This window comes from Chenopodium quinoa, unplaced genomic scaffold, assembly GCF_001683475.1.
Source record: "Chenopodium quinoa cultivar QQ74 unplaced genomic scaffold, ASM168347v1, whole genome shotgun sequence".
In the NCBI taxonomy this organism is placed as follows: domain Eukaryota; kingdom Viridiplantae; phylum Streptophyta; class Magnoliopsida; order Caryophyllales; family Amaranthaceae; genus Chenopodium; species Chenopodium quinoa.
This window is the reverse complement of record NW_018742903.1, coordinates 2303597-2375685: the sequence shown is the minus strand read 5'-3', so window position 1 is coordinate 2375685 and position 72089 is coordinate 2303597. Positions and strand designations below refer to the sequence as shown.

Sequence of the window (72089 nt, the reverse complement as noted above, 5' to 3'; positions counted from 1 at the left end):
CTTTTTTTATTGCATCATAAGAGATTTCACGCTTGCCAATGCATTACTTTAGCTATTAATATCTTTAATTATACCTTTGTAAAAATTATAAAAAGTTGATATTTGGAAAGTAGATTTCGAGATGAATCTAACTAGATCCCACATGACTATGTTTTTCCTTACGAATAAATCACAAAAGATGGTCAAAGAAAATTATGTGAATAGTATAAAAGTCAAAGTGATGCGATAAAAAAAGAACGGAGGAAGTATATAACTTTTATAATTTTTACTTATAAAGAATTAAAGTTATTGATGGTTAAAGTTGTGCATCAACAAGCCTGATAAAAGAAACAGGTCAAGTAATACGCTTGCATTTTTTATTTGCAACACTTTCTATAAATGGTCGTTATTTTAATTGCAACACTTTCTTAAAATTAGATACAATTTAGTGATTCACTATTTTATTGTATTTCTATCCTCACATTATCCCACTCATACCTCAGTCACACTTTTTTTTTACTTTGTAATACATCTTATAGGTTTTTTTCTTTTTTTTTTTCTTCTCTTCCATCCTTTACTTTTATATAAACTATTCACTCACTACATAAACTCAGTATCACTTTAAAGTTTAAAGTATCATTTTTTTAATTCTCAAATAAATCTCACTTACATTTAACAAATTCAAATCAGTGGAAAAAACTTCGTGCCAGTCAAAGTGTTGCAATTTTAAAAACAAAGTGAGTAAATTATATACAAATCTAAGCCCATTGAAAATAAAAACTTAATTTTTTTTTTTAATTCTAAATTTATATAAAAAAAAAAATTATCAGTTAGCCTTTTCACTTCACCTAGTTTTATTGGACTGAAATTATTTGTAATCAACTTAAATTATCTTTACTGATTCTATATTATATTTCTTCTTTAAAGTTACTGATTTTCACTAAACTACAATTACTTTTACTGAATTGAAATTGTTTTACTAAACAGAAATTATTTTTACGGATATTACTCCCACCATTCCTAAATAATTGACACATTTGACTTATTTCACTATTCATTTATTAGCTTTGACCATCGTTTTTTTCAGTAGCGTCTAACAACCAACTTTAATCATAAAGTATATTGTTAAATACATTAGATATTAATATAAGTTTCATAAAATCAATTTTTTTTTATATTTTTTTCCAACATTTAATCATCTATTAACTAATACTAAAACAGAATATCGCTGACATCATTTACCTCTATACTATCCTACGTGTCATTTTTTCAATGAAAATTTTCCCTCCAATTTAATTTGTGATGTCATCAATGATTTTTTTTATTGTTTTATTTTTTTTCTACACTTTATACTTTTTAATTAGTTGGACTTGGATAATGCCAAATTATTTTGTTATCAACACTTTATACGTATTGAACAGTTAATGTCAATCACTGTTTAACTCCACCTTTTTTTCAGATTTTATTAATCAATATGCATCTTTAAATCATTTTCTTTCGACTATTTCAATTATTAATTGTAATATATAAATAAGTAGTTCATATATATTCTTAACGGTAAATTATTTTAATATCTAATTCCAATCTTTATGTACAATGTAATGCAACAAAGCATAAATTATGAGAAGGATTAATTCTAATCGTGCATCGCACGGGGTTAACCTAGTACAAATCTAATATCAAATTAGTATATTGGCATGTGTGTTAAGTTTAAATGTATCAATTATTTAAAAATAAATGGAGTATTTTTTAAAGGTCAAATGAATAGGGTCTAAGCCTTTTGATAATAAGAGTTTCTGAGGTGGTAATATAAATGAAAAATTTTGAGATCAATTTACTTAATTAATTTAATTGTATGCGACTTCCAGACCTTTATTAGACACACATTTACTCCAAAATTTCCAAATTACATGGTCCGTGTTTTTTTTGTCAACTTTTTCCTCTTTTCTGACATTCATCTATCTACTCTTTTAACTTGAGAAAATATAAGCAAAAGGCAACCAGGCAAGTTATTTGGAACGAAAGGAGTAAAGTTTATGTAAGCTTGTCATATTACAGATCTATATACCATATTTGCCAGTAATTGCTAGAAACTGATTATGGTATTGTTTTGACTTTTCCTCACATCATGCAATGCAATGAATAAAATTATGTCAAGGTACAAGTGCATTCTTATATATAATTGATGGAAGAAAACAAGAATAGACTGGTTTCGGCATGTCAGATTGTCAAGAGTATCTGAATTCCAACATAAGCATAAGCATAGGTATTGAATCTCCATACATTTTGCATATACCATGAATCTTCAGACCAACTGCAATGGACCAGGACTTTTAAGATATGCCATTCTCATTCCAATTCCGAAAACAGTCATCCGCGTTAGTAGAAAATTTAGAGATGAAATCTACCCTTCTCACAGAAAATAGGGGGAATATAATACTTCAGTCAGACATCTATTGTCGACAGGAAAGCTGGTTTACATGAATATAAATATATACATACACTAAGTCAGCATAGTTATGGCGGTCATTTAAGTTGAGATAGATTTACATAGGAAGAACATGGGAAGTAGAAAACTGGGAGATGTTTGGTTGACAAAAATACAGAAAGTTCAATTTTCCACTTAGGAAAGTTGCTTGCCAAGTCTTCCCGGGTAAATGGAGCTTCCTGCAATCATCCAAACAATATTCCATACTTCCTAGGAATTATAAATTCCGGGACAGCGTGACTTCCTATGTCCAATTAAATGACTGCATACACAGTTACATACATGATGAAGAGAGTAACGATGGCAATCAGCTGCCAGTTCATATTTCAGGTGACTCATTCGCCTTGACAAATCGACCCTTCACTCGTTGTCGATTATCAGCTCTAGCCTTTCTAGATTCGTATCGAATGTGTTTGTCATATCTGTTCATGAGATTTTCCAAAGTATAAGCATTGAATGAAAAGTGCGAAATATAAAAGGAAAATAATCAGAATTTATGAAATTCAATTGCCTTCGGGATTTCTTCTTTTCCTTGTAGCGTAGCATAGCTATCCCTCGATTCTCTGCAAGCTGTTCCACATCAGCTGTATTCAGCGGTTTCCTCCAGTAAGGCCACTCCATGAACTGCATATTGTGCTCCCCATCAATCATCTCAGGTTTTATTACTTTATCATCAGAAGATGCTCCAACAACTGGTACACTGCAATTATCTACTGTTAAGTAAACTTCACTGTCCATCATCTGATTTGTGCCATCCTGCAGAGTTTTTGATTAAAACAAATCTATTAATCAACTATTGCCAACTCTTAGAATGTGATGTCATGATACAAAGAATTCATACAACAGAGCAATTATACTCGAATCATGCACCCCGCCCCACCTCAGGTCCAGAACACTGTTGCAGATTACATTTCTGAATTCTGAGGTTGCCCACCAATAATTCAGGTACCATGTTGCTAGAGCAACTCAACTGAACATTAAAGCTCCAACTAAATTTAGTGTTTGTTGTTACTTTACGCAACTGTCCACTCTTAAAAATTAAAAATGGGAGGCAGGAAGAGCAGAAGAGAAATGTTTTTACATAAAATGGGTGACAGGAAGTGAAGAAGAGAGAAACAATTTAACATACTTTCAGCACAAGAAATTTTTTGTAAATACCAGATTTTCCTTACAGCCTATGTAAAAAAGTAAGATCCATACTTAATATGAAAATAGTTTCAATATAGTACCGGTGTATTTAGATTCACTTACATCTCTTGATTGAGAGCCTTTGAGATTTCTTGAGCTTTGCATCTCCGCCCTCTCGGACACATCTTCTGGCACCCCAGTTGACTGAGAACCTTCGAGATTTCTTGAGCATTGCATTTCAGACACATCTTCTGGTACCCCAGTTGACGTGCATGAAGGTTCTTCAAAATCCATCGGTCCTCCCCACTGACCATCCCAGTCCTTAGCCACATTCACATATAAAAAGAAGCATCAGCAAGAGTATTCATTATTTGGAGGTCAGTTATAAATCACTCAACAAAATATTGAAACATCAAATGTTTAATACGCTATTAACCACATTATCTGATTTTGATAAATCCACCACTAATAAGAGTGGGTAGCAGAATATGAAATCAGGGGACAAAAAACTTATCTACTCTCAACTCGCTACATAAGACATAAAGGTATTGCAGCTAAGAAATTAATAACAAGCTCAGAGTTAAGCAGGATAAGAAGATATAGATAATGGATACACACAACTATGCAAAGCATCCAGCTAGCTGCAAATTTAATTAAATAGGATTAGGAAAACAAGGGCCACTTCGTTGTTGCAAGTTTTCTTTCTATATAAAAGCTATGGAGTAGAAAATAAGTTTTTTGAAAAACAATAGTAGCTATTACATGCTATATTCTGTTGTAAATTTTTAGATATAACATGACTAGTAAAAATATGAGTAATCTAAGTTCAATTACAACCGATATCTATTAAAAGCTTAAAACAAGCAACAGAAAAATGAAAATTGACCAGAACATTAAGTAAAATCTAATATCAAACATGTTATGTACTAAAAGAGACCAGATCAACGAGCCAACTTATGCTAAAACCTTAATTATTATGCAGTAACTCATGTCAACAATATCTAAATCTTACACAGGATCTAATAATCATAATCCTTTACTCATACATAGTTCAAAACATACCCATCACTTTCTTTAGCTTACTTCTATTGCATATTCACTTCTGGAATTAGCAATTTCCAACACCAGGCAGTGACTAACTCACTATAGGAGTGCTAGAGCAAAAACAGCAAATGATTCCATACAGAATTTATTCATCAAAAATCAACATGTCCCACTTGATTGCAAATAAAATCTTCAATCCACCTAATATAATGCTACCTTTAAACTCATACCACCGGGGCTAGCAGGCAATTTTAAGTTTCATTTTTAACAAATTCCGAATTTTGTCCTTCAAAGTTCATATATCAATTACAAAACACCCAATTTCCATAACAAGTGCTTTCAATAACCATTTAAACATGACAAATGACATTCCACAACACTATTTGCTATTAATCAGTTCTTAAGTCCTCCATTTAAGAAGCAATGAAGAAATCCAAGTTGGCCTCGCCCGTAAAATACAAACCTTCCGCCTTTTAGGATATTAATTATGAGAACAACCTTAATTAACAACAACCAACCCACCTTTAGACTTACACAGTTACTGTAACCAAGGTTAACATTACTATATAGCCGCCATAAACACAAATCTTGTGCACAGCCTTAATTCAACAACCGCCACCTTCGGATTTCATACACGAAAAACAAAAAGGAGCTGAGAGAATATTAAGCAACACTATTTAACATCATTTTAAACTACTTGGTACAAATTAAAAATATCTTCTTGATATGACTAACAAAGTAACAAACCACTCATAATCAACAACAATAACACCAATAAGTATACAATTCAATATAAAAATAACAACCAGGATAATATCTAATAAATCAAAACAAACATATATTATAATAATAATCACAACTTGAACCGACTTTTAAGCAAAAGACACCATCAACCAATTATCATAATATAAATAAAAAAATATAAAAAAAAACAACTAGTTTGTAGTTTTAAAAAATTAATAAAAAAAAATAGATAAAAATTAATTAAAAAATCAGATAAAATTAATAAAAAAAAAAATAAATAAAAAAAAAAAATAAAACCTGAGGAGGTTGATAATCAGGCTCAAAATCCCACAAAAAATCTCTATCTTCAGCAAAAGTTCGTTCACCTTCTTTCATCAACAAAGAAGTAAAGGGCATATTATGCATTAACATATCCGACCCATCACCCGTTTCTAGGCTCGGAGTATCCGGACCAAACTCCGAACTATTATTTTCTCTCTCCTCCAAATCCCACTTACTCAAAGTCATCAATTGTTTAACAACGGCATCCTTTTCTTCATCACCCAAACAAGGAACAACTAAATCGCTAATACCCCAAATGGGTGCCAGCTCAATAGCTGTTGGAAGTCCATCAATGGCGGATTTTGGTTCGGAATTCGGGTCGGGTGTTCCGAACCCGGGTATTCTGAGATGTTTTAGGGAAAGGGAATTTGCGGAGTGGATTTCTCTGTCGCAGAGTAAGCAGAGATTGGCGGAATCTGCTTCACAGAATAAAACGGCGGCGTTTTTGCTGCAATAATCGCATTCTTCAAGCTTCATGATTTTTTTTTAGAGAGAGAAAGTTGAGTTGAGTGAAATTTTTTTTAGAGAGAGAAAGGGAAAATTTTGAAGAATGGAAATGAAAGAAGGGCACATGATAAGCATGGGCCAGTTTCAGGAGACGTGACATTTGGGGGAAAAAATTTAATAAAAATAAGAAATTGAAAATGATTTTTTGGATCATTAAATTTAAGAAAATTAAGAAAAGTTTGGTTTTGTAGGGCCTAATTTCTTAAATTATTTGCACTTTTTTGCCAACCTGGCATGTGAAAAGTGGCCTAAATATATCTGTTAATTTCTGAGTATACGTGGTTGACTGTGGAATTATTCATTTAAGATTATTTTTGTTGTTTTTTAGTGTATTGTGGTTTTTAGTGGGAAAGAAAGTTGAAAAGTCATGAGGTCGCAATCCAATAAGATCATAAAAATCTGTGTTTTAAATGGAAAATATCTCTTTGTGCTATAGTGTGTCTTTGTTTCTTTGGTACGTACTCCAAATGGCTTTGGTTGCAAGTGTTACGCTCAATTACTAAATTAGGTCTGGTTCTTTTGAGCTTCTAAACAGTCTAAACAAAGTAGGTGTCAGTGGAGCAGATTAAGTTAGCTTAACATGGCTTAGCAAAGCAAATTTCAGCAGAACAGCTAAAAAAAGGGGTCTTAGTAGGGTTTGGTAAAATAGTTGTAACTTTATAAGCCAACCTTTAGGATAGTTGGTATTCGAAAACATTACATTGAAACGATATAACTCTTATATATAAAGCACAACTTGAGGTCGAATTAGTGTATATAAATAATGCCCTTTTGCATTATTTATGTGGAATACAAAGAGTAATATTTTACCTCAAATTTATGAACAATGAACATGCATGAGATGCGTCCCTTTTTTATGTAGTCATTCGATTATGTGGTAGTATTAGGTTGCAAACAAATAAATACTCGCACCGTTTTATTGGAATAATCAACACATTCTCTTGGACACATAGTTTAACAAAAATAATGAGTTTTTATTATTATTATTTTTTTTACATATGTTTAAACAGAGCTTAATCGAAATTATTGGAAAACAAAATTCAAGAAGAAGAAGTTGTAGTTGCCAAGTTGTGAGTCGTATTATATATATTGACTTGTCCTCTATCAACTTATGAATGATGCACCAAGAGAAGCTCTTGCTTGTTTAATTTCTTATAGAATACAAATTTGTTGAATATCCTCCACAATGTCAATTTGAACAAGTATTTGAACCAAATTTTGAGAATCTTATAAAATTGTGATGGAGATGTGAGAAACTTGGGATACCCATTATAAGTTGTGTATGATGCATGCTAGAGCTTCACTATGTAGAGCTAAATTGGAGTGGCCAAAGTCTGCTGCACTAAATATGTTGTTGTATGTTTAGTTGTCTATCTGAAACCCATCCTATACAAGCTCTCCTGTAATGGTTGTGCCGTAATCCATCATCTATTGTCAAATTTCTAGTGGAACTTTATAGTCGGCTAATTCCCTGTTACTCACTGTGAGTAACAGGTTTTGTTACTCACAGTGGCATTTCGGAAATTAAGTGGAAGTTTTCCACTTCTTGAGTTGTTGAGTTGGATTCGTCTATGTGTCAAGTTGCTGAGTGTACCTGGAGTATTGTTGAGTGGGGACATCCTTCCGTCAATCTGTTGGAGGGATGACGTTACCTTCTTGACGTTTTGGCGGCAAAATATTCATAGCTTCCATACCCAGAAACTTGTTGAGAGAATTAGCAGGTAGTTTTCTGTTCTTCACACATCGTCGAATTGTACAGCTTCCAGACCCAGTAAACAGACCCGGTTGAAAAACACACGGACATCTTCGAATTACGAGGTATTTTCTGATCTATTTAGTCGTCGCATGTTGCAGTCGTGAGTTTTGTTCTGTTGTTGTCATGCGCCCACAATTCATGAAATTGAATTCATAATTTCGACCGAATCGGAATAATTTTGAAAGTAATTGGATTTTAAGGACTTTTTCCTCTGTTAAAATGGGGTTGAGGTTGCTAGAAATGGCTGGAGGATTTTGTTTAAAATGCAATTTTTTACTTTTTGAAAAAAAATGTGTTGTCTTCGTATGTTTTTTAAAAAATCTCTGTGTTGATTTGTGAGGTTATGTGAAAATTGGTTGTGTTGGTTGTTCAATTGGTTGGTTAATTTGTGTCGGTTGGTTGTATTTTTGTGTTGGGTTGAATGTGTGCTGTGAAAACGTGTTTGGTTGATTTGTGTTGAATTTTATATTATAATTATGTTGGCGTTCTGTATTAATTTGTATCGTAGTAATTATGTTGGTGTTCTTTATTTGAAGGGTGAATTGTTTGTGTTGGAGAAGATTGATATTATGGAAATGGAAACATAAAGCGTTATAAGGGGCAGTGAGGTTGGTGTTGGTGATTGTGGCAGTGGAGTTAAGTTTCGGAGTAATGTCCATATGGAGGAGGGTATAGAAGACGTAGATGATGCCGGTAGTTGTGCACTTGACATGGATGTTAGGTAGTTATCCCCCGTGGAAACAATTCATTATCCCCCGTGGAAACAATTCATACGACTTACACTGTGGTTGGTAGCAACGAAATAGCTGTAGTTGTTGAGGAGCCTAAGGAAGGGATGGTTTTCCAGTCTTGGCAAGACGTTGAAGCCTACTATAAGGACTATGTTGAGCATATGGGGTTTGGAGTGACAAGGGCTCAAGGTGTAAATTCTAAGACGGGGGACCAAAAAAAAAATCAAAGTCACGTGGAAGTGTGAGTGTTGGGGAAAACCCGACATGAGGGCTAGGAGGGAAGTGAAGGAGAGGGCAAAGGCAATGGGTCTTGGAGGTTCAGGTGGTTTAGTTGATGGGGTGGTATGTGAGGATGAATTAAGTGGTATGAAGAGGACTTCGAAAAAGTGCGAATATTGAATGGGTCTTGGGTTTATGCTAAAGTTAACGAAGATGACTCGGTGCTAATATTTGTGACGCTCGTGGTCTGTTCATGTATTTTGGTTGGGAGAACTTTGTGGCTGACAATGATGTTGAGCATGGTGATACTCTCAGTGTCAGTTATGTTGGCCAGGGGGTTTTCCATATTACTGTGTTAACAGATGTTGATGATGGAGATGCTGGTAACTAAGAAATCAATTGTCTATTGAAACCTTGTGTTGGTTTATGTCTGTAGTAGCTTTTGATAATCTAGTTTTAATTGCAGCATTTTGAATTATGCTGATCACAATCAATTTGGTATTCTAAGCTTGAAAATGCAGTTTCTTTTGAACAATTTTTATGTATTGAATAACAATACAACAATTGTTCTACTTTAAATAAGAATTTCAGCAGCTATATTACCAAAAACAAAACATACTTAGCTTTATTCATATGAAATAGCAGATTATAGCTGCATCACATTATTTCAAAGCTACCAATAATAACACCAAATACATAACAACACCAATTTTAATCACAAAATGAATAAAGTCAGCAAATTCATTTGTTTTGTGCATAAACTCATTGAATTCTCTCCTCAGAAGTTGAACACTTGTAGCTGGCAGGTGTTCTACCCACCCTACATGTTGTGTCACACACAAACTGCTCCACCTTAACCCACATGAAAAATTCACAGATGCTGCACTTGTAGTAGGGCCTTCTTGGGTTTGAAACAAAGCTTGAGAATCGTATATCAGCAGCTCTTGAGGGGTCACAGTTGCAATTTACTGATTTGAACCACAAACCACTTCCACTCCTGTTGATTGAAGAACCCATGCCAGAAGAAGACATTGACAAGCAAAAATAAAAAAAGGGTAAAGGGAAATTTGAGAAGAACAACAATAAAGCTGCAAATGAATGGGTGGGGTAGTTTAAATGGAAAGTGGGAAGTTGCAATTTTTTTTTTTTATGATTTTCAAAAAGAAATTAAGAGTCCTTGATTTTTAAAATGTATTTATTTCTCTTCTGAGTACTCTAGTCACGTCTTAACCGTCAACTCTCTCCCCCTTTTGGTTTCTGTTTCTCTTCCCTTATTCAAAACCTTGATTCTCTCCTCTTCCCTATTTCACGTCGTTTTGTAAGGACCTTTTTGGAATTCCAGCCTTTTTCGAATTCCTACCTTTATTACACTTAAGCCCGTTTCACTTTCTCTCTCATCCGTCACTTCTCTTCTTCCAATTTTTCTGATTTTTTTCATCTCTCTGAACTTTTTGGAAAAAACACCGTAATTCTGTGGTTCGGCTTCAATGGCGCCCAAAAGAAAGACCAGTGCTTCGAAACCTTCGTCTTCAAAAGCTGCTCGAACCGCTTCTTCCTCTAAGAAGAAGGTTACCGAGATCTCGTCTTTCGAGCCTTCATCCCCATCGGAGTTCTCCTCGGATTCTTTAGTTCCACGGTCTCCAGTTCACAAATGTCCTACTGAACCCGAGGTAAATTCTTCTTTTCCTTCATCGTGGTTTAGAAATAACCAAACACTAGGTAAGTGGAAAGACGGGTATCATTCTCGCCGACTCTGTTTTTCTGAAATTATGAATACTGACCTAATTGATTCTGCTACTCTCAATTGTTTTAAGGTCTTTAGAGAGTCTTCTTTATTCAAAATGTCATCTCTTTCTGACATTGCATACCCGCGTCTTACTCGTCTTTTTTTCATAAACATGGTTGTTACCAAGAATCGTGGGGAGACTAATCTTAAAACCCTTGTCAAAGGGAAAGAAATAATCCTGAATCCGTCTACATTGGCCCAAATTTTACAGACTACCCTTGATTTATGGACAGACTCTCATCCCCCTCGTCAGGAATGTGTTTCTAAGGCAAGAGAAGAATATTTGCTTCCAGACCTTCCACAATCAAGGCAATTAACTCATTCCTCTCTGAAACTTGAACCCAAAATTATCTTTACATATCTTGTTCGATGCATTGTTCCACTCACAACTTCCAGGGAACTCGTCACAGATCAAACCCTTGAAATAATATTCCTGCTTCTTAATGGTTACACCCTCGATTTACCTAACATAATCTTGAACCACATGGTTCACTGCTATTCTTCGTCACGCCGCCATACTCCTCTTCCTTACGCCAATCTGCTTCCCAAAATATTTGAGTTCTTTGATATTGATGTAGGGAATGAGGAAGTCGAAAGAAACCGAACCCCTAACATTGGTATGGATTCTTTTAACAAAATCGGGATTTTCTGTCTTCCTGATGGTACATGGAAGCTCCGATCTGAGCTATCCTCTGATGAAATGTCTGCCCTGCCACCGTCTCTGTCCAAAGGGAAAGAGAAAGCCCCTGCTGATCCTTCTTTGTCTTCCTCTCGTCTTGATGCCCTCGAATCTCGTCTTGATGGCCTCGACTCTCGTCTTGATGCCCTCAAATTCGGTCAAGATGAAAATCGTCGTGATATGATGCTTAAAATTCAAGACCTCGAAAGAAAGATGGAACAAACTCATGAACTATTGGCAATTATTAATGCCAAGGTTAATCAAATGTTCTATCTCAATGCCCTAACCTACACGGCCACTGGTAGCATAATGCCCTTACATGAAGATGCTGCTCAGCAGGCGCGAGATAAGTCTGCCAATTTTCTATTGAATTATGTACGTAGTGTGAAGGACATGCCTATTTTACAACCTCAGCAGACCGAATCTACAATTATTACTGTTGAGGAATATGGGGTTGTCAAGAAGTACAGGGAAGCGGAGGAGCAACGGAGGATTGATGAGATGAGGAAGGACAGAGTCTTCAGTGATGCTCATGGGTGCTGGTGTAAAAAGGCAAGGGATGATATTCGCTTTCAACATTCAGGAAACGAAGGCCTTGAAGCTGTGTTGTTTAAACAATTTTTCTTTGAACCTTTTTAATATTTGGTTTGTACTAAACAATGTTTTTTATTTTTGTTGCACATTTCTTCTCTGATTGACTGGATGTAATGTCAAAAAAGGGGGATACTGTAATGCTATTTGTCTTAATATCTTGTAGTTTTGAAGACCAGTATATGATGTGCTAACATACTCGCCTGTTCAGTTTATAGTTTATGTGTCTTGTCTCAAGACCTTGAGATTATATTTGTGGAACTTGTGAATTGAACCTCTCACTGTTCAAATCCGTTTATTAATCTCAAGACCTTGAGATTATATCTGCGAAAACTGCAAATTGAACCTCTCACTGAAGTAAGAATTGCATTTATAATAAGGCCTTCGTTCCAGGATTGGCTGGTGGAGTTAGAGAACCTAATGTCTGCAGATCTTGGAGTTTGGCAGTTGCAATCCTTTTCTATTGGTTGAAGATGAAAACCCTATCAGATGAAGCCATTGAATTTCCAGAGAAATAAAAATGAAACCAAAAGGAAGAGCGTGAAATGGAATGGGGGAGTGCAAACAGGGAAAAATGGTAGGGTAGTTTTGGAGGGAAATTAAATGAGTGGCGCAATGCAGTAATTTTAGCCTACGAACCTTTAAAACGCTGTCAACAAATACCTGGTGGTAATGATAGTTTAATGAAGTGTATAATTCATAAAAGTCAAAACCGGAGTGTATTATTGATAATTTCCCAAATAATAATTAAATTACATGTTATCATTAATATTTCAGCTAGTTCGTACATTTTCGATAAGTGATTGTATCAAATAATTCTAAAATCTTACCATTGTATAGAATTAATCAAATTCGGAAAAATGAAGTCATTCTAAGAAAAATTCTATGAAGTAGATAGCTGGAGTTGTCTTCGGTTTTGTCTCAGTTTTCATCGTCAAGTTCCATGAATTATAGCCGTCCGTAATCCACAATGTCACATTTGCATTACCAACACTACAGATACGATTTTCAAATGAGTGTATTTAAAATTATGAGTGTGGAAAAAGCATAAGCAATGACAATACAATACAATGACAATGGCACACTTCCTGAAAAGCAGAAGCAAAAAATCATGACAGCACAAATATTTTTCACAGTGACATCGCAGTGCCAAATGTCAGCGGGAAATGCGCATAAAAGCCATTGATGTATAGTTTCACTATTCGGCAGTAATAAGTAATTACTTATAATAAATAAAAATTATAATTAATTATAACTATTACCAAAAACAATTACAACTACAATAAATATAAATATTTATTAAGAAGAAGTAATATTAATAAATAATAAGTAATAACAAGTATAATAATAAAATATAACAACGAAAAAAAAAATAGAAATAACTCTATTAAATTTAAAATTAATAATAACAAAAAATATATGTAATAAACTTAATTTACTTGAAAAAATTATATATTTGTTTTTTTACCCCCGTACACTCACTCTTTTTCTCTTTCCCTCTTTGTATACTTCGACTACAAACATTCCTAACCTACTCCTTCCTTTCTCTTTTCTTCTCTTGTCCAGATCTACAATTTCTCCAATAACATTACCAAAATAAAATAAAATAATGTATCAACAAACAATCAAGCAGAAAATACCCACCACCCTTATGTTCCTGGGAAATCTATGCCACCTTCAATTCATAATCCTTCATTGTCATACCCTCCTCAATTTTAATCTCTCTACTCTAACCCTTCTGTCTCTCTTCCTCCGGGTTTTGGTCCTGGGCAATATCCATCAAGTAATCCGGGTTTTGGTCCTGGGCAATATCCATTAAATACTCCGGGTTCTGGAGCACAACCTTTTTATTCGGACCCTCCTCAATTTCAATCAAATTGGGTTGTCAGACAATCTGCCCCTGTTACTTATTTTGTGGTATGTTTTCGTAATCTTTGAAAAATGGATAGTTGTTGAAAGTTTGTTTGTTGTTTCTAATTGAGTTTATGATTGAGTTTTATGTGTTCTTGATGGAGTAAAGCATAAACATGTGTACTTAACTATGGGTATGCTGCATACCTTTAAAAAAATGACTTGACCTCTTTCTCCGTGTACTCAATTGTACTGTAATATTTTGTCCATTTCATTCTTTTGTTATTATTAATAATTGTACTATAAATCATCTTATTAATTTATAGTGTATGCAGATTCTTATTATTAATAATTCGATTATTATCTTATTTTTGTTTAGATTATGTGATATTCATCTGATCCAATCTTTGCACATTACTGTTTGTGAAATTCGAAGTTCTGTCTTTTTTTTCTCTCTGATTTATTTTCACCAATTTTTGATAAATGATGATAATCGGATTGTACAGCACAACCTTCCAGAGATAAGAAAAACCGAAGGACCATGGTGTGATGTTTGTAAAATCGGTTGCACGAGCACTGATTGTCTTAATATGCACTTAGTGGGAAAGAAACACCAGAAGAGCTTACGAAAGCTCCATCAGAACCCCATTAATACTGTCTCAACTGTTGCTTCACTGCCCCTCATTATTCCAAACACAGCTGCTGCTAAAACGCAACTTGAAGTGAGTACCGGGGAAACCAGTGCACAACACAACCTTCCAAAGAAAAGAAGAGTCGAAGAACCGTGGTGTGATGTTTGTGAAATCAGCTGCACAAGCGACGATGGTCTTAATATGCATTTAGTGGGAAAGAAACACCGGAAGAACTTACGTAAGCTCCAGAACCCCATTAATTAATATTGTCTCAACTGTTGCTGCTACTTATGAAAGCTGATCTGAATGCTCTCCTTCACCCCACTTAGCTCTTTCTGGTTGTATTATCTAGCTCTAGTTGTATGTTTGAAAAACAATTTTAGAAGCATAGTAGTATGGTACATTGGTTGGACTATGTTCAGAGAATGCATTTTGCATATAAGCTATTCTTTGGACATCAGGATGTAATAGTTTAATGATTGATTCTGCTGCATAATGTGTATTAGTTGTGGTTGATTAAGTGTCAAAGGTTATAGTACTAATTAAAAACATGGAAATGTCGGACTGCTACACATGGTATCCACATTATGACTTAATATACATTTAGCATTCATATTAAACATATAGATCTAAATTCATACTACCTATTATTTCATATTTAAATTCCTGCATATAATTAATTCAAGGTATTACTTGGGTAAAAAATTAGGAGTATTCTACGAAAAACAAAAAAACAACACCATATGGCCAAATTTTTCAAATTAGAATATTGACCCAATTTTCTTGAACATGTAAATTATTAAAATAAATTTAAAAAAAATATCATGGTCATACTAACTGAGACGAGTGTACTTTATACTAGAAAACAACCAAGGTCAAAGTTAATGTACTCCGTATATCTAAATATATAAAGGAAGCATAAAACAAAGTGCTTGTTTGATTTACCAAAATAAAATGATATAATTTGGAACCCCTAAATACTTTGTACAATTTTGAGTAGTTTTTTTGCTTAACACTACGAAGAAGAAATTAAGGGAGAAGAAATCTGTAGGGAATTGGACTATTTACAAACATGTGATGTTTTAAATTTATTATTTTTGTAATTGAATGTTGATGCTCACATCAAGGTGGGGGTTGGGGTCCAGTTTGGTGATGTGATTCGAGACAACCATGGGGTGTTGTTAGCTGCTGCATTGAAGCGTTGTGAGGCACGGTGGTCACCGGATATGGCTAAGGCTGGTGCTATGAGATACGGGGTTCAGCTGGCAAGAAGGCTGGGTTTCGAGAAGGTGGTTCTGGAAAGTGATGCACTTGCAGCAGTTCGAGCAATCCAGACGAGGCAAGTAGGGGCTGCACCTATTTTTCTTCTATTTGATGATGTATTGAGAATGAGCAAGGAGCAGGGAATACGGTAGCCCACTTTGTTGCTAGATGGGATACTAGTACTTTCCAAGAACGGGTTTGTATGAATTTTTTTCCCTAAAGCCTACAAACTTTGGTGGAACTTGATTTAATTTAATTCCGCTCGTTTTTTGCTTCAAAGAAAAAAAATATATTTATTATTTTTGTGGGTGTGAATGAGCCACTGCACAAAGGCAATGAGGAAAATTATAAATAAGGGTGACGGTTAGATTTTTTTAATGTTTCTACTGCATATGTTATGATCTGCTTAACACCGTGAAATATCAAGTAAAAGTAACATTTCATATGGAGTGTACAAAATTCCATGAATATTTAACCAACACAAGCACACAGTTACAATTTGTACATATTTTATTGGTCCATAACCAAATTCCTTTTTCCATGTCTTCTACAAATCAGTGAATCATTGAGTTTTCTAATTAAATTAATGAAACTATGAGTTTAAGTAATCAAGTTTCATCAAGTTAGTTGCATATTAATCACATTTTATTGTCTGAAATTGCTTACGTATTAACCACATGTGTTTTGGTTGTTTTCTATGCAACGAATAATGAAATAAGGGGCGGCAGAGGCAGTTATGATGCATTAAAATTGTGGCTTTTCAAAATTATGGCTTTTCATAATTGTGCCTTTGGCATTTCTCTTTCTAACATTGCTTCGGAAGTTGTGTTTTACAGACCTTTCAATTTAGTTTTCTTTTCAGTTCTCCATTTTCTTTGAAATTTTTGTGGTTTCTCCAAATTATTTGAAATCTTTTCCTCTTCTCCTACGAGCAGCGAAACCATGGCTAACAACAGGGAAGTGACTGAGTTGGAAGCGCAACTTGAAGTGTTGTACGCTGAATTGGCTGAAATAAGTGCGCAAGAGAAGGTTAGGGGAGAAGAATTGGCTGGAATTTGTGCGCAGGGGAAGGCTAACAGAGAAGAATTGTCTAAAATTAGAGCGGCACATACAGCAAAGCTACAAGAAACGAGGGTTTTGTGGGCCCAACTGCAGCGGCTTCGGGACCGGCGCATTATAGAGCTTTTTGGGCAACTTGATGAAATCCATAGAAGAAGTTTGGCAGGTTATGGCGGAGATGGGCCGGCTGTTTAAAATGTGGAACCTGTATTCAACAGGATAGGGGTGAAAATGTGGCTAGGAATGTTGGTGTTCGAGGAGGTCCTATACAACAGAGGGATGATGGTGGTGTTGGAGGTGTTAGAGGAGGTCCTGTAGAACAGAATGAGGTTAGTGCTGTTGATGATGAGATGGAATGCATAATTCAATATAAGGATCACCATAGATCTGCTCTGGTATTGTTTTTACCTTGCGTATTCGTGTATTAGGGGTGAGCACGGATCTGATATCCGATCCGAAATCCAATTTCGGATCGGATATCAGTATCCGAAAAATCAGATATTTGATATCCATATCCGATCCAAAAATTTCGGATATCCGGATATCCGGATATCCGAAAATTTCGGATCGGATAGTTCGGATATCCAATATCCAACCCATCTAATAATATGGGTTTTTATCCAAAAAAATTATAAAAAAAATATATATAAAACAAAAAAAAAAACTAAATTGAGGAATAATCTAATCAATAATTCAGCTAGAAAATTCAATCAAAAAAACCTCAAACAAATGAATACCGAAGAAAATCTTACCTATTGTCCGATTATCAAAAATCCCCAAAAACATTTCACAAATTCAAAATACGAGTACCCATGTTACACAATTATGGTTTAAAAAACAAAATTATAATTGACAAACATGAAAACATTAAACCAGCATTTTACATTCCAAAAAAAAAAAAAAAAAAAATTAGAAGAACAATCGCCAAGCTTGTTGGGAGTGGTGATGGATTCCTTGACACAGATTTGGAGAGGACCCATAGTTTACCTTCGCTTATTGTTAAGTTATTGGGCACTTTTGTCCAACAAATTAATTGCCCCGACTTCATTCGTCAAAGTATTTCACAGCGAACACAATTACAAAAAGCTACTCCATAATAACTGTGGTAACAACTCAAATGTGGGCGTATGAAGGGCCAACTATTTAATACTGAAAATTAAGACCAAAAATCCAGGGGTGCACAGATAAATCTCTCCAAGAAACTAGCCAGTGATAACTAAGATTAAAAAAAAATTAACCCAGTAAATCATCCCAAATGACAAATCTGGCTAATACACAGACCAACTTCTGTAAGTGTAACATCCCAAATCTGGCTTATTTTAACGGTCGACATTTCCTTCTCTGTTGTCTCGCCTTCACTCCATTTCGCCTTGCCATTTTCAGAGGAGAGAGAAAGCTCATAAATTGCCGATAATGGCGGCCTACAGAAGTACAAAGCAGAAGACGAAGAGAGAGGAGGAGATCAGAGAAAGGAGGAGGGAGAAGGGAGAAAATAGAGGAGAAAGAGGCGGATTACGGGATTAGGGACTTTGGGTTATCCTCCGAATTTTTGTAATTTTTTTTTTTGTAAAAAAAGTGTTTTTTTCGGATTTCGGATCGGATACCCGATTCGATATCCGATATCCGACTTTTTTTTTCGGATATTCGGATATCCGAAATCAAAATTTTCAATATCCGATATCCGAAATTTTCGGATCGGATATGCGATCCAAAAATGTTTTCGGATCGATTATCCTAAATTTTTTTATCGGATGCGGATCGGAATTTCGGATTATCAGATAGTTTTGCTCATCCCTATCGTGTATGTGTGTTTGTCTTTTTATTCGTGTATTAATATGTGTGTGACTAATGTTGATCTTGTGCTGTTTTCCTTTTAGCCTCTTCCTAATCATTGAAAGTCTTTTGCTTATGTATTTTCGGCTCTTGTTCGTGTTCAACGTGGTCCTGGAGGGCCAGCGTGGAATGTGGAATTGCTCGGTGCTAATATTAGTGACACGCGTGGTCTATTAATGTATTCTGGTTGGGAGAACTTTTTTGTTGACAATGATGTTGAGCATGGTGATATTCTGAGTGTGCGTTATGTTGGTCAGGGAGTTTTCCATATTACTGTGTTAACTGTTGTTGATGATGACGACAACGATGCTGATAACTAGGATCTGTTTTGTGCCTGTGAGGATGTGACTAGTTTTGAGCTTTTAGATCAAGCTCTTGCATTGTTAGTTAAAGAATTGGTTTTTATTGGCCTGGTACAACAATTTCTTTATACTAAAGTACCTAATGAATTGTGAGATGCTGATGTCCTTCTGTGCTTTTGCTTTAATGATGTCTTGACATAATGTGGCTATTTTCAGTATCTACCAATATAGTACAAAATGTGTGTTCGATGCTATATGTTTTATAATTGTAGGCTTGTAGCTGTATTTTGTTGGGATAACTACTAGCGCATAGCAGCTATTGATTTGCTAATGTATAGGATGGAAAAGTTGTTATTAAGTGGAAGTTTTTCACGTGAAAGTGGGCCAAAGTGGAAGGAATTTTGGTGGAAAATGTAATGGTAAAAAGTACCACTATACGTTATACATGCATAGTAGTACACATGAATGTACCACTGTAGCATAATGGTACACATGAATGTACCACTGTAGCATAATGGTACACATTAATGTACCAATGTAGAAAAAAATCAAACGAAAAAAAATTGAAAACCCCAAAACGCCCTCCTATATACATGCTAAATCAATAGCTGCTACGCGCCTATATACACTCATTCTGTTGTAGTTCGTAAACTAAGAAATCAATTGTTTGACATGTGACGTGGTTGAAGTCAAGGTTTCTTGTATTTCTACACATTACTTCTAACTGCTAATTTGAATTTGAAGTCTTTTGTAGCTTTAATATTTGCGTAATCTGCAACTTATTTCAAGACCTTTAGCCTCTCTAGATGTTTTTTTTAAAAAAAAAAAATAAAAAAATTATTGCTGGAAAAATGCATTGATTTTCACTACCTTTCCCTCATTAAATCATTTAATGACTGGCATAAGTCCTTTAATTTTTTACGGTATTCAAAAGATAATTAAGCCCCCCTTGTTTTACGCGTCATTCACCCCTCTTTGCATGCATATATATTTATTTTCTTTGAGAATTATAATCACACTATCACTTCAAAGGGAATGCAAAAAGGGGGAGATATTATGTGCTATAACAAGCTTTTGACAATTATTATGCATACTTAATAATTTGATTATATCTTTTGAGAAGATTAAATATCTTACACAAATTCTATCAGAACATTGGTTTCAAGGGATAAGTTTTATATTTAAACTTAATCCTTTCAAAACCGAATTGCTTGAGTTTTAAATTTCCGCTTTGCAAAAATTCCTTAAAGATAGGCTGAATATTTCTGTTGAAAATTGAACGATGTTTTTGAAGCCCAAGAAAACCGCAAGACCTATTCAAGTGTACCTTTTAGTTTACCTCATAACTCTATGCTTGACGATTAAGGGGTAAAATTAAAGATATTTCAGATAAGAGTAAATTGTTCATTACTTGAAAATTGTGGTGTTTTCCAGTATTCATCAAATATTGTATGTCAAGACTGTGACATGAGGGTCAAGGTCTTGAAATACTATGCAGCGTAACACACCTTTGCTCCCCCCTGAGAAGATGCACTCTTATTTAACGTGCCCAACTCCAACCCAATATCTGAGGTTCGACATTCAAAAGTTGTTGAAGCCTGAACGTGTACTTGAATAGGTCTTGCGGTTTACTTGGGGTTCAAAAACAACGTCCAATTTTCAACAGAATTATTCAGCCTATCTTTAAATATCCCCCCTCAACAAAGCTAACTGTATAGATATACATTTTCATACATCTATTTTTGAAGCTAATAATAGACCACTGTAAACTACCGATGAAGCCAAGGAAAAATACACCACTGTGGTGTATTATTATTTTGAAAATGCATACCAAAATCTTTGAACAGTGTGAAATATTTAAGTTTCAAATGTAGTCTAATAATGTTTTATTCATAAAGTCCAAATATAAAATTACATAAATTTATATATCCTCATCTTTTTGAATAGGTTCAATACTAGCAAGTCTTTCAACCATAGCCAGAGAAAAGACCCTAACATAAAATGTTCTATTACCAGCATAATAAATAAATATTATTTCACCATCAACCAAGTAATTTTCATTAACAAAACTTTCCCACCTAATATCAAGACACATATTACTTTTGGTATCTTCAATAACCTTCACTAGCTTCACAGGCCATATACGACTATTAGGGCCTCAAAGAACTTCCACAGGACTACAAACTTCAGCCAACAAGGAAGTCTATTCCTCTGGAAGTACCTACAATATTCACAAAGTTATTTATGAAGAGAAAAAAAAATCATACATAATATATAAAATAAAAACCAAATAACCTACCAACGTATGTCTACATGCATCTCCAAAGATAACAATATGACATGGCAGGTTACTATACATCTCTACGTTTTAGAAATTATGATTAATATGTTATGGTTAAGAAGAATCTGTATTTATATACAATCAAATCCCAATAACAATAACCATGTACTATGTTGTCAAAGTGTTTTAATTATGTGTACACATGTTTGACCTAATTTAAAACCAAATATGAATAGAATTAAAGTTTCATAATATTCCTCAATCTATTTTGACTAAAACAGTTGAATCCTAAATTAATCCTCAATACATTCTGAATTAAATAAATCTATTTTATTTTAATTGACAACAACGCTTGACTAATTGTAATAGTCAAAGTCAATTACAATTAATAGTCAAGTATTATTTTCAATGTAACTTATCTTAACAATAACTGAAATCATAACTTTAAACCTATATTAAAAATGAAAATAAGGTATGAACTCCATAAAAAAGAAGGGGACAAAAAATAACTTAAAAAGTTAAAACAAAATATTTGATGAATATTGGAATAGAAAAATGGCAGTAAATAAAAAATAAGAACATAATATTTGATGAATATATCTTTGGATATTTATTAAATAAGGTTTTGAAAAACTCTTTTTCAAAATAACTTCTTATATTTATGTTAAAACCTTTCCGATTTTCAAAGTATTTTTCCGCGTCCCTATTGCCAAATACATGCATATGTACTTATTGCCTTCATCCATTGAATTGTCAAATCACAACTCTTCACTCCACCTTTTCACCTTCTCACTCCTCTTAAACCAGTCACTTCATCCATTATTTTTTCGCGTCCCTATTGCCAAATACACACATATTTACTTATTGCCTTCATCCATTGAATTATCAAATCACAACTCTTCACTCCACCTTTTCACATTCTCACTCCTCTTAAACCAGTCACTTCATCCATTATTTTTTCGTGTCCCTATTGCCAAATACACACATATTTACTTATTGCCTTCATCCATTGAATTGTCAAATCACAACTCTTCACTCCACCTATTCACCTTCTCACTCCTCTTAAACCAGTCACTTCATCCATTACTTAAGCCCCCGTTTTTTCTCTCTCTCCTGTCTCCACCTATTTCACCTTCATCTCCACCCAAAAGCTTCATTCTTTTTGGCAGTGGCGGCCAAAATAAAGTCCATTTCCTCTAAACCCTCGTCCAAATTCTCCCACACTGGGTGCTTGTATATGTAGCATCTCTTTTTGATATCCAAGAACATCATTTTGGTTATATATCCCTAAGTTTCGATATCCAATTTTCGGCTTTTTCCATCTTAGCTGTTAAATTCTTCTCCTCTATAACTAAATCCTCTCTCTTTGTTTAGTTCCTGAATTATTTCATCTTTCTCTCTCAAACTTTCCCATTTCTCCCTCTCTAAAATCTCCTTAACTTCCTCAATTATGGTTGGTTTTTTCTCCTTAATGACGCTATACGCCACCTTAAGAAATCCCTCGAGAGATACTGACGCTGCAGATTATTGAAATAAGCTAGAACAGTGATAACAACATCCTTGACAATTATGGTTGGTACGAATGTCAAGGATGTTGTTATCACTGTTCAGGATTATTTCAATAGAGGGAGAAATTGGAAAGTTTGAGAGAGAAAGATGAAATAATTCAGGAACTACACAAAGGGAAAGAGGATTTAGTTATAGAGCAGAAGAATTTAACAGCTAAGATGGAAAAAGCCGAAACTTGGTTATCGAAACTTGAGGGAGATATAACCAAAATGATGTGCTTGGATTTGAAAGAGATGATATATTTATAAGTACCCGGTGTGGGAGAATTTTATCAGTAAGGTCTCACACTTGCAATGCTCTTATCTGACCTTACTATCTGTAATTTTGATCAATTGGGATGGTTAAATTATTTGAAAGATTCATCACTTGCAGAGATTTCAGTTACGGCCAAATCATGTCCAGGCAACTTAATCCCATCTAGATGGAAGTCGGTGTCATCATTCTCTCTGTTACAACGAGAATCAGACCTGTAACTTCTCACCCAAGCAGCCTAATGTAATGAAAAGTTTAGATGAGTGTCATGAGAACTTTTAGCGGAACACCAATCCAGACAACTGAAGCCACAGTCACGCATATTATCATTGTTCCTCTCATGGCATTTTTTTGATTTCTATTTTGAATTCTTTTACTAAATGTTTTAACAAAAGGTTAATATATCACATACCCTTACATTCACATTGGATGAATCCACAGAAGAGTGTTTCATATTTTCTCTCTAAGTTCTTTAATACCTTATTGTGTGATTAGACTGAGAGAAAAGAAAGAGTGTATCTAAAGAGCGAAAAATAATATATCAAAAGAGAGATATACTTAGAGTAATTTTATAATACTCTGGGAATTGAGTTTCTAAAGTGTAATTGGGTGATTACGGGTAGAAGAGAGGTGATCTTGTAAGTACTTTAGGGCTCTAAAGGAAGAAATAAAAAAAAGAAGTATAAAAACCTACGGGTTGAACAACCCTAGGCGGAGACATAGGCATTTTTTGCCGAACTTAGTAATAATATCTTGGTCACTTTTACTGCTTTTTTGCTTTATTTTACTGCTTTTACTTCAGTTTTATTTACGCAACTTGTTTTTAAGCCTTGAAGTAAAGCTCAAAACCTTGACACTGAATAATTAAATCAGTTTATTCCGCCTAGAAATTGCGTTCAAGACCTTGAAATTTAAAACTTGCGAAAATTGGCCATACTCTATTCAATCCCCCCTTCTAGAGTATACTTGTTATTATTCCATCACCCTTTTGATCCTTCAACAAGGGGAGATAATATGTGCTATAACAAGCTTTTGACCATGTTCTGTTTAGTCTTATTTATAGGTTATACTATAATTTTTTGTGGTTGGTATAATAAGGTTATATCAGTTGTGATTTTGACTTGGGAGTGGGCTGTACGCTTTTTTTGTATGTTTGATGGAAGTGAAAGCCATTGCCAATATGCAGGTTGTATTGTTCAAGTCAAATATTTTCAAAGTTTGTTTTCTAAGTTATAATCGGCTTTATTTTCAAAAGACAAATTCGGATTAATATTCACTTATCTCAAGACCTTGACCTTAACTGAAATATCCTGTAAGATTATTCCATAACCCTTAAATGAAATACAAATAGAAATACAAATAACTAAGCTTGCTGATTTCTTTTTCTTTAAGGCCACTTTAGTACAAAACTGATTCATTCAAACATTAGTTTTGAACACTAAGAACTACTATACGAATTATTTTATAAAGCCTTGAAAATGATCTCAAGACCTTAACCCTGTATTATTAATACAACAAACAACTGACAATTGGAATAATATTTCGTCAATTGACAAACTTTTTATACAGTAAATCTCTGTTACTGTGAGAAACGTTTTTGTTTCTCACAGTGGCAGTTTCGTAAATAAAATGTACCATCGTGACTAAAGTGGTACAATTTTAACATCCATTTCGTAAATAAAATGTACCACCGTGACTGCCACTGTGAGAAACAAAAACGTTTCTCACAGCGAGTAATGGGGGCGCCCTCCTTTTTATATTATTAATACAACAAACAATAGGAATAATATTTCGTCAATTGACAAACTTTTTGAGTATTAAACAAAACTGAAAATAATAACCATATCCTAGAACCCTTATTACACATTCCAAACTGAAATTAATTAACAATATCCAAATCCTGTAAGATTATTCAGAACATTCCACACTGAAATAAAATATAAATAGAAATACAAGTAACTGAGCTCATTGATCTGTTAGCTCAGGCATTCGGCCCCTCCTTTGCCTAGCCTTGAAGTTAACCCCAAGCACTGGTAAATCATGCATCTGCATCCAAACAAAGTTAATTCAGATTCAGATTCAAAGCACACAGGTGACACAACTACTTTAAGATCAAACCTCACATTATTCACTCCAGCTTGTAGGGGTCCAACACTATCCCTTGCATCCCTTGGGTGTTGTTCACCGTAAGCAACATCCAATAGCTTCAACCACACAACCAAATACAAATGGAAAAAGGTTACTCTAAATCTTATTTGATTGAAGCAGAACACTATGCATACTATGCAATATAATACAAATACAAAAGTGCTTACCCCTAGTTTCCCGTAGTCGTCGGACAACAATTTGTCTGATTTTGCTGCCTTCCCAATCTGCTGCATTGTCCACACTTTAATTCTTGGAAAAACATCCCACTGAATAGGATCCCTATCCAACCGATCCAAGTAAAATATCTGCCAAATAATAAAAGAAAAACAAGCAATTACTAAACCACAAAAGCACAAGATAAAAAAAGAACAAGCAACAATACACTGAAACACATACTACGACAAATATTGCACACTCGCCGCATCCACTGGCAAACCCATTAGCATAGAAACGTCGAGCAAAATTTTGTACGCTCTCTAGAAACTTTGACAACACTAAAGAACACCAACCGTACTCAATTGCCTCCATAACACAGCTTACTTCAGGTAGTAGGTCAGACGCAAACCGAGGTGACTGCGTGGGACACAACACCATCTCTAAAGCAATTAACAAGAACAACGTCTTAAATTCCTCTTCCTCTCCAGCATCAAAGTACCCCTCCAACCGATTCATCATATCTGAACATAATGGTATGCCTACAGACGTGTAGACCTGACCAGATTGTCAACCAGACTTGGACTCCCACGATTTACCATACTTGAGAATAAATCTCTGAACCTTTACACGATCATGTTGGGTCATGGTTTAAGTACTAGGAACAGTCCTAGAACCCATTGGTATCCCTAGTACCCACCGAACCTGATTCTTTGAAAACCGAAACTCAAGTCCGTTGGGACTTCCAAGCATTTTACTGATTGGATCCATCCGTGTCATGAGCCAGTATGCCAATTGCCTTGGTAAATGCATATATAAAGCAAGATGTAAGAGACTACCAAATCCCATCTCACAAACCCAACGTCTTCGCCTGTCATCAAATTTCTGACATATGCGCCCAAATGACTCGATGCGGCAATTCATGTTAGGAGGCTGCCAATGAAATTACAGTAATTAAGTTAATGTTCCTATCCCACACCCACTGTCAACTGAATCTACAAGCAAACTTACCCGACTTCTGGCCTTTGAATGTTCAGCCATCACCTCCGCCCTACCTTTGACGGCCCCTCCATAACTTAATCCGTCATCCTAAGCACCCCAGCAACTAAATTCATGCATAAACCTTAATCGTGCAAACAAAGCAATTTCACACACGCAGAATTCCGTAATGTGGTACCTTAAACAATTCTGGATACAAAGGCATGGTCTTCTGCTCACATACATTACTCTTCTTACTGAGCCCATATCCCTCTTCATCTTCAGCCACAACCTTCATAATCACAACATACCAAAACATTAAACCATAATTCAAAACATAATCACATCCCTATTGATTAGGGGATTTTTATCCACCAATCACCGTCTGACAAGTGGACCAACCAGGTTCCGCCACGTGTCCTTCACGTAGGCCAATAGGAGCCTGCCACGTGTCAATCACAGATACGTCCTCTACGGACCAATCGAGGCACGCCACGTGTCCACCCATGCCAAATGGGAAAACCGGCCAACAAGGCCCAATCCTGTCTAGAGGCCCGGTCAGCCCTAGGTTTACCCTAAACCTAGAGAGTGGCACGCTTCTCAAGACTATAAATACTTAATTAATCCTCATTAATCCAAGGATGAAGCAATCGAGCAAACATCAAGCAATTAATCTCACCTGAAGAACAGAGAAGAACAGAAACATTACGGAACACTAATAACCGGCTAATCTCGCTAGCAAAGCAGATTACCTACATTAAACACTCTCACCTAGGGAGATCTGATTACTTTAATTTCCGTATTAATTACTCCTTAATCAGGTACTAACTTGATCGTTGGAGGCGGAGCTCTCAGGAGTCTCCGTTATTTTGCAGGTACAGGCGTCCGGTTCCAGTCTCGGAATTGTAACTCTCCCGCAGGACATCAGAAAACCCTGAAACATTTGGCGCCGTCTGTGGGGAGAGTACTTCAGAGATGGCATCCAAGTCTGTACCGACTCCTGAAGAGAGGCGTCCCCTAAACGACCCTCAAGTTCAGTCGGACCATGACACTGAAAGTGAATTTGAAGTTGAAACTCATACAGCTCCAGACGGGACCCTAAGGGCCCGACGTACCCGTCATACCGAAAGGAGGGAACGGGAGCATCTTCAAACAGGAAGCGAGCCAGCAGGCGCACCGCCTGCTCGGCAACAGCCGACTGATGGGTCTGCTCCCATCACAAGGAACGAACTCATGACCTTCATGAGGGACTTCAAGGGAGAGATCCAAGAGTTGATCAACAAGAAGCCGCCTGCTTCAGTCAAGGAGCAGTCGGCCAAGAAGCCTTCCACTTCACAGAAGAGGAAGCCAGTTCAAGGGCGAGAGGCGACTCCTCATCCTAAATCTAGGAAGCGGGAGCCACCTGCCCTTGATTTCACAAAATTCCGTTATCCTACGGGAAATAGGAAACCGGTTCGTCATATTCAGGCGGACGGGTCAAAGCAAACGTTCACAGATGCTCGGCTACTGCTAGAGCAGAAGAAGAGTGACCGATTGTCAGCGTCGGCTTCTACTTCAAATTTTCAAGACAGTTTGCGAAATGCCTCGATGAGGCATACTCAGTCGTACCATGAGAGTCAGTCAGGCGGCACCTCCCGTCAGTCCGGCTTTCATAGTGCCCAGGCGGTACCAAACTTACCATTTGTGCCGCAACAACAGTATTTTATGCAGCCACCTCCATTTGGTGGACCTGCAGCAAAAAACGTCCAACCTATGGACTGGCAGCTACGGTTGCTTAGACTTGGGGAACAGCCGTCGGCCTTCTCCAAGGAAATTACTGAAGCCGCTCAGCCGGCCAAAGTTAAAAATGTACTAGTAGGCGCCTATGACGGCACTACTAACCCAGAAGACCATCTGATGGCATTCACCAACCTGATGTACCTTCAAGGGTTGGATGATCCCACTTGGTGCAAGTGTTTCCCAGCGACTCTCAAGGGAATCGCACAGCAATGGTTCGGCAACCTGCCGACTGGTTGTGTAAACATGGTAGTCCGGTTCCTAGTAGTAGAGGAACTCTCGGCCTACAACATGATTCTGGGTCGACCAACCCTGAATAATTCCAAGGCTGTTATAATCCCGTCTCTTATGCTGCTTAAGTTTGAGAGGGATAATGGAACAGTCGGCTCCCTAAGGGGAGATCAGAGGATGGCCCGAGAGTGCTATCTCTCGGATGTCAAGCCCACTGTTATGGCCACTGGGTCAAGTGGAGAAAAAAAAGACCTTGACATTATCAAGGAGAGTACGCCTGTTCAAGAAACAGGCGACAAAAAGAGAAAGGCGTCCCAGACAGAGTCCGCAAGAAAAGCAAGAAAATAGCAATCATTGGCGGAGGAGCGGCCGGATGAGTTCCGCCCTCAGCCGGCTGGTGAGCATTCGGACCTGATCTTAGACGACTCACGTCCTGACCGAACAGTCAAAGTTGGGACGACTGCTCTGAGAAACCTGGGTGACGACTTTCATAACCTATTGAAAGAGTACAAGGATATCTTTGCATTTGAAGTCCATGAAATGCCAGGCATCAGTCCTGATCTGGCGGTACATAAACTCGCTGTGGATCCGAAAAAGAAGCCGGTACGGCAAAAGAAGCGGAACCATGGCGAAGAAAGAAGTCAGGCGGCAGCCGCCGAAGTTAAAAAATTACTTGATGCAGGGTTCATTCGGCAATGTTACTTCCCAGACTGGGTTGCAAATGTGGTGCTTGTTAAAAAGCCGAATGGCACCTGGCGAATGTGTGTAGACTACACAGACTTAAACAAGGCGTGCCCCAAAGACAGTTACCCTCTGCCTAAAATTGATAACCTGGTCGACTCAACAGCGGGTCATGCCTTGATGAGTTTTATGGACGCCTATTCTGGTTTCCATCAAATTCCCTTATGGAAGAAAGATCAGGAGAAGACGGCCTTCGTCACTGATCAGGGGTTATACTGTTACACGGTCATGCCGTTTGGTCTTAAGAATGCCCCGGCTACCTTCCAACGAATGATAAACACTGTGTTCTTTGATAAGATTGGGAGAAACGTCGAGGCATATATTGATGATATGATTGTCAAGACTAAACTTCAGAAAGATCATCTGACGGACCTCCGAGAAACTTTCGCCACACTCAGGCGGCACCATGTCATGCTCAATCCCAAGAAATGTGTATTTGGAGTTGAGTCTGGGAAATTTCTCGGATTCCTTATCAATCAGAGAGGAAGAGAGGCGAACCCTGAGAAGGTGCAGGCGGTCATTGACATGCAGTCGCCTCGTACCATCCGAGAGGTTCAGAAGTTAACAGGTTGTCTGGCGGCCTTGGGGAGATTCCTAAGCCGATCAGGCGACAAATGCCTATACTTTTTCCAGGCAATTAAGAAAAAGGCAAGGTTTGAATGGGGGCCGGATGCTGAGGCCGCCTTCCAGAAATTAAAAGTTCACTTGCATTCCTTGCCGAGGCTGGTCAGCCCTTTGCCCAAAGAGGATCTCTACATGTACCTGGCCGTCTCTGATCATGCGTTAAGCGCTGTGCTCCTTGCTGAAAGGGACGGCTGTCAGCTCCCGGTCTACTTTGTCAGTCACGTACTGAAAAATGCCGAGTTGAGGTATCCCCTAGTGGAGAAATTTGGTCTTGCACTCTTCATGGCTGTTAAAAAATTGAAGCCCTACTTTTTGGCACATGCAGTCGTCGTGTATACAGACCAACCAATCAAGCGGCCCCTTACCATCATGGAGTCGTCAGGATGAATGATCAAATGGGCCATAGAAATACAGAGCCTCGAAGTTACTTTCGAGCCTAGAAAAGCAGTGAAGGGGCAAGCCTTTGCTGACTTTATTGTAGAGATGACTCGTCCTCCTGACTCTCAAGTTCCAGACCAAGTCTGGAACGTATATGTGGACGGAAGCTCTACTTCAAATGGTTGTGGAGCAGGCGTCGTATGTCAATCTCCAGAGGGCGACAGGTTCGAGTATGCTCTACGCTTCAGTTTTCAGGCTTCAAACAATGAGGCAGAATATGAAGCTTTACTAGCCGGGATCCGCATGTGCAAGGCGGCAGGGGCAAGTAAAATAGACGCCTGTTCTGATTCACAATTGATAGTGAGTCAGTACAATGGCGAATACGAAGCAACCCATCCGGCCATGATCAAGTATTTACAGGCGGTCCGACAAGCAGTCGGCTCCCTTGAGGATTTCCATCTGATCCAAGTGCCGAGATCAGAAAACAACCAGGCGGATGCACTGTCAAAATTAGCATCATCCGCCTCCTCCGATACTCCTCGAACTGTTTTTTGGGAAGTAATGGAGAAGAGAAGCATCGAGGAAAACCCTATTGGAATCCTAGACAGAAGCTCAACCTGGATGGATTCAATCAGGGCATATCTGACAAACGGTACACTGCCGGATGATCCTCAACAGGCGGCAGCACTGAAAAAACGAGCCTCCTGTTTTGAAATGATACAGGGAGAACTTCACAAGAGGGGGTACCTTCAACCCTTCTTAAAGTGTGTTACTCCTGAAAAGGGACGAGAGATACTAGATGATCTTCACTCTGGTTACTGTGCTTCTCATATAGGTGGTAGGATGCTTGCTCAAAGGGCAAGGCGGCAGGGCTACTTTTGGCCAACTTTGGAAGCAGATGCAATGGAGATGGTGAAAAAATGTGACAAGTGCCAAAGGTTTGGCAAGTTAATTCACCGTCCGGCTACTGACCTCACTACCATTCACAGCCCACTACCGTTTGCTAAGTGGGGCATGGACATTCTGGGTCCATATACGCCTGCTACAGGCGGCAGAAGGTATATACTTGTTGCCGTTGACTACTTCACTAAATGGGTAGAGGCGGAGGCTATAAAGGGAATCAAGACACCATTCATTTGGAAAAACGTCATCACTCGGTTCGGGGTTCCCATGTCTATGGTTTTTGATAATGGTCCCCAATTTGAGACGCCTGTTCTCAAAAGCTGGTTGGGAGACCAAGGAATTGCACACTACTTTGCATCTGTCGGCCGTCCACAAGCAAACGGCCAGGTAGAAGCCTTTAATAAAATCATCTCAGACGGTCTCAAGAAAAAGATTGAACGAGCAGGCGGCCTATGGGCGGATGAACTTCCACATGTTCTCTGGGCCATTAGGACGACTGAAAAAGGGGCGACTGGAGAAACTCCATTCCTCCTAACTTATGGTGCGGAAGCTGTTCTTCCAATAGAACATTACGAGCCGACTCTTCGAGTAATGCTATATGACGAAGAGGCAAACTGGGAAGCCATGCGCCTGGCATTAGACTCACTTCCTGAAAAGAGGGGCAATGCTGTTTTGCGCCATGAGATCTATCGCCTGAGAATGACTAGATCCTACAACAAAAAAGTACACAGGCGTCCACTCAAAGTAGGGGACTTTGTACTTAGAAAAATGGAAGCAGTTGGTAGGGCTAATGAGTCTGGCAAACTAACTCCCAACTGGGAAGGACCCTACCGAATCTATGAGGAAGTCAGGGACGGTACCTACCGTCTGGAAACACCAGACGGACAACCGTTGCCTCGAACTTGGAATGTAGATAACCTTAAAAAATATTTCTTCTGAATGATGTAAAGTAAAGAGCTACTTAATAAAGTTTGCACTTACTATTCAATTTTGTATTACGAGGGGCATGCCGTCTGTACCTTTACAGTCGGCTACTCTCCATTGAGTTTTTCACTCTATCTTCAGAGAGGCATGCCGTCTGTTCCTTTACAGTCGGCTACTCTCCATTGAGTATTTTACTCACAATACTTAGCTAAAAAGATTAGGGCCTGGCCGACCCTGTGCCTAACAGGCGGCTACCCTTCTTTTACTTAGCACCTACGTTCACCAAGAACTTACCAAGGCCACCGGCCGAATGATCAGACCAGGCGCCAAGCCACCTGATCAAATCTACAAAACTAATACGACCTGTCCCAACATCATAGCAGGCGTCCGACGGCATCCCTCCGGATGAAATTCGTCGCAGAGAGCAGCTCCCTTTTGGGTGGAACATTGTTCTATAAACTAATTACACGGCACCTATACGACTGTCCCCAAGGGCAACCACGTAGCCGTTTTTGAGACAAGGATAACTCTATCACTAACCAAACCAGTGGTAGCAGTTGACATCTGAGTCAGATGACCGCCTGTATTACTTGGGATAAATGCAGGGGGTACCTATTGAGTTAATAGCCAACAAACATTGGCGAATCAAGGGGTCTAGCCGGCCTACGCCGCCTGGTACCTCTACTTCTCAAACAAAAGTGACGGCGACTGAGTAACTCCAACGTTAACTCATAGTCACTCCTTCAAACTTAGTATGGAGCCTAAAAGGTATGAGTCGTCCGCCTGTTTTTAACAAACAGGGACTCTCAACCACTACTCTTGCTAGGTTAACAAATTACGAGTTAAAAGCCAACATTGGCAATAAAGGGAAACAACCGGTACCCGCCGCTTGTTATCCTACTTACTTAATTCCTTGGCGACTAGGTAATACTATTTACTTGGTCAGACCGATTGAATAAATAGTTCGAATACCAATTGAATAAATGGCCGACTGATCGTCTATCCTGGAAACAGACAACCAGTCGTCCATGGGCATAGGCGGCGTACTTACTATTTGCGTACTTACTATTTGTACCTGTCTGCAACGTTCGGCCCATGTACAACAGTCGGTCTAGGGAACAATGGGATATTAGATATGGAATACTTAGACAAATTTGAATCAAAACAAAAATTTGATTAAAAATAAGCCGGTCATGAAAGACCAGCAAAATATTCAAAGCCCCGGCCCCCTGGCCGGGTAAATACAAAGCAAACGGCACGCAGGCCGTGGAAAAAATACTTTAAGCTTAAGAAGGGGGCAGTTCAGTATTAGCAGCTGCCGCCTGGTCAGCACTCTTCTTGCTGGACTCGGCTTCAGCTGCACCCTCTTTTGATGCCTTACCCCCAAGTGGCACAAGCGCCACAACCGGCTCTTCCTCCTCCTCCAACGTATCTCCCAACGCCTCTTCTTCAGCAGCCGCCAGGATCTCTTGATTATATGTTTCCGAACACTGGCGGTACGTTCTTTCCCATGAGGCAAAGTCGGCATTGGGGAACAGGCGGCCCCAGGTCATGCGCTGGATTTGAGCGGAGTCTTCCACCATCTCCTGGACGAGCTCTTTCTTCTCTTGCTCGGCCTTTTCCGAGAGCTCTTGGGTAAGACTCTTCTCTTGGCTCACCAGGCATTCTTTTACGTTGGCCAAAGATTTCTCCATGGCTTCGTAAGAGTGCATTTTTTGGCGAAGAGGTTTCAGCTCGGCCTTAAGATTTGTGACGGTCGCCTCTAGCTCGTCATTCTTCTTCTGGGCCGCCTCTAACTGAGCCCGAACAGCGGCGGTAGCCTGCGCCTGATAATAAAGAATATCAATGGTCAGTACTTCATTTTGGGCAATTTGAAACATTGCCTTATCACGGTTGGAGGCGGCCATAGCTTTTGCGGCCTTTACCTCTTTGTTTTTCTGATCAATCGGCTTGCGAAGGCTGTTAACTCGGAGCAGGGCCTAAGTACAAAAAGAAAACAGGCGTCAGTTTCCAAACAAAAAAGATAACAGGCGTCCTGGAATTCAAATACTCAAAAAAGTATACCTCAGCAAGGACCCCTGCAATCCCATCAAGGTCAAGGGTGCCGGCACCCCTGACCGCCTCCCTTTCAGATGGAGGAACTACTTTGATCATGGACTTAGCTACCTCAACCAAGTCAAGCCCCTGAGGGCCGGCTGCATCAAGCGTAAAAAAGCAAGTTAGATCTAGTCAAGAAGGAAGCAAGTGTAAAAGTTTTTACAAGTAATTGTCCATACTTCTAGGCGGCCCCGCCGGGGTTTTAGAAGAAGTGGCCGGCTGCTTCTCAGCCGCCACTGTTTTCCTGGAAGACCTAGGAGAGCTTGCAACAGTCGTCCTCCGGGCCTTGGGGTCCGGCTGTTGCGAGGAAGAAGCTCTTGGAGTGCCCGACTGAAAATAAAAAGAGTTAGTATATGCATAAGACAACTCCTAAAAGAAGAAGAGTTTTCGAAGCCTACCAAGGGTGCCCCCTTGTTGGGGGAGTCGGTACAAGACTGTTGCATGAGAGAGGCCCGCAACATGGCCGCCGCAGTCTTGGATGCTGTTATTTTACTCATGGCGTCAGCTGCAAAAAATAAACAGCAAAGTTAGTAAAATCCCAGGTAAACAAAGCGTGAAAAAACAGAGTATTTGACAGGCCGGCTACCTCTAGAGCACCGACTGCTGAGGCCACAGGCGGCCAAAAAGTACTCGTCATAGAGCCACTTGAAGCTCGGGATGCAGTTTAGGGGTACTTGCTCTCGTACCCCTGAAGTAGAGTTCACCCTAGTCTCTACTTTGAAGAGTCCTTTGTCTAGGATCTCTCTTTTAGCCTTTGGGGGAACAGGCGGCATGCTGCGGCCGCCTGCGAGAAGAGGCGGATCCCTATTCCACTTGTTAAAACGTTGGTTCAGCTCCGTGTCTGAACCCTCAATGATAAGGAAGGTGTTCCGCCAATCCTTCCATTTGTTCGCCTTACCTCTCGTCATGAGGTAACCCCTATGGCTTGTTAATTGATACCAGCCGGTACCTCCCGACTTAGGGGTCCGGCTGAGATAGTTCATGTGGGCGAAAGCCTCAAAGCTTGGCTCCACCCCGTACATTTCGCACCCGGCCACATAGCCGAGTACGTTTACCCAAGAGTTGGGGGCTAACTGCCATAACCCCAAATCATACCCATCTAAAATCCGCTGAACAGCCGGATGTAATGGGAAGCGCAGTCCAGCTTTGATGGCCGCCACATAGCAGCCAAAGCAGCCGTCATCATAGCTGGTACCAGCCGGCCAGACGACAGTGTCTTCTGGATCCGGCACGAACAGTAAAAATTCCGGGCCCATTCTGTGGTTAGCAATAAAGCTCTCCACTTTGTCTTGCATGGTTGCGATCCGGCCCCGGGGTACCATGCAGTAGTAGGGGGCGTTTTCCTCTCTGTAAGAGGCGGACGGCTCCGCCCAATTGTCCCCCTTCTCAACTGCATGAGAAAGTCTCGCCTCTTGTAGGCGGCTGTTTCTTTCTTCTGAGCCTGGAGAACTGTGGCCAGAAGAGCTGGACTCGGACTCGTCCTCTGACGAGTCCGAAGAGGACGACTCCTCCCCTCTCCCAGAGGGGCTCGCCTCCTCTCCCTTAGAAGGAGCAGGAGGAAAATTAGACATATCAACGGTCAAATGGGAAGGGACCACCTTGACCCCTCTCTCAGAACTGTCGGCTTGGCAGTCGCCTCGTTTCACTTCTACATCTGGCGCCTGGTCAGATGTTTCACTAATGAGCACCCTTTGGGAGGAGCCGTCCGAGTTTGAGATCATAGCAGTCTTTTTTGTTCTGGCCATCACGTTCTGCATAGACACAGATACAGTCGGACTTTGTATAAAGGGCAAAGATGGGTCCAGAAAAGGGCAGGCGGCACTCCTAGTCCTAGATTCAACCGTCCCCGGTGACCGGCTGATCACTAACTTAGGTCGTGTCGTGTGCTTCCGTGGTGCCATTTCAAAAAAAATAAAAAGAAAATTAAGAGTAAGAGAACTGAGTTACCTGAACGAGTGACGGTTGATGAAGTTCTGGAAATCCGGTGCAGTCGGCTTGTCAGAACAGGCGGTAGGCAGAAAAGGTCCGAAATGTCAGAGCAAGTTCAGGGGTCCGAATGTTCTCGCAAAGTTCTCAAATGTGAAAATGACCGAAGTCAGCACTTCCTTATATAGGCAAAGTGAGAAGGCGAAGGGTCGCTTCCAAATTCAAAATTTGGGCGGGAAAATCTCTCGGCCGTTTGCAAGGTGACACCTGTAGCAGGCCGTCGCCTGTCACCGTGCGACACCTGTCACAGGCGACACGTGACCAGTCATGTGCCACCTGTGAGGGGCAAATGATTAGGGGATTTTTATCCACCAATCACCGTCTGACAAGTGGACCAACCAGGTTCCGCCACGTGTCCTTCACGTAGGCCAATAGGAGCCTGCCACGTGTCAATCACAGATACGTCCTCTACGGACCAATCGAGGCACGCCACGTGTCCACCCATGCCAAATGGGAAAACCGGCCAACAAGGCCCAATCCTGTCTAGAGGCCCGGTCAGCCCTAGGTTTACCCTAAACCTAGAGAGTGGCACGCTTCTCAAGACTATAAATACTTAATTAATCCTCATTAATCCAAGGATGAAGCAATCGAGCAAACATCAAGCAATTAATCTCACCTGAAGAACAGAGAAGAACAGAAACATTACGGAACACTAATAACCGGCTAATCTCGCTAGCAAAGCAGATTACCTACATTAAACACTCTCACCTAGAGAGATCTGATTACTTTAATTTCCGTATTAATTACTCCTTAATCAGGTACTAACTTGATCGTTGGAGGCGGAGCTCTCAGGAGTCTCCGTTATTTTGCAGGTACAGGCGTCCGGTTCCAGTCTCGGAATTGTAACTCTCCCGCAGGACATCAGAAAACCCCGAAACACTTATAAAACCACAATTCAAAACATCATCACATCCCCAGCCTAAAGATCTGAATATCTTTTTTTAAAAAAAAACCCTCACCATTGTACGTTTACGCTTACCATTCCCCACTAACATTTTCATAATCTGTCACATAAGAATACCCACAATAACCAATCAAAACAAATCGAACCTTGACACGATTTTACACTATAACACAATATCACATACAACGAACGAATAATGGCCACCAATGAATGCATAATTCACCTTATTCCATCAAATTTAATAATGGAATGAGCAACATAATTGCACCCGTAATTAACAAATTCCAATTATATTCCGCAAATTCCACAAATTCCATTAATTTATTCCGTTTGTATGCAATTAACAAACATAATCGCAACAATTCCATTTTTTAATTTCCACTTATATTCCGCTAATTCCACAAATTAACAATTAAAGTCAAACTATTACCATTTTTACCTTTGCCTTAACAAATCTGAACTGAAACTGCAACCCTAGCATCGAATTAATTCTGTCAACAGAAACAATCGACGTACAAAACAACGAAACCCAACCATAAAACATTCGAAAAACCAAAAAACAAAAAGCCAGTTCGAAATTAAATTGAATCAGAAAGAACCTAGATACACCAGCAATTCGAGTTGGGACCTCCTCGACTTGAGTTCCGCCCAGTATTCGAGTTGGACCTCTTCGAGCCTCTTCGGGTTCGGTTCCGCCCAGAATTCCAGTTGAGCTTCAACGAAGTTAAATTGAAAACCCTGAATTCGTGCCTTTCTTCTACTAGGGCTTCGAAGTTTTCATGAACGTCCAATGTTAACCCATAAACGTCCAATGTTAACGGCGTCAATTGTGAGAAACCCAACATGAGTAAAATTGGCAAACCAAGTAAAACACGTCAGCAAAATGAGGCCACATCACCCATCCACCAGGTGACTTATAGTAGGTGAAATGTCGGCTATACCCCTGTGAGTAACAGGTTAACCTGTTACTCACAGTGAGTAATGGGGGCGCCCTCCTTATATTCTATGATTGTAGGGAATGGTTATGAAAAATCCAGAAGGGATAAATAAAGGCTCCATTATAGAAGGATGAAGTTGTCTTCGACAGTCAATTGTACTGTCACCGGTGAAAACCATATGTTGAGACATACCATTCTAGACGATAGCATGAATAGAGTTTACAAGTATGTCACCTCGAAAAACATAGTTATTTCTCGATAAGCATAAGCCCCATAGCATACAAAAGAAATGTGTGCGCCTAATATAATTTTTCCAGTCCTAAAACTAAAATAACCAGCAAATGTAATAAACAACCCAATCTTCAAGGGAAAGATCTTAATTGAATGAGTAGATGCCTAAACTTCCACACCTCTAAGATAAGTCTAGCAAGCTTATAAATTCTAACAGATATTCTAAAATATTTTTCCCTGATGATTGATTCCTTGAAATATTTAAATTTGAACCCAATTCAAGAAAACGAGAAAAAATATCCATGCAAAAGAGAAATAAACAAGGAAATAGGGAATCCCTTGTCTTAGATTATTTGACAACTTGATTTGATGTAAAGTACTCTCATTCAAGAGCTCTTTGTAGGACTGTTGAAATTCAATAATAAGTAGTTGGCCTATGTGATTAGAGAACCCATAAGCACTCAAAACTTTAAGGAAAAAATCCCACTGAACTCTATCTATCATAGGTATTACTCATATCTATTTTCACAGTTGTTAGAAAGCTTTTCCCCTTTTTTATTTCCTATTGTTGATCTTATCCATCAATTTATGGCTTGAAAGAATATTATCGCTCATGTACCAAGCTGAGATGAAAACATGTTGTGAAGGTAGTGAAATAATTTATGGTAGAACAATCTTCATACCTTTTGCTATACATTTTGCTGCGCATTTGTTAATAGTATTGCAAGGTTAATAAGAAGTGGATGTCCAACTTCTTCTGGCATTTCTTGTTTCGAAATCATGACTAAAAGAGAATGGTTCCATGAATAAGCAAAGGCGAGTCCATCTAGGCGCATAGCGCCTATATTTTTTCTTTGCAAATAGGAGGGTAAAATAGTCATTGTATATCCATAATAGTACTTTTTTATGGTTACAGTGATACTTTTGTGTATCATTATACATGTATATTAGATCATCTCTAATGGTGAGACTTTAAAGAATTTTTTAGGAGAGAGAGTATTTTTTACAAAGGATACCATTAAGTTGGTATCTAAACTTAGCAACTCCAAAAGAAAGTTGCTAAGTTTAGATACTCAACTTTAAGTCTCATTTGACAAAAAGTGTGGACCCTTTATTAATATTATAATATACTTGTAATTTATTTAAGTTTTTTTTTTTTTTTTTTTTTTTTTTTTTTTTTTTTTTTTTTTTTTTTTTTTTTGAAAAACTTATAATATGGATTTGGGGGGCCATAAATTGAAAGTGACATTAGTATACTTTAGAGAGTCTCATCATTGAGAAATTAGACTTCACATAAGTTGCTAATTTGAGAAGTGGATTGAGTATCACTATTGGAGGTAAAAAACAACTCATTTTGTATTTCAATACTCAAAGTTGAGTCTCACCAATGGAGATGGTCTTATACCATTAGATTATATATTGTCTTAGTAGTACTATTATATTTCACAGTGGTATGATATTTGATGTACAATTTTCATAGTTATTTGTCCCATTAGAAAAATATTTATACCACTACAATATTTAATGGTACCATTTACTTATTTGATGGTACTTTATAATCATGTTAATATTTACAACTTAACCATCCTATTTGTTTCAAAACAAATAGGTGTTATGCACCAAGAGTTAATCAGTAAAGGCGAAGCCACCAAGGGCATTATTTAAACAAATAAATACTCACATTGTTTTATTGGAATAATCAATACATTCTCTTAGACACATAGTTTAAGAAAAATATTAAGTTTTTTTTTTTTTTTTTTTTTTTTTTTTTTTTTTTTTTTTAAAAAAAAAATTTACATATGCTAAAACAGAGTTTAATAGAAATTAGAAAACTAAATTCAAGAAGAAGAAGAAGAAGGTGTATTTGCCAAGATGTGAGTCGTATTATTATATTGACATGTCCTCTATCAACTTATGAATGATGCACCAAGAGAAGCTCTTGCTGATTTGTTTAGGGACGCCCATTATAAATTGCAGTGGCGAAACTGGGTCATGGCCTCTCCCTTGGTTTTGGTTATGTATTAAAAATTGCAACAATTTATATTAAGTGTGTCATAGTTCAGTTGGTAATAGAATGATTAGATCTATTTTAGAGGTCTTAGGTTCGAAGCTTGCTCCTAACATTATTTTAGCTTTTATTTAATATTGCTCCTCATAATTTTTTTTCGATATTATATTTGTGCACAATATTATATATATTATGTTTGGCCCTTCTAATAAAAAAAATTATGGCTCCGCCCCTGATAAATTGTATATGCATGCAAGAGCTTCACTAGGTAGAGCTAAGTTGGAGTGACTGAAGTAGTTGTTGTATGTTTAGCTATCTATTATTAGAGGTGATAAAAATTCGGGTTGGGTCGAGCCTTCACATCATGTCTCTTACCCAAATCCGCAAAAAAAAGTAGCGATCTTTTCAGGCTTTTAACTAAATATGCATTGTTAGTCTTGTCCAAATACGTCCTATTTTTGGGCCGGGCCGATGTTGATCACCTCTACTATCTATCTAAAACCCATCATATACAAGTTGTCTTGTAATGTTTGTGTCGTGATTCATCTATCGTCAAAATTCTAATGGAACCTTACAATTTATGATTGTAGGGAATGGTTATGAAAAACCCATAGGGGGAAATTGTAACACTCGGAAATTTCTTTCTTTTGAAATACCTTTTTTACCCTTTTGAAAATACGAAATAGGAAGTAACTAAGTGTAACACCCTAGAAATTCCTTTTCTTTAAAATACCTGTTTTGCTCTTTTTTTTAAATACGAAATAGAAAATTCTAAGACATTACCGCCACCGTAAGAAACGACTAAGGCAACTATCAAAGACACACAGCGGAAGACTCTCTTTAAAACCATTTTAAAAAGTCAACTTAAAAAGTCAAACCAAATGAAAGTAAAGTCACCCAAAGTCAAACAAAATCAACCTACAACTTGGAACAATTGTAGGTCCTTAATAAAACCGAGATAAAACATTTGAAAACATTTGTGTTAGTCTGAGAAGCAAAATATATAATAATTAAAGCAATAAGCCACATCATATTCTTATAGAAACTAAATATAATTCGCTCTTCACTCATGCCCATCATGAATATGCTTCCACACCTGAAAAGCTCCTCTTTACTTTGTCCCCACTACTGAGTACATAAGCATAAATAGTATACACTAACATGCTTTCATCCTATTAACACACAACTTACCTTGTTGCACCTGTTTACAAGCATACAACATACAACATAACCAACTAACAAATCACTAGATTATTTATTTAGCTTGATTACGCATTGAACAGGTTTTTTCGTAACCTGCCCTAATAAAGGGGTACTAACACGGGGGCTAACCGTGCCAGTATAAAAGAACCACTCGTAAGTGGCGGAATTCCTGCGCATGATAAAAAATAAAAGGAAAATACAGTGTCCTGTACTCCCACTATAAGTTATGGTCAAATATAAAGTCACATAACTCCCCCCATATGTTCATACTCGAGGTATATACGTTCCAAGAGTTTTAGTGCGTAATCTCTTTTACTTTACATTGTTTACATATTTTTAGGCTTGGTGATGACTCTCAAACCATCATACAATCAATCATAATAACTCATCCAAGCAATCAAACACACCAATTTAATTCTTGAATTATTAGTAACCACATAAATTAAATGTTGAACCTTTTTTAAACTACCTCGGTGTTAAATAACACTTTAAACACATAATGCGCCACAAATCCTATCCCTCGGTGTTTAAAACACTTTAACTGCACTTAGACACCAAAATATGAATTAATCCTCGTGTAAATAGACACTTAAATAGCTCATTTCTCATGCTTATAGCATCAATAAAATTATATGAACCATAATAAAATTCCCTTTTAATACTCCAAACTCAATTAAACAATTAGTTTAATTAAACATGCTCTCAATCATGCCAATAATAAAAGTGTGGTTCATATTCAACATGCCAACATAAATAATTTCAGTCATCAATTCACCACAAATAATCCATACTTCAAAAATCAATCACCAACATCAATCCAATAAACAATTCCAACCAACACCTATCATGATACTGCCTTGGAATTAATTAAACAAAGCCCAACATGCTTCTATACACTTAAATAATTACCAAGTACGCGAACGTACCTTGAATATGATCTCAAAATCGCCACGACTACACGAAATCACTCACTTGGAAATCTCCTACAACCCAAAATTACAAAGAGACAATAATACCTATTCAATATAAAATTCCAGCAATATATACACTCTTTAAATCACTTATAATCTCTCTAAAACCAGCTGAAAATTAATTAAAAACCCCTACTTTTATTCCCAATTAATGGGTAATTAAAAATCCTTTCAAGAAACATAATTCTAACTTTTATATAAAAATTCCAACTATATAAAAACATCTAAAATTTCTGTAATTATGTTTAGAAACACTAATAGTTTCAATCACCTACAATCAATTTCCATCAATATACATTAATTTAGAAACCTAGGGTTTTCAATTTATGGCTTTTTAATTCAAAAACTAAATCTAAAAATTATATACATAATAATCATAATCAAAAATCATAAAAATCATCACACAACCCAAAAATAATAATTGAATCAAGGCTAGAAAAATTTGAAAACAAAAGAAGAGTTTTTTTTTTTTTGTTCAGAACAACGCACAACAAGGGGAGGGGAGGACGGCTACCGCCGCCTCCCTCCGGTGGCTACTGCCGACGAGTGCTGGCGGTGGTCGGCCGGTGATTGTGGTGGTTGCAGCCGGCCATCGTGTGGGGTGTGTGTGTGTGCCGTGTGATATGATAAGAGAGGAGGGGGGAAAAATTAAAGGAGAGAAAGAGTTTACCTTTGAGTATTCTCCACCTTGGACAAGATCTAACTTTCTCATATGATGGTTACTTATACCCTCTCTCTAAAAACCCTCCTAAGCTTAAATTCCTTTTCTACCCTTAATGATCCCTTCTCCTATTCAAACTAGTCATTTGACTTTCTTTAAATACCATTGACTTTAAATTACCTTTTTGTAAAATAATATGCCCTTAAGGTTCTAAATAATAAAATAAAATATTTTCAAGGCAATTAAATAAATAAAAATGGACCTTTAATTTAAATAATTCACTTCAAATTATTTAAATGCTTCATAAAATAATGATTTTAATTAAAATACATATAAAAATACGGGATATTACAGTAAGACATTACCGCCACCATGATAACGGCTAAGGCTTTTATCAAAGTCACATATTGGAAGACATTTTCAAAACCCTTTAAAATAAAAACAAAGTCCAATAGTCAAACCAAACAAAAGTAAAGTCAATCCTAAATTCCACGAAAATCGAGCCTACAACTTGGAACAATTGTAAGCCCCTTCAGAAACCAAACCATTAATTAAAACCATTTCAGGGGAGAGGGAAGGGGAAGGGAGGTATTGTCTCCGGCGATTTGGGGCTAGGGAGGGGGTGGGGCCGTGAGGGGGGAGGCCACAAGTGTAGGTGGTGGCTGGTGGTTTGATTTAATTTTTTTATATTTTTAGACCAATCACGTGTTAACACACGTGTCCAAGTCACCTGTTATAACCGGTTAATGACCTGTTGGGATTGAAAATAAAAAACACATATGAAAGTTGAGATTATTACAGAATAATCGAAATTTGGAATTATTCAAAGTAAATTGGCCAAAGTTAGGATTATTAAAATGAATTTTTTTTTCAAAATTTTAAAGGGCCACAAAAAAAATGCTAAGAAGATGCTCTTTTAACCAATGAGAGAGGAGTGTAAAAGATGCCTTTGTACACTAAGTTTACATGTATCTCTTGTCATAAATTCAATTCTTTTTAATATTCAATTTTGGTATCTGTTGTAACACCCCCAAATCTCACTCTACGGAAATAATAGTATAATACATATAATTATATCGTAGAGATAGATTTAGGCGTATTACCGCCGCGTGATTACGCAATGCTACTCAAAATACTTAACTCAATAAAAAACTTGCAGCGGAAAACTCAACTCGATCTTCTTCTTATTAATACTTATAAATAGAAACCATTGTTATGAGTACTCATTAGTAAAGACAAAAACAACCAACATCCCTAAACGAGGTGAAGTGAATCCCGGGACTCCCATATGCTCAATCATGACTCCACCTGAAATAGTCAACATTGCTTACCATTAAGGTAAATAGGGCGAACCAAAACAAATAGGAAATACGAATTAGCAAAATATGCCAAGTGCATTCAAGTGCAAGATAAGTAAACTCAATTTTATTAGCAAACATGCTTTTAAAACCAATCATGGAAAATTCCAGTATTTATTTCGATAACTCAAACCTCATAATTCAAAATCAATTCTCAAGATAATTCCAATGACTCAATAATAAATTCGAATAATAATTCGAGTAATAAATAAATTCCGTTTTGAAACCCAATTCCTCTCCTAAGTGTGCACACCCCCCAAGTTAGTATCTTTATATTGAAAAACTATCCTTAAGGAAAGACTCAGTTATACAAAGTTCAAAGTCTTATTAACCAAATCCGCATAGTGGGATTAATATAATCATGCTTGTAAAGCTTTAATAATAATTCAATAAATCCTCATAAAATTCCTCCGTTGAATAAAATTAACCTTTATCATAAAATAATTCAAAACTCCTTTTTATTTAATTCAACATATTTTTAAATCAACCTTTTTAAATATTAAATTCCAACTAAAAACTCTATAAATCAATCCGACACACTTTAAAATCAAATTCCCTTAAACATAATAAATAATTCAAAACATGATGTAAAAATCCATTTTCAACATATTTATTTTAAAACATTAATTCTCAAGATTATTTCATAAATCATAATATTCAATTTAATTTAATCATCAATAAAAATCACATGAAACATGCTATTCAAATCAATCACTTTAAAAGGTATCTAGCCACCTAAAGGTACCTTGATTCCGTATCTCAAATCAACACTTCACACTTTCAAAGTTCAATCACGAAAACACCTTGCAATTATTATAACCATAGGGTTATCATAACATCTTTAAACATAAACCCAAATTTATATGTGCATGACTACAAAACTCTTTAAAAATAATACTTTTATATAAAATTATAACTTTGAAATAAGAATTTATATTTTAGAAAACTAATTCTGAAAAAAAATAAGGGAATAGGATTAAAGAGAATTGAATTCATGTTGTAAAGAATAGGTAGAACTTGCAGAGGCTATAACTCCTTCAATATAACTCCAAATTCGGTGATTCTTGAGCCTAACATCAAGGATTTTTCAAGAGGAACAATTTTATGTGAGAAATTAATATCCCCAAAAAGTGACCAGAAATGCCCGAAAAGTGGCTTCAAATGTATTCGGGCTGATTTTCTTTTAGAAAAGTGGAGAAGAAAAGTAGGAAAAGGTTGAGAGAAAAAAGAAATAAGAGAGAAGAAGAGAATTGGATTTTGGTGTGAAGAATATGAGAGGTATAGTATGAGGGGGTATTTATAGGCTTGAGAATGCAAGAATTAAGGTAAGATTTTGTAGGAAGAATTATGGTAAATGTAGTTTAAGGAATTACTTGGAAAAGAGAGTTTAAGAATTAATGAAGGTTTAATTTATGGTGATTAAGAAATAAAGAATTAAGGTAAGTGACTTTATCATGAAATGGAAGATGGCAAGTAAGCTTGCTTAGAGAATAATCAAGAAGGATTTAAGGCAATTAAATTTTATGATCAATTCTTTATGAGATGGGAAAAAGGAATTAAGGAAATAAGGAATTTAAGGAAGATAATTAAAATACAAAACTAACAAAAATAATTAACCCAAAAATACGTATGGTGGCCGAAAATATTGAGCCTTCCCATGCTCATATTTTCGGACTCCATTATTAGTTTTTAGGAAATATTTTGCTAGATTTTAAGGATTAAACATGATTGTGTAAATAATATATTTTGTAGAAAATAATTAATTAGGAAATATTAACTTAAAACTAACTTAATTAACCAAGAAAAATCAGATTTTATCACTTAGAAAATTTGAAACTACTAGCTAATTAATTGGGATTTTCGGCCCTTTTAAATATAATTAGGAAATATAATTTTATTTAATTGAAATTGTAACACCCCGACCCCCAAACAAATTAGGGAGGGACCTATTATCACGAAATGTACATCAAAGGCCAACGACTGTCCTCATAAACCAACACAAGTCCTTCCGGCGCATTTTGTCCTGACTCATGCGCACCCTGGGAGAACTTCCCAAGAGGTCACCTATCCCAAGACTACTCCCAGCCAAACATGCTTAACTGAGAAGTATCTAAGCATATGACACTAGCAGAAAAAAATGAAATAGGCACCGCAGTTTTCGCACTGATTTTTGATAACCGGTTTTAAAAAAAATAGGCGGGATTGGGAAATAGACTTTTAGCACCGGTTCCAACCAAACCGATGCGAAATTATCTTTTTCGCACCGATTCAAACCGGTACGAATTAAAACAGAAAAAAATAAAAAAGAGGGAAAGAGATTTCGCACCGGTTCAAACCAAACCGGTGCGAAATAATGTATAGCACCAGCAAACCGGTGCGAAATAAAAAAAAAATCGATCTTCTACTTTCTTTCTCTCCCCCCCCTGATATTTTCATTATTTTTGTTTTCCCTCGTTTTTTCGCTCTTCTCTTCCACCACCTCCGAAGTTTCACCTTTCTCCACTGAAGCAGTTTCTAAGCTTTCTCACCTCCATTGAAGCAGCTGCACCTCCTTCTCTCTCCATATCTCTCCTCCATTGAAGCTCGTGCTCTTTATTCTCCATTGAAGTGGATTTTGAGCTTTCTCACCTCCATTGAAGCAGCTTCGAGGTAAGATTTTTTTGTGGTCTTTCTAAAATATCGAACTTCTTCGCAATCTAGGGTTTGTTGTTGATTTGCTTTTCAGTTTAGTAATTTTAGGGTTCTTGTAATCTAGGGTTTTTCATTGAAGCACGCACGACTCCACCTCAACCACAATGACCTTCTTGTCACGACGGCACGACCTCGAACAGTGGACCTGGTGTCTGGTGAGCTTGCCTTTCCGGTTTCCTTTACTTGTTGTGCATTGAGCTATTGCCTTGTTGTGAGCTTGCAAATTTTATATGGGTATTTCTTGTTTTAGTGGTTGGGTTGTGGTGGTATTTGGTGGATGAAATGCAGGTTGTGAGGGAGCAGGGAAGTTTGGTGAGGTGTAGCAGGTGTGGACGTGTGGTGTGGGTTGGATTGGTTGATTGGTGAATGGTGAAACTGGGGCTGCTGGTTTTGTTCGGTGAGTGTGGCTGCAACAGCCTGGTGGAGCAACTGCTGCGCTTGGTGGCAATTGGTGGAGCTGGCAGCATGCTTATGAAATTGGGCATTTAGCATTTGACTCAAATTGGAACCCGAACTCACTTGCCATGAAACCCGAACCCCTACACACAAAACCGAGGAAAGGAATTGAGACAAATAAAATAAAATAAATAATAAAATGAAACTAAATTTGCAAAGCCATAAAAAAGTTTTAATTCGACAGACACGATAGATTGATAGTTCATAGTTTCCAACTGACAAATGATAGTTCATACTTACTAACTTTTGTTTTTTGTTTTGTTTTTTCTTTTTGTTTTTTTATAGATTCATATGTAAATTGAAGTACAAGTTTAGCTTGAAGACTACATATTTAGCTCAAGTTCGAAGTTAGAAAGAATACATCCATTGTACTTGCTATATTGGTATGAATTATAAACTTCTCTAAGCTATATTTCTTTCTCTTTATTCATTTAATAAAATTTTTTTCATGCTATTACAACTTGTGTATTGTTTAATGACAAATAAATACAACAATATATAAAATGCTTGCATCATCATATGCCTAGATACCCGTTCAAGGCTTTCTCATTAGGTAAATCTGATTTGAAATTGTAGGCGTTGAAAGTATTATAAAATCACAGTTTAGGTGAAAATGAATGAAAGTGTTAACTTTTTTGCCCATTTTTCACATTTTCTTTTAAATGAATGGAGTAACTTTTAAAACATGTGAAATATGGAATAAAAATGACCTACACTTGCCCATTTTCTATGTTGATTTGTATAATAATTCAGCAATTTATATTTGATTATAACTTTACCTTACAAATTTATTTATATTACAACTAATAACGTGTTATGTTTGTAATGGCAGGTGTTTACATCTCATGGCGGACGATCAAGACCGTAACTGTGTCGAGGATATAGAGGATGATGATGATGATTTCTATGAGGACGAGGACGAGCTGTATGATGTGAACAAGGAGCCTTATTTGGGTGAGGCAGAAGGTCAGGCTCAAGATGAGTTGGAGCGTAGGCTTGATGAATTTGAAATTTCAGCTGAACAAGCGCCTCCTATTAAAATGCAGTTTCTGAGACGGTCGGTGAGAATCCCACTTCCCACACTCAAAGCCAAGGACAAGGTGGAGGGGCAGTGAAGGCACCGGCTAAGAAAAAGGTGAGGGGTCTGACACAAGTTTCAAAAAACTCGTCGGTCCTATGGTCCTGGAGTATGACAAGGTTGGCCAACCTACGGGCAAATTGTCGAGCTCCTCAAGGTCCCACATGGAAATCATCGATGGTAATGCCACATGATATTGTGATTTTCGTAATAAACAATGCGTAAAATGTTGCTAATTTGCTATGAAAGTTTGATTCATGTACTCTGTTCCTATGCTAGTGCGCACAACAAGATAACGGAGTTGATTGTGGCCTATAAGTGATGAGATTCATGTTTGACATAGTGAGTCATTGTAAAGACACACTACAACTTGATGAGGTATGCCATTGACTTAGTTAATTTGCTCTTTTCATGTGATTTGACAAGAAATGTAGGAAATAGGCATCCTAGTTGTCATGTAGGCCTTATTTGGGCCATTTTGGATGAAAATGCGTCCTAAAACCCTTGAATTGCACTTTTTATGTGATTTCAAGCCTTAGCCGCCTATAACTAAGTAATAATGACATGTTATGAGTAAGAATGAGTTTATTTGATAAGAAATGTAGGAAATAGGCAGCCTAGTAGTCATATAGGCCTTATTTAGGCCATTTTGGATGAAAATGCGTCCTAAAACCCTTGAATTGCACTTTGCAGGTCATTTCAAGCCTTAGCCGCCAATAACTAAGTAATAATGACATGTTATGAGTAAGAATGAGTTGATTTGATAAGAAATGTAGGAAATAGGCATCCTAGTAGTCATATAGGACTTATTTGGGCCTTTTTGGATAAAAATGCGTCCTAAAACACTTGAATTGCTCTTTTCATGTGATTTCAAGCCTTAGCCGCCAATAACTAAGTAATAATGACATGTTATGAGTAAGAATGAGTTGATTTGATAAGAAATGTAGGAAATAGGCGAAGTAGTAGTCATATAGGCCTAAGTAATAAATTTTTGCCTAACTGAACTTGTAAATGTATTTTTACATGCATAACCTAAGTAATTAATTCTAACATAATTTTTGTTTATTCTAAGTTTTGCAAGGTACAAAAGGGAGGTTTGTTGACAAGCAAGAAACTTAATGAAGTTCGAGACATGTTCGCGTCTTTCATCACATTTAATTTGTAAATGTCATTTCTATTTGAATTTGTATTTTGTTAACTTTTTAACTGCATTATTAATTAGTATTGTTTGTTAATATGACACTTTTTTTTTGAGGAATTGTAAATATGAAACTTCATTGTATTGCATTTGGGATAGATCATTAATTAATATCTATGTATTGTTGTTTTTTTTTTCAATTTAGAAATTATTATTATTATTATTATTATTATTATTATTATTATTATTATTATTATTATAATAATAATAATTATTATTATTTTTATTTTTATTATAATATATAATAATGGTAGAGTTAATGCAGGACGTACAGGTTTATTATTATTATTATTATTAGTATTAATATTATTATTTATTGCCAAAAAAACAAAAACAAAAAAAGAAAAAAAAAAGTTATTGGCACCGGTTAACCGGTGCCTTTTATATGAAAAAAAGGCGCGCCAGGACTTTTAGCTTCGGTTAACCGGTGCCAAAGAGTGTAATACACACCGGTTATCCGGTGCAAAATCTCTGAAAAGACACCGGTTTTGAACCGGTGCGAAATGTCTTGGTTTTTGGCATCCCTCAAATCAAGACCGGTTCAAAACTAGTGCTAAATGGGGGTTTTGAACCGGTGCCAATTACTATTTTTCGCCTAGTGTGAGCTTCCTAAAAGGAAGATGCATCTTGTTGGTATGAGTAATATATTAAATCCTTTTAAAGCAATCATGAGGCCAGTTGTTGGTCGTTAATGCGCATTTTATGACAATAGGCTCCTACCTAATTTGTTTGGGGTTAGCAGGGGAGAAATCTTGGGTCGTATGGCCGTATCCAGACTAGATGTAACACTTTGGCTACCTAGTTGCCATTAGGCATAATACTGGGGTCTTTAGGGTTTCAAGCGCAACGAGGGCGTTGCTGTTCTCAAATGGGGGTGTATGTAATACCCCTCATGATTGCTTTAAAAGGATTTAATATATTACTCATACCAACAAGATGCATCTTCTTTTTAGGGAGCTCATATGCTAAGATACTTCTCAGTTAACTGGGAGTAGTTTAGGGATGGGTGACCTCTTGGGAAGTTCTCCCAGGGTGCGCATGAGTGAGGACAAAATGCACCCGAAGGACTTGTGTTGGTCTGTGAGAACAGTAGTTTGACCTTGATGCGCATTTTGTGACAATAGGCCCCTCCCTAATTTGTTTTGGGGTCGGGGTGTTACAAAAATATTCGAAATATATATAATTTGGTTTTATTAAAATATTAAATGGATAATAAATCTTATCCATAAATCTAAAATAATAATTGAGTTTAAAAGTATTTTTGGCTCCAAAATTCAAATAGTAAAATAATTTACTAAAATACCCTTTTTGAAAATACTAATTAGTTAATTAATTAGAAAATATGTCTAAAAAATACGGGGTATTACATCAGTAGATACATAAAAATGTCTCCTCAAATCCAAACCCAATGATGAAAAACCTTTCATCGCCATTATTGGTCGGGTTGCATATTGAATCCGCGGAGTGCTTAAAACCATAGCCTTAGCCCAACACCTTTCCATTTAATTTGCATAAACCAATAACCTAATTTCAGTCCAAATATCCATTTCCTAGCCCAAACCTTTTTAATCTTTTTCCCCTAATCTTTGGTTGAGCCTAAACCATAAAACCCTAAACCCTAAAATTAGTCCGGAATAATGGAAACGATGCCTAAATATTTCGTATTTTGTGAAAATTAGATAGATTTTAATAAAACGGTATTTTCCTAGACTGGAAAAGTACCGAGTCACAGTACAATGTGACATGGTACATTATTTTCCGGATTTCTTTTAAAACGTGTTTTCTACAAGATATAATATGTACAGTGCCACGTCACAGGTATCGTGACACAGTACTGTGTACCGTCACGCGGTATAATGTACCATGATGCGGTGCACTGTACCATGTCGTAGTACACATTCTTTTTTAGCGGTGCTATTTTTATCATTCCGGACTTTTTCCCTCATTTTTGCTTATAAATATGAGGCTCATTTACGAGTTTCGAGGCAGCGGAACACGACAACCATTCACACAATTTAATTCATCTCCTTCCTCCCTTGTCCTTACGCATTAAGCACGACCCTAAGCACTCCAAGGAGTCCATACTATCTCGAAGTTCTCTACTTAAACTAAGGCGTGAAAGGTAGAATCGACCGAGGGTTTGGACCAAATCTATTCTATTTTTATTATTGTTTTAATTTAATTTAATTTAATTTCAATTTTAATTATTATTTTCCTTGAAGTTACTATCGCTTTATTTATTTTATTGTTGTAAGCAAAAACAATCAAAGTAAGACACCATGCTCCTATTATTTTTATTATATTACAAACGATTTTATCGTGATTTTCATATATTAATCGTTATGTTTTATGGTTAAATTGCTTCCAATATTATTGTTTATTCTATTGCATTTTATTATCACCCTTTTGCATGCTTAACGGAATATTTAATTTGGATAACCGGTTTAGGTACCTTTGATCTTATTATCAATCAAAGAAGTCACTAATGTTTAGAATTATGTGTGCATTAATATTTAACCAATTTAGCCTAGTTTAGTTTGGAGCAAATTGAATCTTTGTTTGTATGCCTTTGAGATCGTAGGAAATACTTTTCACTATAAGAATCGAGTAGAGGCCAATACGGGCAAAGTTGACTTCCATGACTCACTTTGCACCATCATCCCTGATCCTTCATTCGTTGTTCGTAACCATATGAAGTTAGTAATCTCACGGATTATAAAGCCTATTAGCTTTGGATTGCAGACTATAATCAAGAAAAAATACATTATTGTTCTAATTTATTTTCAAGTTTATGATAAGATGATTTTACCAAAGCATATATAAGCAATACAACCACAAACTTTTCGTGGCTTACTAGAGGCTTCACATCATGACATGCTTCATATGGAGTTTGATTCATGATTGCCTTTGTAGGAGAGATGTTGCGGAGATACACAACTATTGCTACTGCATCTGCCCAAAACTCATCAAAAATTCTCATTGTCTTTGTTGAATATGTGACTCGTACTAGTGCAGCCTTTCACCGCCCTATCAGGCATGCCTTGCCCGGTCAGACCGGGCGGTGATAGGTGTGACAAAGTAAGTCGCAAACTCGCAAACCCTCACTGCCCGATCGGGCAGCCCATGCCCGGTCTGACCGGGCGGATGAGGGTAGGTAGTTTTGAGATATACGTTGCAATCAAACACCCAACAACCCCACGCGCTCGATCGGGCAGCCCGTGCCCGGTCTGACCGGGCGGTGGCGGTAAACTTTGTCAAAGCTCTTTGTTTGGTGTTCGCTTCTTGCTCCCAATTGGGCAGACCTTGCTCGGTCTAACCAGGCGGAGAAGAAAAACTACGGAGACGCGTTTTTGCTGTTTTAAGTTATCTTTTATTTATTATCTTTTTGTCCAAGTATCTTTTAATTAGGGATTAATATAAAAACTCCCTAATATCAGTAGTAGGGTGAAGAGAGCCAGAATGAGAGCTATTCTGGAGAAAGACTTGATTCATCTTTGTAATTTTTGCAGTTTATAGTGAAATCTTTTATCTCGGTGCCCGTGGATGTAGCTATCACATTGGTAGTGAACCACGTAAAATTCTTGGTGTGTTGTTCTTATTGTTGCATTGAATTTCTTTATTGTTTTTGATCTTTGATTCCGCTGTTGCACAACAATTGGTATCAAAGCTTAGGTTTAATCCTTAGGTTTAATCCTTGGTAGTGAAGCTTGTGGGGTGTAAGTGGATTTACAAGAAGAAAGAAGGGTTATTAGAAACTGAACAAGTGCTTTAAGGCTAGACTAGTTGCTAAGGGGTTCAGTCAGGTAGAAAGAGTTGACTTTGTGGAGATATTCTCACCTGGGGTTCAGTCAGGTAGAAAGAGTTGACTTTGTGGAGAAACTAGCACACTTTGATTTTGAGCTGGAGCAACTGGAGGAGGAGATTTTGATGAAGCAGCCCGAGGGATTCGAGGTTCCTGGAAAGGAATATTATGCCTGCAGATTGCTAAATTCATTGTATGGACTTAAGCAATCCCCTCGACAGTGGTACAGGAGGTTTGATTCTTTTACGGTTTCGCATGGTTTTGATAGGAATTCATATGATTGTTGTGTGTATCATAGTAAGCTGGAAAATGGTTCCATGATTTATCTATTGTTATATGTTGATGACATTCTGGTTTCCACAAAGAATAAATCTGATATTACTAGTTTGAAGAAGTTGCTTAACTCGGAGTTTGACATGAAAGACTTAGGTGCAGCTAGGAAGATTTTGGGTATGGAGATCTACCGGGATCGAGCTAGAGGTAAGCTTTTCTTGACTTAGAAAAGCTACATTGAAAAGATTTTGTCTCATTTTGGGATGGAAAAATCAAAGCCTATAAGTACACCAACTACTGTAAGCTGTAAGTTGTCTTTGTCTATGTCACCTCAGATAGAGGAAGAGTTGACTTATATGTCTAGAATTCCATATGCCAACGCGGTTGGCTGTTTGATGTATACTATGGTTTGTACTAGGCCGGATATTGCGCATGTTGTTAGTGTTGTAAGCAGGTTTATGGCTCGACCTGGAAGAGAACATTGGTAGGGGGTGAAAAGGATTTTTCTCTATTTGAGAGGGACAAATGATATTGGTCTTGTGTATAGGAATGGTAAGGAATGCTTGGTGACTGGGTACATTGATTATGATTATGCAGCTGATGTGGATACCAAGAGGTCCGTGACATGGTATGTGTTCACTTTGGAAGGTTCTGTGGTTAGTTGGAAGTCTACACTGCAGTCTTCGATTACGTTGTCTACTACTGAAGCTGAGTACATGGCTTTAACTTCTGCAGCTTAGGAGTCTATTTGGCTCAAAGGTCTTGTAGGTGAACTGGGTATTGCACAGGATTTTGCTACGGTGTATTGTGATAGTCTAAGTGCCATTTGCTTAGCAAGAGATCAAGTGCACCATGATTGGACCAAGCACATTGATGTCAGGTATCATTTCTTACGTACTGACAAGAGGATTAAGGTGAAGAAGATTGGGACTGCTGACAACCCGGCTGATTTCTTCACTAAGCCTGTTCCATTTAGTAAGTTCAAACATTGCTTGGACTTGCTAAATATCGATTACTATATAATGTAGTACGCCCTTAGGGGCGGTGTTGGGGAGCTCCTGGTGTATGGCATGTTGGCCTTAAGGTGGAGCTTGCCCGGGGCTTGTGATGCAGGTGGAGCATTATGAGTTGTTATACTTGGAGACGAGTATGTGATGGGTCTTGGTTGGAGACTTATCGGGATGTACGGCTTATGCATGAGCTTTGCATCGGGTTAAGCTTGAGATGTGTTTCACTATGTGTTGATGGAATCGTGTTGCTGACTACGAGTTCTCGTCAAGGTGGAGATTGTTGAATATGTGACTCGTACTAGTGCAGCCTTTCACCGCCCGATCGGGCATGCCTTGCCCGGTCAGACCAGGCAGTGATAGGTGTGACAAAATAAGGCGCAAACTCACAAACACTCACTGTCCGATCGGGCAGCCCGTGCCCGGTCTGACCGGGCGGATGAGGGTAGGTAGTTTTGAGATATGCATTGCAATCAAACACCCAGCAACCCCACGCGCCCAATCGGGCAACTCGTGCCCGGTCTGACCGGGCGGTGGGGGTAGACTTCGTCAAAGCTCTTTGTTTGGTGTTCGCTTCTCGCGCCCGATCGGGCAGACCTTGCCCGGTCTGACCGGGCGGAGAAGAAAAACTACGGAGACGCGTTTTTGCGGTTTTAAGTTATCTTTTGTTTATTATCTTTTTGCCCAAGTATCTTTTAATAAGGGATTAATATAAAAACTCCCTAATATCAGTATTAGGGTGAAGAGAGACAGAGTGAGAGCTATTCTGGAGAAAGACTTGATTCATCTTTGTAATCTTTGCAGTTTATAGTGAAATCTTTGATCTCGGTGCCCGTGGATGTAGCTATCACATTGGTAGTGAACCATGTAAAATTCTTGGTGTGTTGTTCTTATTGTTTGCATTGAATTTCTTTATTGTTTTCGATTTTTGCTTCCGCTGTCGCACAACAGTCTTCAACATGCTTCTAGCCATTTCTATAATAGTTCATTTCTTCCGTTTAGCAATGCCATTTTTCTCAGGGGTATATGGTGCAGTGAGCTACTTGGAAATTCCAAGTTTTGCACAACATCATAATCATTTGAGCAAAATTCACCCCCATTGTTCGTGCGTAGCTTCTTAAGAGAACACCCTGATTGCTTCTCAACGAAGGCTCTAAACTTTTTAAACTTGTTCAAGTGCCTCATACTTGTATGTTAAAAAGTAAACCCAATTACTCGTTCTTGTATAATCATCGATGAACAATAAAAAAATTAACAGCTCCCTTTCAAGGACTTCGTTTTCATCGGCCCACACAAGTCAGAGTGCACCAACTCAAGACATTCAGATGCTCTCCATGACTTCAATCCCTACAGAAAATGGCATCTTTCTATGTTTTCCCAAGACACCCCTCACAAGACTCTAGAGTATCGATGTTTGGCAGCCCAAAACCATCTCTTTTTGGCTCAAAAGTTTAAAGCCACTAAGATGCAAGTGACCATAACGCAAATGCCATAGGTCAGAGTCACTACATCCCTTAACAATAAGAGCTCCATTTTCTACAGTGGACACATCTAGTGGGAATATTCAATTTTTAGTCATACAAACATTCACAATATTCAGACCTGATTTCTTATCTTTGATAACACACTGACCATCATTAGATCAAACACAACAACCAACCTACCTATCATCAATTGTCCCACACTAAATAGATTATGAGCTAAACTAAGTACAAAGAAAACATCATGCAATAATTTCTTTTCACCGCTACTAGTACAAATTTTCCCTTAGCTTCAACTTTAACTTTCTTGTTATCACCAAATAGAACCTTAGATTTTTGTGAGAATTCTAGGTTCTCAAACAATGAACAAGAAATGGACATGTGGTTGTAGCACCCACTGTCAATGAACTAGACATTCTGATCAGTGGCGTTGCCGAAAAAGTATGCCATAAACAGCCTCTCAGAAGTTTTATCTTTCTCGACCAAATTTGCCTTTGTCCCTCGTTTTTCTATTGTAGAACTAATCAAGGTAGATATTTGGCAAATTACGCTCTAACCTAGCTCACTCTCGCACAACTAGCTTAGAAGCAATACACAACTTGAGATTAACTAGCTAGAAAAACTCAAGGAATTAAACACATTACCCAACATCACAAGGAATTAAACACATTACCCAACATCACAAGGAATAAACAATTAAGAATCAATCAACAACATTTGAAATCAATCATCATACGCTCTTCTATTCCCCCCCCCCCCAGTTACAACCTAGCCTAAAATTTGAAGATTAAACATGATAATCAAAGAAAAATAATCAGCACAAACTTAATAAGACATAGAAAAATTAACAAAACTATTAAGATCTAAACAAGGATCAACAACTAATTAGCAAAGAAAATAATAAGCTAAGGACAAAGAATAAACTAAGAAAAATAAGTAAATAGAGCAATATATAGGAGAGAAGGTGAGAAATGCTCAATGAATGATGATTCTTTCTTCAATTAATTTTTCACCTAACAATTTTACACACTTTCCCTCTCTAAAAACCCTAAACTAATCTAATTTTAAAAACCTAAGAGAGAACAAAAAATATGGAGGCATAATCTAATTATTAATTTGGTGATTAAGAGTTGGTTCAAATAAAACCCAAATAGGGTATTTACAATAACAAGGCTAAATAAAAAATGAAAAGGAAATAAATAAATTAAGGAAAAGGAAAATAAAATGGAAATAAAAAAAACCCCGCTCAAACTAAACGACTACCTTATTCTAATATTCTTCCTCCATTTTGGCTTGGCTGCCCTACAAATTAAAAGGGCTCTAATCCCTTACTTTCCCTCATCATCAGCAACAAATACTGAAATCATGGCCCTTAGATTATCAATCAAATCGTGGCCGCACATCATTAATCCGTACAGAGCTACCGCAAAAAATTGGAGCGTCCGCTTCAAGCTTATGCCTCAAATTTGAAATGAATGAACTTGTCGAGGAGTGGGCGTGTTTATATTATAAAGGGAGGTTCTGTTATGAATAAATTGAATTAGGGCTTTTTGCAGGATGTTGTTGGTTATTCAATGGCTTCGGCCATGAGAAGCGGTCAAGCGGGGTTGCTTGTTGTGGGTCGTAGTCGCGGCTGAGGTGGGCTTCTAAGAAGCACTGAGACAGATACGGGGATGAAAAACAGCAAAAATAAAAATGTACAAAACAGGTACAACATGGATATACGACAAAAAAATCCAAAAATCAGAAAATTAAATTCATACATAACATAAGTCATTTCTATAAATTCAAAGGCAGGTTAAAGTTTTTGACAAAAACATGTAAATAAACTAAGAACATCATTCTTCCAATTCAACAAGCAACACGTTTTCCAACTCACGCTTGTCAAGTGAGAGTTCCACAAACTCTAGCTAAAAACCACACATCCTCCTATCCATTAAATCAAATGCATCTCCACCAACATCCCACATCTTGGTGTTATCATCTCTATACACATTGGAATTTCTTGACAAAAGACATGTATGTAGAAAATTATATCAAAGATAAATAAGTTATTTAAAAAAATTATAATAGTAATGTACCTTAGATTCAAAGAGTGGGCTACACAATGTAAAGGAGTGTACCTTTTTGCCCAACAAGCTACTAAGATCTCATAAACAACACCATAAAACGAACTAAACTCCGAATGAGGACCATTTTCCCTCTTATAGATTGCAAGCTTAAAATTTTCAATCATGAATCCACATTTCATACACCAAGTGAAGGCATGGCTTATTGATATCACAAAATCTAACCATCTCATAAATAGGCCTGCGAACTCAATTTAATAGTCTACTTTATCCCACCAATCATCATTCACAATCTTCTATTTCAGAAAGTTTGCCTTTTCCGTGTCATCCTCTCTATAAGAACTCCATTCATCACTTATAATCATGGCTTGGAGACCCCATTTGATAAGCTTAAACCTTTTAAGCATTACAATGATGGAGGAAAAACGAATGTCTGGCATGGAAAGCAATCAAAGGGAGGAGAATTTTCGAAACATTGTTAATCATATGATTGTAGTCATGATGAATTTTTTCGATTTGTAGTGCATCCCAATGAACATTAGTGATCCAACTACACCTTCATATGTTTCCTCATTGCCGCCCACATTCTTTGCTGCACATATATTTTTTTCAGACCAAGATTAAGTGTATGGATAACACATGGTGTCCAATAGATGTGAAAAAACTCACTCTCAATAAGCTCTCCAGCCCCCTTATAGCTTGTTGCTTTGTCAGTTATTATTTGCACAACATTTTCATGATCCACCTCTAAAATCACTTCTTTCATCAAAAAGGCAATGAAGAATTTATCTTTCACTTGAACAAAGCAATTCACGGCTTTCAGAAACATAGGGCCATTTCTAAATTAATAGTAGCCATGAAAGTGGCTTTTGAGTCAGAATCACTCCACCCTTCAGTCACAATTGTCACCCTTTTTCTTTCCAAGTTGATTTTAGTGGTTCCATTTGCCTTTCAACACTCATTTTTCTTTCACAAGTGATGTGGTTCTCAACTTATTAATTACAGCCAGGATTTTTGAAGTCTACTAAGTTGTAGGTGGCAGCAAATGTGTATGACCTTATGTAATGTGGATTTCTAACAAGACTTAATGGCATCCCTGCGCTGTAAAAATTCCTTTCAATTTCTTGTCCTAAATGTTCCCTAGCATTATTACCAAATGCTCTAACAATAGGCGATATAATGGACTTTTCCTTAGAGGTAGTTGCATCATCCAATTGATATTCACAAGACAATGGAACTTCTCTAGATCCTGAATCATTTTTCTTTCAAACTCCTCTTCTAGTTTTTTTCATTTCAAGTTTATTAGCATGAGTTACTCTCTTACAAACTTAAGTACCCTATTTTTTATTTGAAGTAAATGAGCTCTAACACGAGAATAACTTACTAATCTAGTTTCAAATACAAAATTACATTGATATCTCCAAGTTTCTCCTATAGCCCCCTTTTGTCTAATTTTGTAACAAATTTCCACATTGAAGCTGAATTATCAACCGATTTGTCAGCATATATTATCTCCCTTAGTTTGTGTAAATGATGTGTTAACCGACCCACTACCTGTGCTACTACCAATATTTTGAGTGTCCATTGAGGTATAACTACTGCATAATTTTTTATAAAAAATAAAACCTTGAAGCAGAAAGAACAGTTCGAAAGAAAAAAGAAAAAAACGAAGTAGAAAGAAAAGAAAATCACAGGTCGCCGGTGGGAGGTTGGACTGGTCGCTGCCTAGCATGCTTTGTCTGGTGCTCTAGTTGCATACTTCAGTCTTCACTTTATAGAGAGAAGAATTAAAATGCGTTCCCTAAGCCTTCAGGTAAGTAACTAAGTTTTTTCTTTTATATTGGGCCCTTCCTTTTTTTTTTTTTTTGAACTAGGCTTGGGCTCAGAAACTTGAAATTGTTTCTTGGGACGTCTAAAAAGAGGTGAACTGTAACCAAGACGTCCCTTGAATATGCGCGGGCCATACCCAAATTTTATTGTCGTACCCAATTTTTTTGGAAACGTCCCGAGGATATATTTTTATCATCCCTATACCTTTACTACCCCCTAGCGGTCCCCGATACGGGAAACAACCAAAAAGTGTCGTACTCGTGCTTCTTAGCTGGGTGTGGTTCGGTTGGCTTTGTGTGGTGAAGTTTAAGAGGTGGCTTTGTGTGTCGTACTCGTTCCCGATATGTTGTTGTTGTTGTTGTTGGGGAGGGTACAGGAGCTTTGTGTGGTGAAGTTTAAGGCTAAGTGTGGTGAAGGTTTAGGCTATTTTATTGTGTCGAACAAGATAATAGCAGCTATAGGGAGTTATGCGGATTTGGCCATCGGTAAATTCCGAAGGTTTTAGCATATCATTGGTGGTCTAAGACATGCTGACGACTGGTCAAATTCGTCGGAATCTACCGATGGTCACGTCAAACCATCGGTAAAATCACTACCAACGACCAAATCTATCGATAATTCCAAAATTATCTACGGCAAGCGATACGATGGCTAATTACCGATGACTAGCCGTTGGTAATGCCATTACCGAAGGGTTTTTAGTCTTTCATTAACGGACTAGTGGAAGTGGTGCTTCAAAGTTGTTGTTTGACTATGGTTAAATTTAGGATTAATAAGTTAGTGGTTATTTATTTGTTAAGAATAATCTAAGAATTAATTTCCTAAATATTAGCACTTTGACAGTATATTTCATGGGCCATGACCCCACTTTCTTTTCTTTGTTTTAGCTTAAGTTAGTTAGTTTGTATTGCATATATAAAGGATTATTTCTCATTTATTTATTTTTGGGGCGTTTTAAAAAGATCTATCCATATTAAATATGTTCCATTTTTAACTTAATTTTTTTGAATTAATTGGTTGTAGATTGATGACATGACTCTAAGTAAGAAAATCTCTACCTTAAATTATGCATTATGACTTATGCTTTCCCAAAAAAAATAAAAATAAAAATAAAAATAAAAAAAACTAAATAAGGTAAACTAATTATGAATTATTTTGTATTATAATGTTAGATTCCAAATATTCTTCTTTTCTTATTTTATGTGATTGTTTCATATGAGACTTAACATTATGAAACGGATGAAGTATTTAATTAATTCAATCAAGTTATATATTTTTTCTTTTTAATATTCTATCTTGGTATTAGAGCTTTTTTAATCTTTGAGTGGGCTTTGATAGTAAAAGCACCGTAGCTTTAATCCACTTTCAAAGATTTACAAAAATCCAGGTTAGTTCCTTTTTTATAAAACAATTTAGAGAGAAAAAGAGTAAAGTTAGTGAGAGAAACAAGTGGGCATCATAACCATTGTCTTAATTAAGAACTTTAAGTAATAGTGAGCACTTTCACAATATTGAGAGCATCCATGGCAACGAATGGGATTTCCACCACTTCCTAGCCGCTTATTCTTGTTTTCGATGGGGATAAGTATGGGTTTTGGTTAATTAAGATGAAGACCCTCTTCAAATCTCAAGAATTATGAGAGTTTAATCTCTTGATGATAAAGAATAGGATGAGCAGAAATTGAAGGAAAATAAGAAAAAGGCTATTAAAGCCTTATTTTTCCATTTGACAGTACAATTCATCAGTGACTCTCTGTTCTCACGGACTACTTCAGCAACTTCATCCAAGGAAGCTTGAAAAATTCTAAAAACTGAATTTTAGGGCTCTGCCAAGATGGTGGAGGTTGAATAGATGAAAGAGAGATTGAATAGATGAAAGAAAGAACTGAAGAGAAGGCATTCTAAGTAAAAGGGGAAGCATTTAAAAAGAAATTTGATTTCTCGGTGGACGAGGATATGGTAGAGATGAATATTGTGGTCATGTGGTGGCCTCTATAAATGGTGGTAGTGGGCGTGGTTGATCATTGGAGCAACGAAGCTTCACCCAGCTCTATTCAATGCCACCATTGCAAAAAAAAAAAAAAAAAAAAAAAAAAAAAAAAAAAAAAAAAAAAAAAAAAAAAATTGGCCACAAAATGAATGAGAAAATCGAGTTTGGAATTTGCATGTCTTTGTGTGCGGAAGTGACTTATGCTAATTTCCCTTCATGTGATGATCACGTTAGTCGTTGTAGTTTGAGTGATTGAATTGCTATACTTGGATCCCCTAATTCTCCTAGTGCTTGTTTAATTTGTTTTATCCTCTGTTTATTAAATTATTTGTTTGATTTAGTCGTAGATTAATAAAAAAAATCAAAATTTCACCCTTGAAACTTTAATAGTATATTGATTTGGATTTCTTGCTCACTTCTCTATGGAAGGATGACCCTATTTGCCATATTATGCCCGAATTATGGTAGTCAGGTTACTTGAGAGGTGAATTTAATTAACGACATTTTTATGCCTTATCAAAACATCACGACTCATAAGAATTTGAATTCTGGCAAGTTGAAAGCTTGAAATTGAAAGCTAAAACTAGGAAAGTACTCCCTCCGTGTTTAAATAAGTGAAACGTTTTGACTTTTTGCATTATTTATTTAATTCACTTTGATTAAAGCTTGTGATTTATACATAAGAATAAATATATATAGTCTTGTGGGTACTTGTTGGAATCGTCTCAATGAATAGTTTATTAATATTCAATTGCTATAATTTTTACTTATTGGTAATTAAAGATATTGTTTGTCAAAGTTTTACGTTGACATACGTGCACAAGGGAAACGTTTCATTTATTTAAACACATAGGGAGTAACAATTATGTTTAAAATCAAATTACATGAGGTGATTAGTGTCAACCTTAGGAAAAAAAAGTACGTAATAACTAAAAAGAAATTCTCTCCAACTCTAGGATCCACTGTATTTATAGGGAAGGGGGAAATCCCAAAACATATGTAATAGCATGGGCGGATCAGATCCAATGTGCACAAAGGTTATGCAAGTGCATAGCCTGAAAAGTAAGTTAAATATACAATTTAAGCAACTTAATTATTAATGTCCAAGTGTAGTAAGCTTGTTAATTCTCGCAGGTGTAAAGTACTTTTTCAGATGTGTGGTTTACTTCTCCTATTCAAATCTAGCCTTTAAAAAAAAAAAAAAAAAAACCTCTCTCCTTTTCTTTTTTTTGGCTTTTTATATTGATTTATGCCGATCACTATAATATGCATCTAAACGATCTGATCAATAACCCTTTTTTTTTCCAATCAAGTTTCATTGTGGTTCTACTTTATAAAGAGGTTAAATTTTCACCAAATTATTAAGCTTTGTTACTTTTAGAGGGCGAAATACATATAAACTTAAAAGGATTATAAAGATTTAAGTTGTTAAAAAATAAACTAAGCTTATTTATCAAGACTAAATTTAATATAGTCCATATAATTATGCTTACCCTCACTAAAACCTTGGATACGCCTTTTGTAGTAATGGTCCAAAGAGAAACTATCCAAAATGACATTTTGGACTCGGAGATTTCTCTAGTCCAATGACTACGGTCGTTTTCACATGTTGTTTTACTCTCTAATTAGCCTTGCCTCCCAAAAATGGCCTCCAAACGGCCAATTCACAGTAGGGTCATGCGTTCCCAATAGACCTCCAAACAACCAATTTATTGTTCAGTTGGATTGCATAAGAGCATTGATAACTTGTTTCCTTCTTCTTCTTCTTCTTCTTCTTCATGTGAGGATGATGATGGGATGACTTCCATGGGCTTAAATTCTCCCCCCTCCTTCCTCACTCATCAAAGCTTAAATCCTCCACTCTTTTCCATTGCATGGTCCCCTTTAGCGTCAAACCAACATAAGAAGGAAGAGTTCCTCCAAAGTTCCCCGGATTTCTCAAATTGAGAAACATTTACTATTTCTCTAATGGCAGAAGATGTAAATAGTTACAAAGTTATTAATATTTTTTTTTTGTTGACTCACAAAAAGCGTTAAATGTTGTTTTTTGTTTCCCATCTCTTACCGTTTAGTTACTATCCTTCCATCTTCATCCTCTCTTCTTCTTCCTTCTTCATTTTTCTACAACAATGGTGACTATGGTGTAATCTTCCCAACACCACAACAAACATCGTCCTCAACACCACTAACACCGCAACAAACCCTGACCCCAACACACCAACGAATTTAACGAAAAACTCTAATAAAAGTATGTAAATTAAGGGCATGGTTAACCCTAAATAGTAGGTATTTGTCATTGTTTGTGAGCGTTTTCTCCATTATTGTAAAATTCCTCGACCTCCATTGTTGAAGAATTCTCAAACTCCATTGTTGAGGAGAGATGAGTATGTTATTTGTGGGTTAATGTTGTTAATCTTTCGTTAGATTAAAAAGACGAAAATACCGTACTGCATTGAGAATATATGTTTCTCATTTTGAGATCAGAAACTTGTATTTTCTCGAGTTCCAACAAACACAAAGGAAACTAAAACAAAAAAAGAAAAGTACAAAAATATGCTATAAAAAGCAATTTAAACATTATAATTTTTTTTTTTATCCTAAATGAGCTTAAGAAGTGAGACACAACTTGCACTATTAGATTGCATTTTAGGGATAAACTTAATGGTAATATATAGTTCGACATCTTGAGATATTTTTTTTAAGGAAATTTTATGATTTTGAGAAGAAACCAAACTTTTGAAAAGTGTTTCACTCTTACAACATATCCCTCCGTGTTTAAATAAGTGAAATGTTTTCATTTTTCAGTCGTGTTTAAATAAATGAAATGTTTTTTTTTAGTAACTCCTTTCTACTTTTTTTTTTTTTTTTTTTTTTTTTTTAATAATATTCTCTCTAGTTTTAATAAAATTCTACTAATTAATGGTCTAATGGTCCTCATAAAACCCCTTACTCTCTTCTTTCTTCTCAAACTTTACCCTAGTACTTATTATTTTAATAAATTCAACTAACCTTCCTAAAACTCCGTGAAAGTCAAAACGTTTCATTTATTTAAGGAAATTTTGCCAACAACTACCATTTTAATGACCAATTTTGAGAATAACTACCTTTTAATTTTATTTTATTTTGAAAAAACTATCACAAAAACACAAAAATTTTGAGTAGCACTACCACATTTAATTTTCCAGCAAGAATCTCCGGTTGAGGAAGCCTTCATTATAAAATTTCAATCAATTGCGATAGAGAAGATAAGGGAATTTGGTAGCCGAACACAATTACAAGTAAATTGTCTTTAATTTCGCATTATAGTTGATTAAATTTCTCATTGTAGTTGGTTTAATTTCTCAATTGAATCTTAAAACTAGGGTTCATGGTAAAAAAATATTGAATTTAGGGTTTTACAAAATTGGGGCATTTAGGGCAATTAAAGTGTGTTACCCAATTCAGGGTTAATGTAGAGCAATGTTGTTATTTAATATTGGTTTTTTGGAGGAAAATGTTAAAAAATAGGCCCTAAAACGGATATTCTTGCCCAAAAAATTAAGTGTGGTAGTGTTGCTCAAAGTTTTTGTGTTTTTGTGGTAGTTTTTTCAAAAAAAAAATATTTAAAAGGTAGTTGTTTTCAAAAGTGGTAATTTAAATTGTAGTTGTTGAAAAAATTTCCTTATTTAAACACGGAGGGAGTACTTATGAAAATGAACAATTGTAAAGATTTAAATAAATACTCCTTTCGTTTCGTAATAATAGCAACATTTTCCATATAAATATCCATAATAATTGCAATAGTCCCTTATTTGGTAAGAACCCATTGTTGTTTTATTATTTCTCTCTCCCATCAACCTCATTTATATTACTTTTTTTTTTACTTCTCTCTCATACAAACAATTAAATGTGTAAGTATACTTTATATTATAAAAATCTCTCTTTGATCATGTTGTTATTATTACGAAACAAAGGGAGTAATTAATTATTTTGTAATCTTCACCGTCAAAGTTGAAATTATCAAAATTTAAGGTACTCGAAATGAAAATAAAACCAAATCTCAAGCATCCAAAGTGAAATTATGTTAAACCTTAGGTGCTCGAAAACGTAAATTAGGCTACTTATATAGACGTCTAATTGTGTGATTTTGGTATACTCGGACAAACAAACGCAACCCACTCAGCTGAGTCTCACCTTTGTAAACCAAAACCTCGAGCTTCATCAATGGCGAACCGAGTTCTCCACGCTTCACTCTTCATCTCTTTCTCTCTCGTCCTTCTCGCTGTATCCTCTGCAGTCGCCTCTTCCGATGCCCCCTTTATCGTCGCTCACAAGAAAGCCACTCTCAAGCGCCTCAAATCTGGTGCCGAACGCGTTCTTGTTTCGATCGATATCTACAACGAAGGATCTGCGTAACCATCTTCTCTTTTATTCTTTTAATTAATCGATTTAATTACCGTTAATCAATTTGATATTTATGGATCTAGGGTTCTTTGATTGCTTGAGTTTGTTGTTTTACTTTTCAATCGATTGTGTTCGTTGACTTTTAGATTCATGATTGTTTTATGATGTTTGATTCTGTTGTGATTGATTTTGTATTAAGACAAATCAGTGAAATTGTTTGAGCTAATTTCATGATTGTTGTGTTTGTTAAAATCACCACAATTTAAAAAACGTTAACAGATATAAGCCTTAGAATTTCTTAGCAATACGTGAATGATTTCCTACGAAATGCGAAGGAGAAAATAGTTTTCTAAATTTAAGAAGTCATATTTAGAAATATAGGATCTATATAAACTTAAGTTATGATTTGTTGTATTCATCCCAAAAACAAAAGAAAACATAAAGCAGAGAGAGAAGCTTTAAGATAACTTCTTAGAGAAAATTCTCGGGTGTGATTGGGGTGCATATGGTTGTGAGTTATAATTAGTGTTGTGAACACTTGTGTATTAATTATCTTTTTCAATAAATTTTGCAGCATAATTAGAGATACAAATATTTGTTCATTTATTTGTATTATTCATATATATTTTTTATTCCTACTAATCTGATTCTAAAGGGAATTTGCATAGTATTTCCTAACAGTGTTTTGGTTTGATTGAATTTGTATTTGATTGTTGATTTTGTTTGCTGTGTTTTGTGTCTCGTGGCTAATTGTTGAATGAAATGTAATCGAGAATGTAAAAATTTATGTTTTCTGCATCACCTTCAGAGTGAAGGTGAAATGTTGATTTGTTTAGGAATAAGGAGTAGTAATAAACTAGATCTATTACTGTTATTCAGCTTAATTAATCACATTATGTTGATGTCAAGGCATAATGCTATCGGTATATTCAATTGATGATTGAGGAAATTGTATAGATAGAATATTGAATAATATGCGAGTTGATGATCGGGGAATAATTTTAATGTTTTGGTTGATTAAGAACTTCCACAAGATGCCTATGGAGGCTGCAATTGATTATTGAAGAAATTGTGTATTGATAGAATATTGAATGTTATGCTTTGTCTTTGAGAAATAAATTTAGATGTCCTCGTTTGGTTGATTAAATATAAAAACTTTCCCTAAAAGCCTACATTTTTTTTTTCCATATTTAGGAGCAACTAGAGTAATGCTAATTCATTTAAGATTCATAGATAGACTATCTGATTCTCTCTCTTGGTTATTTTCCTGTTTTTCTTTGTTAAAAGTTCCCTTTTTTCCTGGCAATTATTTATTGTAGCCTTTGTTGGACCTTTTTTTTTCCTCCCTAGGTGCCAATAAACAGTCATAGGTTTTAAGCAAGAGGATAGCAGCTGAGCTTCTTATTACTCCATGAAGCCTTGGTTAAAAGTCTATCTTTACAATCGAAGTATGATGGTTGCTAACACTTTTTTGGTTGCTGCTTCTTACTTGTTGGATAGAGGCATAGTCCTCTCCCCCTCCCCCCCCCCCCTCTTCCCCTCTTTAAAAAATTGTGCAAGCTTTTTTTTTTTGTACAACAACAAAGCCTTAGCCCAAAATGATTTGTGGTCGGCTAACATGTATCGTCATAAGATTCCGATATAGAAAAAGGGACATACCAAGATAATCAATTGAAAGAGTTAGGAAAAAGGTGTGTAAAGTGAGAAAAAGAAAGAGCATCCACGCAAAAATTAAAAGAGTTGTAAAAGAGAACCAAGAATAAAATTCAAGAAAGTTTTAAAGGAGTGGTAAAAACGTGTGATTAGAAAACATAAAGGTTTGATTATAAACATGAAATGTGCAAGCTTTTTGAGAAAAAAATAATAATTGTAATCACAAATATAAACATGAAATACCTCATAGATTATGTTCAACTGAATGCTATCTTACTCACTGTTGCAAATTGCAAGCTTGCAACACTTATAAATGTGGTTTCTTTTTGCTTTGACCACTCCTTTCCCCTACTATTTGAGCTCAGCAGCCCAACTTTCAAAGAACTAGAGTCTAAGTGATAAATTATAATCATGCATGCACAATCATGCACAAAGGAGAGAAAGAAGGGGGTTAGTTTAAGTTTTCTTACTTTTTATTTTTAATATCCAAATTCTGTTACATTCCCAGTCTAATTTAGAATGTCTAGTTTCAGTTGAGCATTTTGTTTATACCTTATGTTTCCGTAACTGTGTAGTGTGAGCCAAATTGCTGAATATAAGTATGGCCGGCATCACTTCTCATTATTTATCAGTTTGTTCATTAATCCCTTTATATTTTAAAAAATGAATATATTGCCCTATTTAAGAAAATGAACTCGGGTGCAGAGTGCTCCTAAGAGTATTTTGTTGCTTAAATTGATGATTACTGCTGATTTAATCATCTAACGAACTATAAGTAACCTTGTTGCACCCGGGTGTACATAAAAATTTTCACTTGACTAGTAACCATATTAAAGAGCCTTCAATGAATGAGAGTAGCAATAAATGTAACCGGAAGCTATATTTTCTGTGGACTTCATATTTTGAAAGGGAAAACATGTTGGTAGAATTGAGTTCAAGACCGGCTTTGGATACAAACCTCATAAATGGAATAAAGTTGACTCTAAATGTTGTGAGACTCAATCTTAAAAGGAACTACAGGACAAGCAGGGGTCATATGAAAATTCTTAAAGGATAGTTACTGAAGGTCTTTATAAAGTTTCTGTTGTCTGGGTCTCATGGTGCTTTATTGCATTGACCACTGTGCATCAGGTAGAATGTTGATAGATTTTGGAAGTTAGTGTGCAAAGAAAATTTTCATGAAATAGATTATGTAGTTACTATTTGGCGTCTGCTGTATGTTAAAAGTCCTTGATATGAAGTACAGGATGTAGAAATTATAAAAAGTTGATTTTGTGAAAGTATTTTATGAGACGAATCTAACAAGATCCCACATGACTATATTTTGCTTAGCGTATAAATTATATTATATGGTCAAACAAGAGTGATGAATAGTGCAAAAGTTCAGTTGTTGCAATAATGTTGGAACGGAGGAAGTATAAAGATTGTCATTACTGTCTTGGATTCTTGGCGATGACAAAGCTGTAGATCTTTTAGTTCTGCTCTTGGGTTTGCTTCTGTCACACACTTGGAATTGATGAATATTTAATGTTCAAGGCTTTTTACCAATCTGTATTATTTACCATTAATGCTTTGTGCCTTACTGCCTTTGTGTTTTGTTGTTTAATGCTTAAGCATATTTGATTTCTCCAGCCTTGGTGGTCAATATTCTTCACCTGCTAACTTTACTTGACGGCCTTCCTTTGATCTGTTTTTGAGTTTCAATGCAATAGCTTATTGTCATCCATGATGGTTGATGCTCTTCATAAGAACACAAATGACCTCTTTGTTTTTGTATATTCTCAGGACGGCGTATGATGTAAGCCTTACTGATGAGAGCTGGCCTGAAGATGCTTTTGATATCATAGATGGCAAAACCTCAAATTCATGGGAGAGACTTGATGTGTTAGTTACTACTCATAATCACATTTATTTACTAAACTGTCTGCGCAAAGCTCAATAGCTATGAATTAAACCCTTTCTTTTTTTGCCAGTGGTGCTCTTGTTTCACACTCTTTTGAGTTGGAAGCCAAAGTGAAAGGAAAGTTCCATGGTGCACCAGCTGTCGTCAAATATCGTGTTCCAACTAAAGCTGCTCTCCAGGTTTAACATTTATTGCAATTTCTATTTGATAGTTAAACATCATTATATTCTAGTAGATGAGGCCATGAGGTTATAAGTTCAATTTACCTTGGGGACTATTTCAGCTGAATGTCAGTTGCCGAGTACCTGAATTGTCTACCCATAGTCATACTTAAACCAGACCTATTACTTGCCTCAATTTGACTTATGCAAGGGATTATAAGGCATCTGTTGGAAATGAGGAACTGATCCAAGTATTTAAGGAAGGGCACAATTGTAGGTGAAGTAAATTGGGCTTCTATTACTTGTAATCAGGTGTGAATGTGGGTCATATTCGGTTCATGAGCGTAAATCATATTGCTTATCGTTGACCAACATTGTTTACATGGCTAATTTTGCGTGATGACTGGTGGCTACAAATGGATATAAGCTTCCATGTCATATTATTAGTCTATTACCATGAAGGCATGAAGGCCATGTGCTCAAGGAGCTCATATTATGGTCTCTACTAATATGACCTTACTTGTGATCAAATTTTGTGTCCAACCACCCTAAGTATCACATATAGTATTATGTCATTCTTGATTGACCAGTAGCAGTAGTCGATAGATGTTCTGGAAAGTTATGCTAGTTTCCTTCAATTCCTTGGGGGCGGGAGTATGACTTGCCACATGCCTCGGGGAAAATTCTTTGCCTAGTGTCAGGGTGGCTTTTGGTGCTAGAAGAGGACTCACCATGAAGCTCAAAACACCCATGTTTGAAACACTCAGTAGGATTAATACTTTCATACCAATTGTCAAATCTATCCTTTATAGTTTAGTTCTGTTTATTAGAAATTCATGGAGTTTAAATATACTGTGCAGGAAGCGTATTCCACGCCAATCTTTCCTTTGGACATCCTTGAAGACAGACCCCCAGAGGCTAAATTCGATTGGGTGAGCGTCTCAGAACATACAACTTTCCCTGTTATTTTTATGTATCACGTTCACTGATGATTTTTCATTTATCTTGTTGATTATAAATTGTTGGTGCTGTGGATCTTTCAGGCGAAGGTACGAGTTTTTTCTTACCATGAGTTGTTCCTTGGATAATTAATTTTTCCTGTTTTTCAAAAATACTAATACCTTGTGTTTACTGGAATTGCAGAGATTGCTGGCTAAATATGGTTCTTTAGTCTCAGTTATTTCCATAGTCTCTCTTTTTGTGTACCTTGTTGCAAGCCCATCAAGTGCTGCCAAAGCAAACAAGAAGAAACGTTAGTTTCCGCTCAACAGATTACAGAACTGCTTCTTTTGCAGCTTACCTTTTGTAGTTTCACGAGTTTAGTGCTAAAAAATTCGCCATTGAGAATCTATGACCAAGTACATTTGTAATTGATACTTTAAAGGTAGGCAGATAGCTTGGTTGATTTGCTCTTTTGTAGTGGTACTTTTTACGGCAGAAATGGTATGATGAGTTTGAGTTTGATCTCATTTGACATGTTACAGCACGTACCAATCATGTACGGCCAACAGGACAATGCAAAAGTTGGATTTTTCTTCAGTTTTCTTGTAGCTTTTTTTAAGGGTGGCATAAATGAATTTAAAGCACCACCAAAAAAACTTTCAAAAATAGTTTGCAATGCAGCTGTGCAGCGTTGGCCAATGGCCAAGCTGAGTCAAACCTCAACTTTTACGGTGTGTTTGGATAAAGAAAGAGGAAGGAAAAGAAGGGGAGGGAGGAGAAGAGGAGGGGAGGGAAAGGGAAGGTGGGGGGGGGGGAAGAATGGTAAGTTTTCTTCTAAATCTCTCCGGGGATTATTTTTCTACAATTTAACCCTTCCGTTTCTCTCCTTCCAATTCCCTTCCTTCCTCATTTGTTATCCAAGTGAAAGATATCACATCTCTACA

The 72089-nt window shown here is 36.7% G+C and overlaps 2 protein-coding genes and 1 long non-coding RNA gene across 3 annotated transcripts; 1 reads left to right on the top strand and 2 right to left on the bottom strand.

Annotated features, from left to right (window-relative positions):
• Positions 1-2310: 2310 nt before the first annotated feature.
• LOC110727232 (zinc finger protein CONSTANS-LIKE 15-like) lies at positions 2311-6296 on the bottom strand. The gene is made up of 4 exons (XM_021906798.1): positions 5681-6296; positions 3719-3916; positions 2979-3223; positions 2311-2889 (listed from the first exon to the last, which is right to left on the bottom strand). Exons 1-4 carry the CDS (start codon positions 6179-6181, stop codon positions 2787-2789), a joined length of 1047 nt encoding a protein of 348 aa, XP_021762490.1. The 5' UTR covers positions 6182-6296; the 3' UTR covers positions 2311-2786.
• Positions 6297-26159: 19863 nt separating this feature from the next.
• LOC110727166 lies at positions 26160-37548 on the bottom strand. Its single transcript, XR_002512489.1, has 4 exons — positions 36835-37548; positions 26494-26643; positions 26328-26405; positions 26160-26249 (listed from the first exon to the last, which is right to left on the bottom strand). It is a non-coding gene; the product is annotated as an uncharacterized LOC110727166 (long non-coding RNA).
• Positions 37549-66219: 28671 nt separating this feature from the next.
• Positions 66220-71742, top strand: LOC110727231 (translocon-associated protein subunit beta-like). The gene is made up of 6 exons (XM_021906797.1): positions 66220-66494; positions 69925-70023; positions 70113-70221; positions 71064-71135; positions 71247-71252; positions 71347-71742. Exons 1-6 carry the CDS (start codon positions 66307-66309, stop codon positions 71458-71460), a joined length of 588 nt encoding a protein of 195 aa, XP_021762489.1. The 5' UTR covers positions 66220-66306; the 3' UTR covers positions 71461-71742.
• The last annotated feature ends 347 nt before the right edge of the window (positions 71743-72089 follow it).

What these genes read in the sequence shown, in the direction of transcription:
- LOC110727232 (XM_021906798.1), bottom strand. Translation starts at nt 6,181, where the DNA reads ATGAAGCTTGAAGAATGCGATTATTGCAGCAAAAACGCCGCCGTTTTA. An exon ending in AAGGCTCTCAATCAAGAGAT is followed by an intron (nt 3,224 to 3,718) that starts GTAAGTGAATCT and finishes AAAACTCTGCAG; the next exon opens with GATGGCACAAATCAGATGAT. An exon ending in GAAAAGAAGAAATCCCGAAG is followed by an intron (nt 2,890 to 2,978) that starts GCAATTGAATTT and finishes TCTCATGAACAG; the next exon opens with ATATGACAAACACATTCGAT.
- LOC110727231 (XM_021906797.1), top strand. Translation starts at nt 66,307, where the DNA reads ATGGCGAACCGAGTTCTCCACGCTTCACTCTTCATCTCTTTCTCTCTC. An exon ending in ATCTACAACGAAGGATCTGC is followed by an intron (nt 66,495 to 69,924) that starts GTAACCATCTTC and finishes GTATATTCTCAG; the next exon opens with GACGGCGTATGATGTAAGCC. An exon ending in CAACTAAAGCTGCTCTCCAG is followed by an intron (nt 70,222 to 71,063) that starts GTTTAACATTTA and finishes TATACTGTGCAG; the next exon opens with GAAGCGTATTCCACGCCAAT.